Below are 67,482 nucleotides of genomic sequence, written 5' to 3' on the forward strand. Positions count from 1 at the left end.
TTGCCAGCTGTAGGGCTGTGCAGCCCTCTCTCCATCAGGATCATCTCTTTTCTTATTCTTTCCATCATCTCAGCTTTATAAAAAATGTCAAAGTTGCAGGGCTGGTCCTGTACTAATGATGAGCTGCAGCAGGGGCTAATTCACATTCAGCCCGGCAAGTGTCTCTAAATATTATTATCTCTTTTTGAGGGAGGCGTAAAAATTGTGGGATGCCAAAGCGAGGGAATGACTGGTCAAAATGACCCATACATCCTTTCTAGCCCGAAATGTCATTCATCAAAAAGTGGTGCTCGTCATTAAGGTACGAATGACGCTGTTCGAATAATCATTTATTGTAACAGGTTTATAAGCAAATAAATACAAGCTCCTGTCAGTGGATAATGAAGGCGGCTTCAGAGCAGACAAATATATCCAGGTGGAAAGAAAGAAAGACAAGAAGTGAGGAATAAAGCTCTTGTCCTTAGCTTGATCAGATCTTGCTTGAATTGCTCTGGGGTTTGGCCTCTGGGGTGGAATTGACAGTCTGATTAATAAAATGAGCTGTGCAACATTTCCCCCTTCATTTAGGTGCATCATTATGCTCTGATTTTTGTTTTGTTGCCTTTTAGGTCCTAATGATGCAGCTTCTTTCTCATTTGTCCTCGGACAGAACTACATGCTAAATATTAGATAATGCTTTTCTTTATTATTATTTTTGAGGCGGATTTTAGATCACAACGCGAGGAAATGCTGGAATCGGACCAGAGGACCGAGAACCTCCTGCCGTTGATATCTCTTTACTTTTCCCTCCCATTTCCAGATCCCATTAGTACTTTTATTTAGGAATTTACACTGACACCCCCACGCACCCCCTCACACGCACGAACCGTATGCCCAGACTTTATAAGACCGCTGCTGCCGACACGCACCGATTCGAGTGCACCTACAGCAGTTGCCTGGAAATTGAAATATTTATTATAATCGAATACATTATAATTCTAATATATTTTTTCTTCGTTGCGTCCTTAAATATGATGTCCTTTTTACTTTCTATAATCCTGCTTATCGATGAAGCTAGCCTGCGATTTTTCTCCCCTCTGGGACAATACTGGCTGTAGTACGGTATGGGGGGGGGGGGATAACCGAATGACATTAAATGCATTCGTGATTTAAAACACTCCGCGGCCGTGCCGTTCCATCCTCCCTGCAGGTTTCTCCCCAGTCCTCTGCTTTTTCCCTCCCCACCGCCAATAAAGTCTACTCATTTAAAACTTTAAAAAAAAAAAAAGAAAGAAAGAAAGAAAAGAAAGAAATAAGTGACGGGGGTTTATTGCCTATAGGCTTCGAGCTAGCAGAGACAACACCTCTAGCACCCTCTCTCCAAAGTTACCTGTGGCTCAGTTAGCTCATCCCTCCGCTCTTTGCCGGGTGCCGCGGGGCGCGGCGTCGCCGCGCTGCAGGGGACACGGGCTGCCGCGCTCCGCAGACGTGACAGTCGGAAAGTCTCCCTTCAGTGATAACTTTGCTAGTAATAATGACGCTGATGGCAACCATTTAAACGAAGATAAATCCTTTGTCGTTAGCATCACTGGAGTGCGCTTCGATAGCTGCCCAACCTTTATTCTCGCCGTGATTTTTTTTCACCCGCATCATCTAGTATTTAGACCCTGGGAATCTGAGTTTCATCGCCCGGAGAAACACCCCGGTGTTTCCTGTGATTAAACGCGGGTTTGATTTTTTGCGAGGAGAGCTGTTCCTGCTAATGTTAGTCACACACATCTCCTAAGTTCTTGTGCTCTTGCGCATGATTCATAGCTCGAAAATGGGATACTTGTCACTTTTTTTTTTTTTTAATAACGTGTTAAAGTCTCCCTAAACATTCCATTTAGGAAACATTCTAGGCGTTGTTTGCAAAAATCCAGCCTTCCATTAATGAGCGTTTTATGTCAGCCCTTTGAAATGTGAATTTAGACTGCAGTGTGGTGCCCTGCCTTTTACAGCCCCAAAACCAGACAAAAGTAAATACCAACTTTTCCTTGCCCGCGGGCGCGGCGGCGGAGCGGGCCGATGCGAAGGCGAGCGGAGCGGGGCGTAAGCCGCGGGGCCGTGGGCAGAGCCCGCAGCCGATCCTCCCGGGGCCCCCGACCGGGACGGGCACGGGGGCTTTGCGCTGCCCTCCCGGCGGTACGGAGAGCGTCCCCGCTGCTACGCCCCAGCTCGGATCATACTGAGCGTGGCGGAGCGGACGCTTCTGGGGCGGCAGCAAGCACCGCACCGCCCGGGGGGGGCACGCAGCCCTGCCGGGGGCCCGGAACCCCGCTTTCCCCGCCGCGACCGGCTCCGCAGGAGCCGGCGGCCCCGGCAGCCGGTCCCGGCGGGGCGGGAGGCGGAGCGGAAGCCTGCGGCCGGGTTTATTGCTGTCGTTTGGCGCCCTCGTCTGTTTTCTTAACGGCTGTAACAGGGCGAGCATCTTTCCCCCTGCTCTTTCGGAAACCGCAGCCGAGATACCACATCTCCGAGGCAGTCGTGTGTGCATACAACCAAAGCCGACACAACTTTAGACTCCAGAAATGTTACTGCACCACTAAAAAGGAGGGAACGCTTTTTATGTTATTCAGAGCGGATGGAAAAGACTATATGAAAAGCCCCAACGTGAGAAAAATATGTTACATGCAAGTGCGGCTGTGAATGATCTTTATTAGTGTTATTTTATATTTTGCACCTTTTAAATAATACTGATACCTCAGGTTATGTACAATGCATCTTAAAATATAGCTACATTCATATGCGAGGGAAATAACATGTCATAAAAGACGTTAATAATCTTCCACTAAGTAGATGTGAGGTAGCAAAACCATTCCCTGCCACGCAGTTAATCAGTTCACCCCAAACTGTCAACCCACTAATAAACTAGTCATCTGATATTTATATTCCCAGCAAACTAGATGCATTTACTGCATCGATGTTTATATTTAATTTTTTTTTCAAAAACAACAACACAGCCTAGAAACCTTTCGACATACTTTTATAGTTCTTCAAAACCAACAGCTGAGCCTAAAGAACCTCCGGCATTACAGTGACATTAGTGGGTAAAGGGGGAGGAAGTTACAGAGACCGCTGAAATATGCGAGGTTTTGTTAGACGCTGTTTACTCAGTTGTTCGTGTAAGTTTAAATAGCTGCTTAGGCCTATGGCCAAACTTCTTCTCATTTTTACCTTGAAAGTTATTACTCGAGGCATCAAAGAATATTTTACTGCTCGTTTATTAAATCTTACCCGGGAAAAAGAGGTCACGCAACTTAATTGAAATGAAGTTCGTATTAAATCAGCCAAACAACATCTCGGTCAGATTTTCACCAGTCAGAGAGTGCCTGGGAAGACGGACAGGAATATCTGCTTCCTCCTCCTCGGCGGGGCAGGCTGCCAACAGGGGCTCGGGGCGGCGCGCAGCGCCAGCGGGGCTATCCGCGGCAGCGCAAGGTCTCCGGGACGCGCCCCGCGGGGTGGGACCAGGCGGCGGCGCGCTGGTCCCAGGGCGTGCGGGGACGCGGGGGGTCGGTCCCGGTGGGCGCCGGGGGAGCGGAGGCTGCCCCGGGGGACCCCGCGGGGCGCGGGGGGGGCGCGCAGGGGGCGCGCAGCTCCCGCGCAGCGCCCGCGGCAGCGCCGGCGGCTGGCACGGCGGCGCCACCTGGCGGCTTTCCGGCCGCACTGCGCGACGGGGCCGCGGGCGCTGCCCGCCGGCGCTGCCCATGGGAGGCCGCCTGGCAGCGCCGCTCCGCGCCCGCGCAGCCACTGCCCCGCGTGTGTCGGCACGCACCGCGCTCCCGCTCGGCCCCGACTGCCGCCTCCGGCCCAGGCCGTCATACATGCAACGGGCCTGTCTCGGGGCGTCTACCTGCCTGCTCAGTCCTGATTCTCCGTGAAATGTCACTCGAGAGCGGTGAAGGACACGAACCCAGCGTGTCCCCGAGTCACGCGAGCCCTGAAACACGGTGCCTCCCCACGCTACCCAGGCTGAGATCTCGCTGGCTTTGTAAGGTTAATTATTACGTGATGTCTTCTGGGGCTGCCTTTGCACACAGATTTTAATTTAAATGGTAAAGCGTTACTCCGGTCTAAAAGCGACTCGGCCTTTCATTTTAGGTCGCAGCTGCGGCAGGTCGGAGAGCTTGTCCCAGGTCGGGGTCCCCGAGGTCCCCGCGCTGCTTCAGAGCAGAAGTGGGAGTCAGGGAGCGGCCAGCATCAGCCCGTGACCCGAGAGCTCAAGTTCAACACCAGCCGTGCTCAGCCGCCCGTAAGCGCTGCACCGAGGCCACGCAGGGAGTACCGAGAAAACTTTCTCCAATTCGGAATGGATTTTTTTAAGGCTGAAGTAAATAAAGAGATTAGAAGCTGTGGCACAGATCTGGAAGGAAAACAATAGTTTCACAATTTTCCCCACGTTGCTGTTAAATCTTTTCATCATCATAACTGGCTTTTTTTTTTTTCTTTTTAAAGGGGTAAGGCAAAATGAAAGCTCTTCTGTTTAGCTATTGAAAGTCGACGCAAGTTAAAAGGTAACAACGGAACGCAGTGGGCATTGGGGAACGTTTGGGGCAAATATAAATCGATTGTTTTTCTCTTCGTTTGCTTTGTCTGTTTGTCCTCGATGACCTTTTTTTTTTTTTTTTTCCCCTACCGTAAACACAAACAAGAGAAGCAACTTCCTACAGGCACGGTTACCATCGGCAAATTCTGGCGAGGGAGGTGATGAAAAAACCGGGTTGTTTTTCCTGGGAGAGACCAGGCAGAAGACAGACAGCAAACACTAAAAACCTGTGCTAAAAGCTTGAGTGGAGTCCTAACTGTTAAATCATGGCAAATGTATTTGAGGAAATGAGATAATTTCGGGGGGTGGTGGTGGTAAGATTATTTTTTTTTCGGGGAGAGAACACAGCCACTTTCTGCAGCGATGCTGTCTATCTCGTGTGCTATGCAGATTCCCGTGCAATGTGTCAATGGAAAATGCATTGCTGCTCCGCGGGGCGCTGGGCACCCGCAGAACCGCTGCCGGGGGAAGGAGGGGGCTGTCCCGCAGGCAGAGGCCCGGCAAGCGCCGCACATCGCCCTGTCTGCCGCGGAGCAAAGCCTCGATGGGGACTGTTCTCCCCGGGCAGGGGAGTCGGCGGGCTGTTCCGGGACGGGGCCGCAGCATGGTCCCCGGGGCCGGGGGTGCGGGACTCGTACTGCCACTTGTAAACTGGGTGGATGCTCTCAGAGATCTGACCTTGGCTCATGAGCTCATAACTTTTATTCGCGTGCATAATATCCTGCCGTGCAAGGCAGTGCTGGTTTCTACACCCTCCACAAAACGGGTCATTATGGAATTGAAGTTGTTGGTCATAAACCCACCCAAAGACACAGTTTTCCGGGACACCGAGGGGCTCTCGCTGGAGCAGAGGTCCCGGCAGGGCTGAGGTCCTCTGCGGGCGTCGCTGCTGCTGCACCGTGGTTTGTTTTGATGTAACGGAGGTCAAAAAGCTCCGAAATCCTGTGCTTTAGGTACTCATTTTCTTTCGACGGCCTTATTTAAAATGTCGTGACAGGAGAGAAAATTTCACCGCATTTATTGCAAGAGGATACACAACGGGAGATGGGAATACAAACGGAAAGATGTCCGGAGAAATGAAGTCTCTCGTTTCTCGGGACTTCAGCGTGTTAGCAATGTTTTCACTAGAAAGCTGCGTGCAGGGACATAAAAGGATGAGAAACTTGTGCCTCCACAAACCGTCCTCCTAATTATATAGGGTTTCATGTTCTGAAAGTAAATACAGATTCGGCTTATAAGCGAGTGAAACACGTAATCACGTCTGGCTCACTTCTTAGCTGATTATGAAAGATTAATAGCAACTAAGTGGTTAGAGCTAATGAACGTGAACTCGTGCTTGCCATCCGGTTGTTACCGTGATCACTGGCACCCGTTTGTCATTCCTCACCCCGCTTCCAGAAACTGCCGAAGATTATTAGACCGGCTACAAAGCAGGGCTGCGGGACGGCCCCGCCACCGCCTGCCCGGGCTGCTCAGCACGGGCACCCCCAGCCCCGAAACCGTGTCACCACCGAGTTTCACCTCCACGGCGGCTGCCCCTCTTCTTTCCTGCGCCTGACACAGTTGAGACAGTAAACACGGCCCCAGCTAGATGCTTTTCGGTGGGAGCGGAGTTTCCCTACCCTCCCCCGCGGAGCCGCCGCCTTCCCCAGCAACTTGTTGCCTTCCGCGCCCCAGAGAGGGTTAAGTGTCTGCACTACGCAGCCGCGGAGCGACAGGAGCCGGCCCAGAGGGGCAGGGGCTGGGGCTGGGAATCGTCTTCGGAGCTCTCTCCCTTTCCAGCTCTTCGCGCTCCTGCAATTTCCCTCCCGACTCAGCGGGGGAGTCGAGAGAGACGACAGAAGGATTTGTCACAGTCTTGGGAAGTCACCCCCAGAACAGCCGTCAGCATAAGCAAACGCTGCGTTTTCACTAGGCTGCCTTACCGCGACATGAACTGACACTGCAAGGGGAAAAAAGCCACATCTAATGAGTGCCAGGTTTAGCATCTTGCCCTGAGCGCAGACCCGGTGCCTTTTCCTGGCTGGTAGCAATATCTGGGGGGCTCGGGGTGTTGGGGGGGTGTCCCATGGAGCGAGAGCTCAGTAGAGCCAGGGGACCCTTTCTCTCCTATAACAAAGCCCTTCCCCTCCATACATCGCCGAGGAGGAGGGAGGTGGGGAGAACGGGATACAAAGACCGTGTCGGGTTTTTCCCCCCGCCGCAGACACAACATTGAGCTGGGGAAGGTCTCGCCTGGGATTCGGTCATACCCCTGCCCGCGGCTTCAAAAAGGGCCCCTGCCCGTGGCTTCAAAAGGGCTAGCGGAGGACCAAGGGACCAAGGGTCCTCCGCTGGCCCTTTTGAAGCCACGGGCAGGAGGAAGGGGGGGGATGAAAGCGACGGGGGCGAGGCTGGCCCGGAGGGGCATCACCACCGCCCGCCCAACCCCTCCCGAGCGCCGGGGCCGCGGCGGGGCGGGAGCGCAGCGGCGGGGCGGGGGTGGGAAGTGGGGGGGGGGGGGGCGCGCCGTCGGTGCGGACCGGGGGGCTGCGAGGCGAAAGGGGCAGTGCGGGCAGCGGGAGGGTCACATGTTTCGACGGCAGCCTATGAGCAGCCCCCCGGGCTGCGGCAAACTAATCTGAAGCCGGCCGCCCCCACCCCCGTCCCCCCTCCCAACCTGGACTTCGTTTTTATAAACGTACCGCCAGGATCCAACCTGTTGGAGGCAAATAACCATTTGCATCATGCCCGGCCGGGGACCGAGCCGCCGCCGCCGCCGCCCGCGATGTGCAAGGCCATGAGCAAAGCAGCGAGCTGGGAGATGGACGGACTGCGCGGCGACAGCAGCGGTGGCGGCGGCGGCGGTGGCGGCGGCGGCGGCGGAGCGCCCGGGCAGTGCCGTAATTTTCTCTCCTCGCCCGTTTTCGGGGCGGCGCACACGGGCCGAGCGGCCGCCGCCGCCGCTGCCGCCGCCGCCGCCTCGGGGTTCGCCTACGCCGGCGGAGGGGAGCGCTCGGGGGCGGCGGCGAGGCCCGACCCCCCGGCCAAGGACTGCCCGGGCTCCGCCGCGCCGGCCGCCGCCCCCGCGCTCGGCTATGGGTATCACTTTGGCAATGGATACTATAGCTGCAGGATGTCCCACGGGGTTGGGATCCAGCAAAACGCCCTGAAGTCTCCCCCCCATGCCTCCATTGGCGGCTTTCCCGTGGAAAAGTACATGGACGTCTCCAGTCTGACCAGCACGAGTGTCCCCGCCAATGAAGTCTCCTCCAGGGCGAAGGAAGTGTCCTTCTACCAGGGCTATACAACCCCCTACCAGCACGTTCCTGGGTACATAGACATGGTCTCTACGTTTGGCTCTGGGGAACCGAGACACGAAACATACATATCAATGGAGGGCTATCAGTCTTGGACTCTGGCTAATGGCTGGAATAGTCAGGTTTACTGTGCCAAAGATCAGACACAGAGCTCACACTTTTGGAAATCGTCCTTTCCAGGTACGAGAGGGAGAGAAATGTTCTGAGCTGAACCCCCCCCGCGCCTCCTCCGCCTGCCCGTCCCCTCCCCCGCCCCCCGGGCTGCAGGGGCGGCCTGCCGAGGTGGACACGCTGCACAGACACGCACAGAGCGGAGAGAGAGGGGACACGGTGGATTTTCCTTTTTCCTTCCCCCCCCCCTTCCCCCCTCCATCTACCCCCGAGGAAACCTCACCCTCTGCTTTTCACCCCGCGGGACAGACCCCAGACCCCCACCCCCACCCAGCGTCAGGGCCCCGGATCCGCGTCCCACGGGCGCCGGGGCGGCCTCGGGCTCCTTCTCCTGCTGCTTCCCTCGGCGCCGGGTTTGTATTCGCGTTTGCAGTTTGCAGGACGATGGCCCGAAGGCTTGCGCTCCTCTGCCTCTCCGGCTGGCGATTGACCCGGCCCCAGAGCACTTAAGAGACCGCGAGTAGTGAGGGCACAGAGGCACAAACCACATGCAAACAAACCCGGGGAAACACACACCAAAGCGATTTGTGTGTGTGCGCTGCCAGGACCGACCTGCTCTCGGCCCCCCAGCCAATGCCCCCGCCGTCCTGCATGCTCGCTAGCGATGCATGCCTGAAAAGTGATGACAGTCCATCAAGGTTTTGGTGCTTTACTAACGTGCAAATAATGGGGCAGTGTAAATAATAATAAACTGTAAACAACCCGGCATTATTTATTTGCCCGTGAAAACCAGTGCCCAACAAGTATCGGTTAAGCTTTAAACGCCTGTAATAAAATTCTAATTTTTCACATAATGTCTTTTACAATAGGGGACGTTGCACTAAACCAGCCCGATATGTGTGTCTACCGGCGGGGGAGAAAGAAGCGAGTGCCGTACACAAAACTGCAGCTTAAAGAACTCGAAAATGAATATGCCATTAACAAGTTCATTAACAAGGACAAGAGGCGAAGGATATCCGCAGCCACAAACTTGTCTGAGAGACAAGTTACCATTTGGTTTCAGAACAGGAGGGTGAAGGATAAGAAAATAGTCTCCAAACTGAAAGACAATGTATCTTGATCTATTAGTTGCGGACAGTGATGGATATATAAACTCAATTTACGACCAGCTAAAGACTTTTGGAAAGACTTGAAAATATATTTAATTTTTTTTTCTCCTTCCAGCGGTGGCGAAATTTCGGGAATTGTTTTCCATGAAAGTCAGCCATTTTTCTATCAGTGGAAGGGAGTGCTGACAAATCTTGAATTATAGTTCTGTTTCTTCCTTTTGAAAATAATAATGATATTAATATTAATTATATTTTCTCTTCTTCCCTCTAGGCCAGTATAAACGAATTTAAATATGTTGAACGGTTACAGTTATAACTTTCTTCTTAAATGCTTAACTCTTTGGGGGGGTTTCTGTATTTTTTTTTCTCTGAACAACAGCCAGTGCCAAAAAGTGTCAGTTTTGATTTGGTATCGTAAACTTCAAAACACGTCGAGTGAAGAAAAAAAAAAATTTCGATCGGAAAATGCAAGAAAGCCGGACCCTTAGCAGCACCCGGTTGCTGCCAAAACCCGCCGAGCCCTCCGGGACCCGGAGAGATTTGTGAATTGCACGGAGGGGTAACGTCTGCAGCCGGATTTTTAAATGCTTTTTCGAGGGAGGGAGAATCTCTCCGAGCTGTTGCGGGACACAAAGCACAGTCCCAGGCATTTCCCACCGCGCTCCCCGCTTCCGCAGGTTTGGTGGTTGGTTTTTTCAACTTTTTTTTTTTTTTTTTTGGCCGCGGTTTCGTTTTCAGTGGAAGGATTTCATATTCCTCGGGTTGAAAAAGAAGCCGCCTGTTCCCGGGAAGGGACCCTTCGGGCCCGGGCGGGTGCTGCCGGCCGCAGAGGCTGCGCGGCTGGGCGCTCCGCGGAGGCGCAAGTCCGGGCACCCCGGGGAAAGGCTTTCGGCGGGACTGATGGGCCGGCTCGTCCCGCAGCCAGGGGAGAGGCTGCCGCTACAGAGGTGTGTATGAACGTGCGCAGACCTTGTGCAAAATGCCCGCTCTAGCCTGCTTGTCCGGACAAGCACAAGACTCTTCTCCTTCCTCACGCCACCGCGCTTAAAAAAAAAAAAAAAAAAACCAAACAAAAAAAACCCACTCCTGGTCGGAGAAGTGAAGTTCACCGCTAACTTTTAATTTACAAAAATAAACGGGTGTTAATGACAGAAGCAATAAATAAGGAATTTCAAAGGATGCCATAATTTATACAGGCCGAAAGGCCAGGATTTTGTCGATTTTTTATTATTTTAAACCTAGTGTGCATGTTATGATATACACAGGGTGATCAGACACGCTAGTCAACTACTAGGAGAGAGAAGCGATATCCTCTCTGTTAATGTGCCTCGTCTAATTATTAAAATGTGTGTGTTCCGAACTAGTATTATTTATTATAATATACTATTGCTCTAAACACTTTGATTACCAGTGTATGTGGGTAAGACATACGGTAAGACTATTTCTCCATAAACCATATCTTTTTCTTTTCTTGTCCTAAAGTCTGCTTTTACTTTGTGTTGGAAATACGGGCTGAACTTCCAAGCTGTTAACGACGTTGCCAAACTGTTCCTGAACCGTCTTTAATAAAACGATTTCTTTTCGATATATATAAAAAGAGAGGAAGAAATTCGCCTTCTTTTGCAGCAGGGCATTTCGCGGGCTCTAGGCTTGCCTGGGATCTTCCCAAGGCCACTTACAGGACGCGGTTCTTGGGACAGGAGAGGCAGCTACCATGCGAGGCGCGTTAAAGGATGCAAAGCCGTATCCGAGAGCGCCTTGACGCTGGGCAAGGGGGTTTGGGGAGAAAGAAATGCTGCCGGCGAGAAACACCCGGGGTGGGAGGCAGGGGAGAGTCTGTCTTTCCCCTCTCCTCCCGGAGCCTGGCTCTGCCTGCCCGGTGCCCGGCGTCCGAGGACGGCCCTGCGCCCCTTTGTTTTCCCGTCCTAAGCCAGCCCCGGCACTTGCCGGTGCCCCAGCGGGGCTCCGCGGCGGCGGGGGCGGCCGGCCCGGGGCGGTGCCCCTCCGTTCGCTCCGCAACCGGCTGGCTCCACCGGGGGTTATCTTCCGCCTCCTCCGCCCTCTTCCTTCCCCTTTCTCTTCCGCTTGCACGTTCACGGCTTTTGAGGCGTTTCTTTTCCCCGAACGGACGAGGAGAGGGGGGGAGAAAGTCAATTTCGGAGCGTTTCATATTTTGCCGTGAAGTGCATTTTTGTTTGATTCTGGGAAAAGGGGAGAGTTGTGGGGCACATCATTCGAGTACCTGGAACAGCCCTCTCTGCTAATATAGCCTTGATTTCTCTGAATGTTTTAAATTCTTCTTCCCCACTTCTGGCACCTCTCCTCTCCCCCAACCGCACATACTTCGGTCCTATTAATTCTGGAGTTTTTCAGGCCAGCGAGTCCCCCCGCAGACGGAAGGCCGGGCACTGCCAGAGCTGTTGTGCTTCCCGGCCGCGGAGCCGTCGCGGGCTGTTCCTTCCTCCTTCCAGGCTTAACCGTTGGCTTTGCCGGGCTCTCAGAAGACGCAGCTTTGCCACGGCCAAAGCTCCCTTCCCAGGCAGGAGGAAAACCAAACTGGCTGGCAAATCGGTACCTGACGGAGAGGAGTTGCCTTTTAATTTCATAACGTGCAGAAACATTAAGCTGTAGCCAGGAGGAAGGCGAGCCCAGGACTGCGGCCGGAGCACATCAGCCCATCCACCTACCAGTGCAGATTAAAAGGGTTTCTTGAGTCTGGAGCTGGGGCATTGACAAGCGTTATTCAAAATGCCCGTGCCCCCAGCCTGGCCTCTTCTCAGGACCCACGGACACAGCCGGGCCCCGGCGCTCCGCACTTCCCGCTCCACGCTCCCCGCCCGCGGGCGCGGACCCGGACCCGGGCTGCCGCCGCGCAGCCCCAGCTGCAGCCGGTCACAGCCGTCCGTGTTTAGAGAAAAGGGCATAATGAGTTGCCTGAAATACAGCGCGCATTATTGCAGATAATTAATATGTACCTCGACAAACTGAGTTGCAAATGCGCAGTGGCACAATGATGCATTGCAGGCCGGCCGGCTCGCCTGCGCCGCAGCTACCATGGAGCTTGGCTCCTGTCAGGCAGCGCGATTTCCCAGCCATGTCTGAGGCAATCCTGCCATCTCCTGGACAACCCCCGGCATAGGCAGGGGAAGCCTTCACCTCGCTTCAGGAGCCGCATTTCCGAGTGATAAATGAGCGAGGGAGACTACTCGGTCACACGCAGAGCAACCTTCATCTGTAAACTGGAAGAATATGCCAGTGCAATTATAGCGTGTGGTCAGCTCTGATGTTCAGGCCGATTTGGTTGCCTATTTAAAAACAAACAAAACAAACAAACAAACAAAAAAGAGCGGGAAGGAGCGTGTGAAAGCAGCCCTCCGGGTCGCTCTGCTCCTCAGCGGTAATATTTCCTGTACAGACACAGGCAGGGGGACACCCGCGGCATTAAAACACCGCCCCACCAAACCAGAAGCCGGCTGTGGCTGGAAAAACCAGCACAAGTCCACCCGAGGCTCTCCGTAGCGCGGCAGCGGCCAGCCGACCCTGGAAAAAGATGTTTCTGTCAGTTCTTTTCCCTACAGATTTAAACATAAACATAAACATCGCTTTCCGCAGCTGTGAGTGTCTCCAGCTACTCCAGATTTTGTTTTTCATCTTTTTGTCGCGGTATTAATTAGCAATTACGGATGAGTTGAGCATTAATTGAAAGCTCTGTTTTCTCTAACCCCATAAAAGTTAGTTTGAAGTGTCACCTTTCTTTCCGGTAACTGGAAACTCACATCCATTCCTTGTCTTTATTGCGGGCAAAAATATAATCTTTGAACACAAAATGTTTCTTCTGTCTTCTGAGAACCGAAAATCATCAGCTTTTTCGTAAAAGGTGATTATGAAAAGAAACTATTACCCATCCTCTTTGGGGAGAAAAAAAGCAGAAAACAAGTAAGCTAATAAGAGGTAGATTCAATTGGTAGACATAACTCAAACAATAAAAATTAAAGGCAGTGGTCAGTAATATCCTCCAGCGGTGCTTGTGTGGTCCTGTGTGGTCTAGGAGAGAGCAATCATTTAAAGGTTTCTTCCAGGGCAATGAAATTACTGGAGAATTTACCCCAATTTCCCATTAAACAGAAAGATGAATTTGATTAGGAGAATGTCAAGAGAGGCAGCGTCTCTGATCTCGGCGTAGAAATAAAACCAAGATTAAAACTATGATTAACAGGACAATAACACGGAAAATTAACCCTACCTGTTAACTAGTTTCAAGTTTTTAACCGAGGTAATGAAAGTGGAGAGGTCCGGGCATTAAGGCTCTGCTTGAAGCTGGGCTCGCTCAGACCAGGGGAGATCCTCTTGGAAAAGAGGCCGAGGACAGAGGCGCCCGGTCCGGGTGACGGAGGGGCCTCCTAAGCCTCCCGCGGGGCTGTGGGGCGGCGGTGCCGGGAGCCGTCTGGGAGCGCGGTGATCGCGGCCGCTGCGGAGCTCGGCCGGGCTCTAGCGGGGTGCTCCCCCCCGAGACGACCAGCCGCTTGGCCCACGGTGCGTGTCTTCGGGTGTAGCACACGGGGCCTCGGCTTGCCTCCGTGGGATATACACTGACCCCCGACCCGCATGGTTTGGGCAACGAGCAACCTCCTGTGTGGACGCCCTCAGATACGGTTGTATTCATGCTTACTCCGGTGCTATGGGGAAAACGGGAGAGATAACAGGATAACTGGTCTCTTGTTAGATCTCCCAAAAATGTAAAAATATGTATAACACACACACACCCCCAAAAAAAATAACACGGTAATAACACTGTGAGGGATAATTTTCTCGTCAGGGGAGAATATTCTTCATACGCAACTTGGGAGACAGCAGCGGGGGTACCCAGCTGAGGCTGGTTCTCCCCTACTCACCGCTGCACTCACATCCTTTCTGCTGCAGAGCCGACTCAGGCATTTTCTTTCTTGCAGTCTTTCGATTGTATTTATTTATTTTTTATCTCGTTGGGCTGCTCAAGTAATTCCATGTTGTTGCTGTTGTTATACTCGATTTGTTGATGTCTGTTGGATTGTATTTAATAGACAAAATAAACCCTGAGTTTTAGAAGCGTTGTTTAAAAACTTGTCCTCGCTTCGGAGTGAAGATGAAAGGTAAAAGGGGCAAAAAGGGCAGTCGTGCGGACCTAAGAGAATACCAGTCATTAGTGTACCAGAATGACGATCCCGGTAATACCGGATCAATTAAGATTTTAATTGCAAGCATATGCAGATACATATCATGTCGCTCGCAATTAAAACAAACGCGTATATAAAAGGGACAAAATACGTGTTCTGCGCGCACGCACACGCACAAGGTGTACTCGTCTGTACAGGGGCAGAAATACATACGTGTGCCCTAAACAGTCACATCTCCTTCCCCTCAGTGGGAAGGAGCCGTGGTAGGTTATTCCCAGCCCGCGGTGCACACTCTTATCGTGGGTACAGTTTTCACCCCGGCAGTGCCCAGCGCAGGGCGGCTGGCCCTGAGGGTGCTGCCAGCCGGGACACCGCCAGGCCGGGGGCTGCGCCCGGGGCTGCCCCGTCCCCTCGGCAACTCCGCAAATGTTTGTTTTCCCCTCATCTTTCCGCTAGCGCCGCAGCTTTGCCAGCCAGCCCCGGCCACTTTTATAGAAGCGGAGACCATGTTTTCCCCTCCCCCTTGCGAGCTCGGTATTTTCATATTTCAAGTGTTATCATAAGACTTTTTAAAAAGGGGGGGGGGGAAGGAGAAGAAGAAAAAAAAAAGGGGGGACTCCGCGGCTCGGTGGCTGGAGGCGGTGCTGAAATTACCGGCTTTGAAGAACCTGTCTGCAAAGTTTCGTCCAATCGTTTCAGGCTTTCCGCTTATTCCCTGTTGTAACTAAATACTGCAGTAAGAACAGCTGAAGTCCTTTGTTGGAAATGTGTGATCGCAGTCTCTACAGATCTGGCTACGTTGGTTCTCTCTTGAATTTGCAATCTCCAGATTCCTTTTATTTTCCTAATTTGCGGGCTAATGGCAGTCAATTGGCGGCTCTGCCCACCATTTCCTACCCCCGGAGCTCGATCCCGTGGACTTGCTCAAGTTCGTGCGCAGCCCAGCCGCAGAGCCACGCGTTCAGCGGCGCGGCGCAGCCTTACCTCCCCGGCTCCGTTCCAATCAACATCAGCTCCAACGGCAACAAAGAGTGCCTGGAAGACAACAATAAATATTACGCCCACGATGCGAGCTCCAAACAAGAGGAGAGATGCAGGCAGAGGCAATCTTTTGCAAATGACCCAACTGTTACTCACGCAGCCAACTTAAAGCCCGTAAAGTATGACCACTCGAGCCTGCAGAGAAGTTTGCATGGCTCGGCTGCTCTTTTTGAAGTGAATTCCTGCACTTCCAGCTTAAAGGAGGACATCAAGAATTCCGTCAACTTGAACCTGACAGTTCAGCCCGCAGCAGTCCAGTCATGCCTCAGACCTTCAGTGCAGGATGGTATGCCTTAAATATCTCGCTTTAGTTAGAGGCGACCTAGCGATACTTGCTTTCTAAGAGATGCCTGTAATTGCTTTGTAACCCCCCTGTAGCCCATTCGGAGCGATAATCGCTTAATCCGACTCGGAGGTAGATAGAAATTGTGCTGTCAGATGTGCTTTGCCCGATTTGCCGACCTAGTTCCGCCCTGTTATCTTGCGGGTTTTTTGCGTATTCTCTTTAATACCCAGACCTGATCCACTAAATTATCGACGTGTTTGTTGTAGGTTTGCCTTGGTGCCCCACCCAGGGGAGATCAAGAAAGAAACGGAAACCTTACACAAAACAACAAATTGCTGAATTGGAAAACGAGTTTCTCCTCAATGAGTTTATTAACCGACAGAAGAGGAAAGAACTATCAAACAGACTGAATTTAAGCGATCAGCAAGTTAAAATTTGGTTTCAGAACCGGCGGATGAAAAAGAAGAGAGTAGTAATGCGAGAGCAGGCGCTTTCTATGTACTAGAGCAGAGTCCGCCCGTTCCTGCATGAACTTGTGCCCGGAGTGTTCACCCCTAGAGTAGAGCGTATTCGCGAGTGAAACGCGGGGAGTGTGGGTTTTTACCAGTTAAACCAAGCTCTCGAAACGCGTAAAGTGGCAAACGCCGAGTTCTTAGCCAAAATGAAGAAGACAAACCGGACCAGCACGGAAACCTGTATTATCAGCTTTTTACCTTACTTTCTCCTTTTATATAGATTTTCTCCTGCTTCTTACCCTCTCTTTCCCCGGAGAACGAGCGGTGCTAAACTAAAATCGATTTCTTTTATCTGTATGTAAACACCATTTTGCAGCAAAAAATAAAGGAATAACGCCTAGTAAAGACGTCAGCTCTGTGAGTCCCGGCTGCTCCCTTCATCTGCTGCCCTGCACGCCAGGGCGAGCCTGCGGCGCCGGCTTGTTTTGTGGTTTGGAATAACCTGCTCGAGCAGCGATAGGGGAAAGTGGTTAACAAATAAACCTTTTTCTTTCGTCTTTTTTTTTTTTTCCCCCTCCATCCCCACTCGGAGCTGCAGATCCAGCCGCAGCCCGGCGGAGAGGGCACGTGACACCCGCGCAAGGCCCGCGCGTAACCTGCGCGCCGGCTCCGCGGAGGCCGCTCCCGCCGCTCCGCTTGCGGCTGCCCGCCCCGACGGCAAGGGAGCGGGCGGAGGGGAGCCCTGCATGCCCGCCGGGGGGGAGGGGAGGGCGCCGCCCCCGGGGCGCGGGCTGGGCTGCTCCCCGGGCACAGAGAGGTTCCCCTCTCGGGAAGAAGCGCCCCTCCATCCCCTTCCCCCGCCCGCCGGGCCCCGGGGCATCGCGGGGTCCCGCGGCGGCAGATGGGGCCGCAGAACGGGGCACGGGCGGCCCTCGCGGCGCCGCCGCCGCCGGTGCCGCCCCAGGTGGCCGGGCCGGGCCCTGCCCTTCCAGCGCCGCTGACTTTGGCCTTGTCCAAGCGCTGCCCCAAACAAACAGGCGGAGGAGAGCGGGCGGTGCCGAGGCCGCGGCCGGCTAGGTCCCCCCCTCACCCCGAGGTGCTGCAGGAGCAGGAGAGGGGAGAACCCGGAGGTTTTGGTGGGTTTGATTATTTTGTGAGACCGTCCCCATGGCCGTTTCCGCAGAGGTTTTTATGAGGGAAAGGGGGGGAACGCTTTCGCTTTTTTTCCCCAGATATAAACCTCAGAGAATAATCCAACCAGAGGGGCTGGGAGCATTGCCCAAGCCGTTTGATTATTGTTTTAAGACGAGAATGAAATCGGTTTTCCCCGCATCTTGCTGACAGACTTTCTCTGCCGGTAGCCTCCAGCCTCTGCAGCACCAGAGCACTCGGGCTGGCCGGAGCTGCAGAGCCAGGGGAAATGCTGGGTATTGCCTTGGTCTGATACTTCAGAAAATAAAAAAAATCTCACAGAATTTTAGATCCGGATTAAAATGCCTTTTGGCTGCAATTTCCACCTAAATCTGTTTCTAATGAAGAGGCGTTTCCACACGCGAAACCTTGGGTTGCCTCTCCCAAGCGTAATAATAATTACGCTGGCAGACCCTGCGTTATTTTCTGCTATATAAAGTAGTCTCAGATATGGTTGTTCGGGGCGTATGCAACAAGGCTAAGCAACCTCAAGGAACGACACAAAGCAGCTACCTATTTACACGGGGCTATTGCCTTCCTGAAGGCAATAAACTCATTATTTCATAAAGTGGCATATTTTAACTTTGCTCCTACCCACGCATTTGCTTCCAAGCACTGCTCGCAAAGGCGCAGTGGTCCAGATGATTTTGGAGGTAAATGCTGGATTTCTAGAAGGGCAGAAGTGCAGCCATCTTCCCGAAAGCTTTCCAGAGAGACCCAAAGGTAACGCTCGGGTGGTGTTTCGGGAGGGAGAAGAAAAACCAGCCCAACTTGGAGGCGCATTTCTCGCCGTCCAGAATGGCCACTCTTACCGCATTGCCCAATGCAGACAAAAAAATACCTCGCTTATGGCGGGGTGACTGTCATTGGAAAAGCGGGGACGAAGCAGCGCCGGGTGAGAGCTCCCCGAGGGACGGGGATGCACACCTAGCCACCTACAGCCAGAGGCACCACCCCTGGGTGCCTCCAAATCTTCGAGGCGTTCAGCCCCTGTGCTGCGAGCTGACGCATTGCGGACAATAAAAGTCTCTTCATTCAGTAGCATTTCCCTAATTAAAAAAACTAGAAGCAACCCCAATGATGCAAGCCAGGAGAAAGGCAAAAACCAGATAAAGCCCCTTTTCTTATTCCCTCATGGAATACTATTCAGTCGGCTACAGCCCATGAGAAATGGACCCTTTATGCCGTCCTTCCCCGTCCTAACCCTCCCCAGTACAACCAGTGCCTTTCCTACATGGGTGATGTGAAATCCGAAGAGGAACTTCGGATGAAAAGACGTGAAAGGCAATGTACTATTTATTAAACGTATCTAATCCACGACGATGGCTTATTGTAAAGCTTCTGGTCTAAATCGCCCACGAAAGGAGAAAAAACAGAGGAGGTAGGATCTAAAATGCGATGTGATACGAAAGTATGTGTATTATGTGTGTGCGTACGTGTCTATATATACATAGATGCACTTATTTCAGCAGCACCCGTTGTGTGTAACCGTCTGTGCGCTGACACAGACGTACATATTTGCGGGGGCACGCTGTGCATAGGCACATAGGCGGGAGAAAATGGTGCATGATTTCACGCGTGCCCATACTCCAGGTTTCAGCTGTTCCTCTGAAGCAGCGGGCGACGACAGCCGTTCCGGGCGTGTGGGCAGGCACACACGCATGTGGCAGAGCTGCAGACACAGTGCGCGCCCTGCCTGTGCGGCTCTGCCTGCGCACACCCGCCTGAGCCGCCCCGTGGGCACATGTGTGCACACGCGTGTGCACCACGCAGGGTGGGCGTGCAGGAGATGCACCCGAGTGAGGTGGATATACCCCACGCCCTCCGGCTGGATTATTTCGGGTGTCCTTCCAGCTGTAGTTCGCCCCCTGCCCTGGCTTTGTGGGTGCATGCGGTGCGGGGGGGAGCAGCGGGCACCCGCTTGCTGCGCCCACGCCCGCGTCCCCCCGCAGCATGCAGGCGACCGTCCACCTCTTTCTTTACTCCAACATAAACATCTTTCCATTCCGACCGCAGCCTAAAAGTGATAAAGCCCTTCCGAGGGGGATCTCCATTCCTCCTCGTTTGATAAGGCTGCAAACGCAACTCGGCTTGTTGGGAATGGCTCTGGATGCCTTTGTGCTTCCTAAAAGAGCATAAATAATTAAAGTTTGGCAGGGAGGAAAAGCTTTCTTGCAGAACTGTAGTGGCAATAAATGAAATGACTCAGAATCTCTTCTCCAGTCGGTTTTTACGAGAGCTGCCAGACAGTGTCTGTTCACGTTCTCCAGATACTAGGGGCGCCATAACAAAGTTAAGGTCAAGTTAGTGTCTTATCTTGGGTGGCACAAAAATACCGCATCTTCTCCAGCCGGACTGGGTGTATTTTTAAACCCGAATGTTATGCAAGTCGCCTTAATTTCCACGGTGGGCTTTTGGAAATGTCACTTGGACCTGAATACTTGGTAATTCCAGGCAACCGTTGCAGATGTTTCAAGACGCCTAACGGTAAAGTATTTGCCTGACTGTATACATGATGTGCATTTATGTTTCGATGCTATTTAATCTGCGGGGGGGGGGGGGGGGATAAAGAAAAGAAAAGGAAAAATAAAAAAGATGGGGGGGGTTATATGTAATGCTCAGAGCTGGGCTGGAAACCGACCCCAGGGTGGAAATGCTCTGGCAGGCGGGGACCCCCAGCTTTGCCTTATTCCAGCGGGGTCTCTGCTGCGATATTGTATTCACATTCCCTAGATCAGATCGCTTTTTAAGGGACTGTTTCCTAAAAGGGATGTTTTCGTATTAACAAATCGTCACCATGTCTTTGAACTTGAATTAGTTGAAACCGGTTGGCTCCTGCGCCAAAATTTAATTGATGCTAGGCTTGCTGCATCGAAAGGAAGGTGAAGGATTCTGGCTAAGGCGTAATTAGTTGTTTGAACGGTAAAGAAAATGAAGCTCCATAGGTTCCCAGAGCCATGTTTCCTGATGAGACAGGCGATCAGAAACCTGGGGGCACAATCCAAACGGATCCCTGCCCTGCTCTGCTGCAAGCTCAGGGTGGTAAGTGATACAGGAGCCATTTTAACTGCGCAGGCATCATTTTTAGGAGGTTGTTCATGTGTTGCAGCTGAATCGAGAAGGCTCGAAAGTTACGGATAAAGGCTGGGAATGGTGGTTTTGTGCCTTGATTTCTAGTGATACCTTGCGAGAGCCTGTCTGCTGGGAGCAATGTGTAGCGTTTTGAGGTGGTTTGCGAGCGAGGCACCAAGGCACAAAATACTATATTGTACAAAGAAAAGAAAAAAAGGAAAGAAGGGGGGGAGGGGGGTGAAGGAGTTTCATCTTATCTGCCTGGCTTTGGTCTTTTGCTTTTTAGAAAGGGCAAGCTGGGCTGGGGTGTGGAAGCCCCTTGGGCAGCCCTCGCCTGCTCTGGGGGGCCGGGGGATGCAGGAGGGGCCGTGCCGGTGGCGGCGGCGGGGCGGGGGGCAGGGTGCGGGGCGCAGCCCGAGCTGCGGGGCTCCCGCCCCCGAGCCTCTCCGCAGCGCGGAGCCGGGGGCGCGCAGGAGGCGCCTGTCGCGGCGGGGCCGCGGGGCGCGCAGCCTGCGCCTGGCCGAGCCCTCCGCGGGCACCGGCGCCTCGCAGAGCCGGGGCGCCCCCGGGCCTTCCCCCCACTTGCCCGCGGCGCTTTGAGGCCGGATCCCTACCTGCCGGGCTCTCTGCTTGCTGTGGGATTCGGAGGCTGCCTTTTTCGAGGTGATCTCGGGCCTGCCGCCTGGCCGGAGCGCCCAGGGGTTGCCTGGGTGGCAGGGGGCGACCCTGCTCGGCGTGGAGAGCTCGCCCAGATTTCGGGTTTATTTGGAGAGCGGCATGTGGCGGGGCTACTCTGGCTATGCTGTACAGTGGCGGAAAAAGGCATTCCCATAGAGAGCTGGCAAACGTTTCTGGAATGAGGAATTGCTCGAGCATAGGGCTATTGCTGGAGCGTATTATTTATTCTCTTTCCTTTTCAGCCTTTGTGACCCGGTTTGTGTTCGTCTATGTAAAATCAGATTTTAAGGAGAAAAAGAAAATTGGCAAAAATGAGCCCTCGAAGGCAGGGCGGCCGCGGGGCTGGCGGGTGTTGTGCGTGTCGCCCGCTCCCAACCTTGCTTTTCCCTTCCAATGAAAATGAACATTTTGGTGGGAGTTGGAGGCACGGGAACAGAGGTCACTTTGTGTGCTGCTCTACTTCCCAAGGAAACCGTGCTTGGTGGACTTCTTTTCCTGCCCTAGCCCTTTGCTTTCCAGAAGAGCCCGAAAGTGTCTGCCTTTCATAAAACCGGCTACTGAGAGATGTTCTGTTTGCGAATTTCTCATTTCAGTTTGTCTCTGGCGCCCTTAACAAGCGCGCAGTGTTTGGGCTTATAAGCGAGGGAAAATGAGGTGATCGGGACTCAGGCTTTGAATTCCGTGAGCGATTTTGATGCCAACTGTGGATTGCTGGAGCCGGGCGGGCAGATCCACTCGTACGCTCGAGCGTGTGAATGGGACTTGGCTTTCCTGAGTGAACCAGCACCCGCTCATCATCTGCGTGAGCGGCGGCCAGCGAGCATCGCTCCCGCTAACGAGGAGCGATCACGTTTCCGAGCCGAAGGTGCCCGGCCGGGAGCCCGCACCCCGCACCCCGCGGGCTACCTTCCCCGACGGAGGCTCGTATTCGCCCCTCGTTGCCCGCGGAGGCCGGGCGGGCTGGGCGGCGATGCGGGCGGGGGGCTGCGCGCCGCGGGGCTCCGCGCCGGGCTCCGGCGGTGGGCAGGCGCCTGCCCGGGCGGCGCGGCCCCAGGTGATTATCGGCACCACCTACGTGTATCTCATCGCCTGGTGAAAGGGTGAGGGGGAAAACCGGCTATATTTGTACAAACGCTGCGCTCGTCTCTCCGTGCTGGGAGGGCTCTTTGGAGAGATCTTAGGAGCCTTTCCGAGGGGCTGATATAGATATAAGGACATTTCTACATCGCGTCACGTGACATAATTACCACTAGAATCAATCAAGATGAATTGCACGTCAGCACACGGTGGGGATTTTTTCTTAGTTGATCCTGTCCAAACCCTCTTGTGCAATAGATGGATCTTGTTCAATGCATTGAAGCCTCCTGGTTGCTTGCAATCGCAAAAAGGAAGACATGACTGAGTTTGACGATTGCAGTCACGGCACATCCAATATGTATCTGCCAGGGTGCGCTTATTACGTCTCACCCTCAGATTTCTCGACGAAACCCTCTTTTTTGTCGCAATCGTCGTCCTGTCAAATGACTTTTCCTTATTCTTCTAATTTACCTCATGTCCAACCTGTGCGCGAAGTAGCATTCAGGGAATACGGATTAGAGCGCGGCAAATGGCAGTACAGGGGCAGTTATGCTCCTTATTACTCAGCTGAAGAGGTGATGCACAGAGACTTTCTGCAGCCTGCGAACAGGAGGACGGAAATGTTATTCAAAACGGACCCTGTCTGCGGCCACCACGGACCGTCTCCCGCCGCCTCCAACTTCTACAGCTCGGTGGGGAGGAACGGCATCCTGCCGCAAGGCTTCGACCAGTTTTACGAGACAGCCCCCGGACCCCCGTACCAGCAGCACTCCGAGGGCGAGGGGGACGCGGACAAGGGCGACTTGAAAGCCCAGAACAGCACTTGCAGTAAAACACCTTCCAGCCAAGAGAAGAAAGTGACACCAGCAAACAACACCGATTCCCCTTCTGGTGAGGCTGTTGCAGAGAAGAGCAACAGTTCAGGTAGGTATCAGTAGTAAATTGGGGGCAAGAGTACAAGGCCAACACTTTGTCAAGCCGCATTTTATGTGCAATTTTATAAGCATCCAAAGGATTTTATATATCCTATAAGATTTCCTTTACCGTTGTAAAGCGTGTTTACGATAGGAAACCAATTTAGGTGGGCTTAAGGTATTCTTGGAAGAGGATATTAATTGTTATTAAATTGTTGATTTGGCGGCGGGGGGGGGAGAGATGGGGAGATTTCACAGGTAGTGCTCAGAGCTGCCTTCGGTTTAGAGCTTAAGATCTTCGTTTGTTTGGGGCGGGAGGGGGGGTGGTGGTGGGTGGGTGAGAGGAGTTTGAGAAACTTGGAATTTTTCCAGCCCATTTAAATATCTCTCTGTATTGCCCGAAGTGCTTTCTTTTAAGCAGAAGTTGGGAAATATTCGCTTTTTTGCTAAGTCACCCAGAGAGTAAAAGCCCCAGGAATATTTTTTAACTGCTAGAGGGCTGCTTTCCAGGCAATGGGATATTGTCAAAGTCTCTGATCTCTTCCTAGCTGAGCATGTTCGTAGCAGCAGCATAAATCAGTTTCTTCTCTCTTGAATTTCAGCAATTCCCCAGCGATCAAGGAAAAAGAGGTGTCCCTATACCAAATATCAGATAAGAGAACTGGAACGGGAGTTTTTCTTCAACGTGTATATAAACAAAGAGAAAAGACTGCAGTTGTCCAGAATGCTCAACCTCACTGACCGGCAAGTTAAAATCTGGTTCCAGAATCGAAGGATGAAAGAAAAGAAACTGAACAGAGATCGACTTCAATATTTCACTGGGAATCCCTTGTTTTGAGGAAAAAAAAAAAAAGAGAGAGAGAAGAAAAAGAAAGGGAAAAAATTAAAAAAAAAAAAAAAGAAAAAAGAAAAAGAGAGAGCAAGAGAAAAGGAAGAAAGAAGAAAAACAAAGAATATCCCGGTCTCTCTGACCTGCCATCTGAATGCAAAAGTAAATTGGTTTACATGACACATCCACCCTGCGGAACTCAAAGTTTCATTTTCATGTGCAACTCCACACACTGAATGGCCACTGGAGATTTCAGGGCTTGGCGGAGCAGATTCCTGATAAGGGGAAACTAGGGTAAATCCAACTGTCCACTCTCAAGTGTTTCTCGCCAAAGGTGCTTTTTTTCCTCTCCCACAGTACCAGCAATGGACCTGCAGTGTGTCTGGTAGTTTTTGCTTACAATTCATTGAGTTCGGGGGGGCTCTGTTATTGCTTTTGAGCTAGGATAACACTTTCCTCCCTTTAAGTGAATGCGGTTTATTTAAGAGATGGTAAATGTACGTTCGCTATATATAAAATATATATATATATATGTTTCTATTGTCATCCAAAAGCATGGGCCACTGTCTTTTTCATGTGAATAAATGGTTTCTAGTAAAGTTAAGGTTATAACTTCCTTGCACTGTATGGATTTCCATCTCCAAAGGATCCTAGCGGTTCCCGGGCTAGAGCCAAGTTCAGTTAAATAATAACGGGAGGAAGCCTAGTCGGGTTATTTTAAATGCATTTTAAATAAATAATAGTTTAGATGTCTAACTCTCCCTTCGTAGGTATGTGTAACCTTCTCTGTTCGCTGTGAGGCAGAGCCAACATGGCTGTCTGCAGACCATCACTTCTGATGGTGCTACAATTACTATAAACAACGAAAAAGGCTTTTTTATTTAACTGGTCAGGCTCTCAAGAAGCCCAGAATCCCCAACGCCAATGACTGTTTACTTGTTAGTGAAGAGCAAGGCAGAAAGACCGAGGGCTCAGAGCGAGTCAGACAAGAGGGAGCTATAAACAATTGGCACTAGTGGGAAGGGGCAAAAAAAAAAAAAAAAGGAGAGAAAAAAAAAAAGAAAAAAACCTTGGCGGTAGAGGGGTGGATCTCTGAAATATCATCCCTCGGCAGGGCGAGCGGAGCGCGGTGCTTGGCCGGGAGTGCAGCCCGCTGCCCCGGCCGCGGCGGGCCCTGCGCGGGGGCAGGCATCCGGCGGAGGTCCGCTCCGCTCCTCGCCGCTTTATCTTGCGTGACCTGGCTGGGCTGTTTACAAAACCTTGAACTGTCTAGACAACACCATAAAACCCGAGGTTCTAAACAGCTTAATTGGGTTATATTATACACCTTCTGGTGGGTGAAAAAGAGATTTCCGCAATGTGCAATAAAGGCGAGGAGTGAGAAAAGAATTTGCCTTTTTTGAATAGGACGAAGCGGCTGTCGCTACGCTCGCACGCAGGGAAGGCAAAAGTGCCCAAATAAGTCAGGAAAAGCCCAAGAATTCAAAAAGTGGAGAAATGGAAGCAGAGGGAGGCATGACTAAAAAAAATTTTTTTTAAAACCCTTTAGCAAGAAAAACATAAGTGTATGCCTTTGAACTTCCAAAATGTCAAGGTCATCACCTTTAACCTTTCTGAATAATTAGGCGCCTTAAGGTTCCTCTGTTATTTTCAACCACCACCCACTCTCTCTCTCTCTGTCTCCCTCCCTCCCTCCCTCTCTCTCTCTCACACACACACGCACAACCACACACACACTTATTACCGCATAGCTGGCCATATTAGCAAATGCATCATAACGCAGAGAAAATCCCAGCTGGGTCGAGGTGAGCCCTCCGTGGCGTGCGGGGAGCGTTCCCCGCTCCGGTCGCCGCCAGCCTGAGCACGGCGGGCTCCCCGCTTCCCTTGCCTTTCTCTTCCGCGCCCCGGGAATTCGCCCCAAATCTCCTTTTTTTTAGCTCTAAAAAAATATAGGGTTGGGGTTTTTTTCCGCTCAGAAAATAGTGCGGGGGCTGTAGGAAATGCTTCGTAATTTAGGGAGAAAGACGATATTTCTATGCAGCTTTTCTATGTATGTGCGTTTCCCCACAAAGCCCATTAATTAGAAATGCGCAAAGTCGCGGGGAATTTCTCAAAGCGTTTCGCCTGACCTTATCGCAAAATTCTCTTGTCTCTCCCGAGCCTTAATCCACAGGGCGAGAACCAGTCGTTTGATTTTCTGTTCCCTGCAGTGCTTTAACAGTCTATCTCAGAGGATTATTACGCCTTTAAAATGCTAAGGCACCGCAAAAGAGGGCCGTGGTAACCGAAACACCCTAGCATTAATCTTGCATAAATGCTCAATGATAGCAGTTTTAAGTTTCTATTTAAAAAGAAAGGAAGAAACCCATGACTTGAGAGCAAATTGAGCTGAGGAGAAAGAGCCTGGGAGAGGAGGAAATTCCCCGGTGCTTGGCGGCCAACGGCCACAGGAGGGCGCGCGCCCATGTGCTGTAGTGCCCACAGCCGTCGTGGTGCTCAAGCCTATTTTCCCCCTAATAATAATTCCACTGCTAATAAAATATCTAATATATAAGTAACGATAAGATTTCAGGGCCTTCCAAATGAGAAAATAAAGCATCAAAAAGATTTATTAAACAAATAACCCATAACCGTGACGTGCTGGAGAAATATGCCACTTTTAAAATTTTTTTTTTTTTTTTGGTCGTAATCTTTTATAATGCATCCGAGCTTTAAAAAAAATCCCATAATTTTAAGAAAGAAAAAAAAAAAAGCCCAATGATATTCAGAATTCGTTCCCTAGAACGAAGATCTATTTAGTTCTTTAAGGACAGCCTTAACGTGGATGGAACAAAAGTAATATAAAACCCATGCGTTTCCACAGTTTATCTTCGATTCTTATTCGAGGCTTTACTTAAATAAACCTCTAGGTACAGAAAACATAGTTTTAGAAACATATTTTATTTAAAGGCGAGATTAACGTTAGATCCTGAGAGTGCTTATTTTTTTAAAGAGAGACAGAGAGACTAAAGCGAAAATAAGATATTTTTAATATCCGAACATCACCTTGCCAAGGCATTGCTGAATGAAATCCCTCTCCTTAAAAGTACTACGGAGATCTATTAAAATGAAACTAGAGATTAGAAAATTAAAGCGAAGTTTGTGAATTTCCTGGACGCTCTCCAGTGACCGAGCATGTTCCGTTTTTCTGGTTTTCTGTTTTATTTTTTCCCTGCAGTGCGCACTTTTGGTCAGAATCTGAGGAAAGAAAGGGCTTCGCTGCTTTCTGTTTGTTTGCGGAATTCATCGAAATCTATTTCACGTTGGCTCAGCCATATTCCGCATTTTTTAAAGTCCCGTCTCTCGTGAAAGCATCTGTTGGCACTTTGTCTGCTGTCTTGTTGATTTTGGGGAGGTTTTTTTAGAAGTTCATTGTTAACAGTTTCCTAGAAATAGCCTTTCCGTCGGTAATAAAATGGCATTGTACAATCTGAAATCCTCGGGATCCCTGACGCCAAAGGTAGCCCTTGCAGGCGCAGTCGGAGCCTGAAGGAAAATCCCCTGGTCTCTCGGTGGAGATACCCATTTCGAGAGGGAAACGTTTAGCGAAGTTTTTGTGTTTGTTTGTTTGTTTTTCGTGGCGTGAGAGTGCTCCTTGTAAGAGCCCACACCAACCCCAACCCCATTAGGCTTCATCCGAGGTGCTTTAACCCCTCGCAATTACAGTGAGGCCGATCTCAGCGAATGTGAACGAGTGATGGGAGCAAGGATGTGTTGTTAATTAAAAAAAATAAAATATATATACATACACATACGGGAATATGAAAACGCCGCTTTCTTCTTTTTTGAATCATCGTGTAAATGTGATGATTCTGTACCAGTCTATAATATCTTCCCCCCTCCTTTCTCTGTTTTATTCCTTTAGACAGAAAAGGCTGTGAGCTATTTCCAAATATCTTTGGGCTTGTCCTTTAAGGAGAACGAAAAGGGTATTTGCTTATTTTTTGATTAAAATACGAATGAGGCAGGAACCTGTCGAAAGATAAATGTGCAGCCCAAATACCGAGGCTGAGGGCTGCATCGGCGACCAATCTACGCACTAAAATCTTACCACACCAGATATGCACTTCTGTGTCTACAGAAATATAGAAATACAATAGAGGAAGGGCTGAGGCTTCGGGCGAGGCTGGGAGTACAGTCAGTGTTACTGTGCGATCCCCCGCTCAGAAATAACACCTTTGAAGAAATGGCCAGCGTGCTATTTTGTTTATTTTATAAGCTTTCATATTTAGGAAAAGGCATAATGTTATCAGTATGTCGTGTGTGTCGTGTGTGTGTGTGTGTCCCGCCCTCGGTCAAAAAAAATCCAAGGAATCTGAGCCCTCAGCCCAGACGCCGACTCTTTCTATGAAAATATGGCACATAGAAATCTGGGCAACGTGACAGTTGCATTATTAAAAGAAGAAAGGACACAATATCCTAGCCAATTTTTTTCCCTTAAATAAAAACGATTCTTCAATCTCCCTGCAGTATAACAACGTGGCATAAAATATACAATCCGCGCGTTTAAAGACACCCTAAATAAAATGCTGAAATCGAGTAAATGAAAAGAATTTTACTAAAAGCTTCCTGGGTTCCAGTCTGTTTTTAAAGTAGGATGTTTTTCGCAATACCTTTGTTACTGAAGGCATCTGCAAAATATCTAGCCACTTTCGTACCTCTCTCCCATCCCCCTCCCATAATGAGACACAAACACAGCAAATTGCAACTATGAGAATCCTCAGCAGAGCCGAGACAAAAAATAATCATATCACCAGTAATAAGGTTTAGGAAGATAAGGCATTGAAAATTAAGCCCCGCTGCCACGTCTGGTAACCTCAAGTTTTTAGCCCTGACATTTGCTAGAGGAGAAAACTGTAATGTCCACCTATGCTTTATTACAAACAGTAATTTACATCTGCATGGACCCATTGGTTGGGTTTTTTTTTTTTCCCCCCCTCCCTCGTTCGGAAAAATATGAGGCTCTGAGAGCAAAACCTTTATATTAATGTAGATTGTATATCTCATTTATTGCACAATATTGATTTATTTATTAATGTTAATTACTTGATTCCATTTTAATATGATTTAAAACAAGAGTGACATTAAATGCCCAGAGCCTAAGTCCCCAGTTCCCCAGTGGCTCTCGCATGTTTATTCAACTTCTATTTACATCAAACTTAAACTTTCCTACTGTTCATTTTCAATAAAAAATTGCTGCCCGTTTTTTAAAACCCTCATGATTTATCGTGAGCGAAGGGTCTTACGGAGCTGTTTGCCAGTCCTGAATACGATATTTAAATCATTATCATCACAGCCATCATCTGAGTTTCCGTGTAGTGACACGCAAGAAATTAATATTTTCAATTAAAAAAAATCAAAGAGCCCTCATGTCTAATCAGGAGCCAAGAAGTCAGCTTCCCCAGCACCAGCGAGGCTGGCGTGGAAAGCAGCTCAGCATTCGCTTATTGTTTTAACTTTACCGTTGGGCGAAACCCGCTGCAAACCTCTGGGCTAATACTTCAGCTGGGATATTTCTGGGACCCCCTTTTCTTAAAGTGTAAATAAAGATTATGAAAGAGCCATTTGATGGGCATAAAATTCCTGATTAGATTTAACAGTCGAGTCTTAAACTGCGTCAAGGAAAATAGTATTTTGTTTCTTTAAACTCTGTGGGTTGTCCGGGCTGTTGTTGAAGAAGAGGAAATTGCTAGAAAGCAAGGGGGGGAATGCCGCGCTCGGAGGGAGCGTCGTGGGCTCCGCCGCAGCTTCTCTCCCGGCGCAGGCAAATCTTAGCAATGGCTCTGATAATGATCTTAAATAGACATCTCGCCGAAGCGCCCGCTTCCCTGCTCGAGCCTCGGTGGCGGTGAAGCGTGCCCGGAGAGGGCAGGGGGCTGCGCCAGGCGCAGGGGATGCTGCGAAAAGATCTTGAAAGCAGCGAATATCACGAAGGTAATATTTAAACTCTCCGGCAACCCAGAAGCTGGAGACTGCAGCTATAAAAGACACTGGCTCTTAACCTGACAATGATGTTGTATTTGAACAGCTGCGATAAGGTTTTAAAAGGTCTGTCTCATTGCCACAGCGAAATTTTAAATAGGGTTATTGTTTCCAGCAGTGTAAAGTGTACGGTAAAGTGCAAAACAGTCAAATGCCAGGAAACAGGGGAAAATTCGAATCCACGCTGGTGGAAAACGCATGTTTTCAGCTGTGCGAAAGATACATTTAAATTTTTTAAAATCCTTTCACGTGCTGTCCGCTCTTGGGGATCTGAAAGGGTGTTTTGATGGTAGAAAGGCCCAAAATAAACAGGCGGATGAATCTGAAACAAAAATTATCAACAAGTTCACTTTGTCTGTATGAGAGTCCTTGACAGCATTAGTCCCAGATAAGAAATACTCCAGTTTGAGAACAGTAAAAAAAAAAAAAAAAAAAAGGAAAAAAAAAAAAGAAAAAAAGAAAGGACCAGAAAAAGAATAATAAACAGTTTGTACCATCAGTATTTAAAATGTAATAGCTTCGGATGTAAATATGGGTACGAAGTGGGGAGAAAAACAGTAAAACACGTTTAAAATGTTGGGACTGAAAAATCTGATTTGCCATATAGACAGTATAGACAGTGACTGTTGCCTTCGGTTTGGTTTTTTGTTTGGGGTTTTTGGTTTGGTTGGTTGGGTTTTTTTTTTAATAATACAGATGCATTTATCTTTCTTCTTACCAAAAAAAAAAAAAAAAGAAAAGAAAAGAAAAAGAAAAAGTTGCTCGAAGAGTTGCAGTGAGAGTATGAGTTTCTGTATATGTTTTTTAATGAGCAAAACTACAGAAGGAGAAATTATCTTTATGATGCTTTCAGTTTCCAGGGCAAGTGAAAAACCCACTTTTTTTTCCCAGGCGGTCGGGAGAGAGCATTGTAAAATAATTTTAGGAATGTAGCCTCCCTATAAAACTCGAGTTATGACAAAAGTCTAGCTTTTAATATTTGACGATTTGTGTTAAAACAAAAATTGACCTTCTCGGTTAGCAGCGAGGAAAAAAATCAATAGTATAATTTTCAATAATTCATAACGCGAACGCCATTATGCTAAATCTTAACTATTAATCTTATCCTTTACAAAGTCTCGATTGATTTGTTAATAAAATATCTTCCCGTGCGCGGCAACAGAGGGTATAACTCTTGAAAAAGCTTCAGAAGCAAGAAAATTACCAAGTAGCCCAAGAATGTAGATGAGGCTTTTATTGATCGCCCCTGATTCTCCTTAATACGCATTAATAAATCCCGCAACCTTTTGTCCCCGCACTTGTCAGAAGCGGGGCTTTTACAGGAGCCATCACGGGGACGCACGTTTTTCCGCCCGCCGTGCCACCCGGGGGGTTCCGCGCCCGCGGAGGCTCCGCGGCGCGTGGAGGAGTGGGGGCGGCGGAGGACGGGGGGGGGGGGGGCGGGGGGGGGGGAGGGGGTGCGCATCGCGCGGGGCGGCGCGGCGGGGCCCGGTCCGGCTGCCGCAGCGCGGGCGGCGGGCGCGGCGGGGCGGTGCGGTGCGGTGCCGGCGCGGCGGCCTAGGGGTCGCTGTTGACCGCGGCGGGGCGCGGCGGGGCGGCGCGGCGGGGCGCGTCAGCGGCGGGGCGGCGGGGCGCGGGACGGCGGGCGCTGCCATTGGCCCGGCTGTCATGTGGTCGCGCGGAGGCATCCGCAATTACACGGGAATGTTTTCCTAGAGATGTCAGCCTACAAAGGACACAATCTCTCTTCCTCAAATTCCGCCCCAAAATGTCCTTTCCCAACAGCTCTCCTGCCGCTAATACTTTTTTAGTAGATTCTCTCATCAGTGCGTGCAGGAGTGACAGTTTCTACTCCAACAGCGCCAGCATGTATATGCCACCTAGCACAGACATTGGGACGTATGGGATGCAAACCTGTGGACTCCTTCCGTCTCTGGCTAAAAGAGAAGTTAATCACCAAAATATGGGTATGAATGTACATCCTTATATACCTCAAGTAGACACTTGGACAGACCCGAACAGATCTTGTCGAATAGAGCAACCTGTTACACAGCAGGTCCCCACTTGTTCCTTCACTACAAATATTAAAGAAGAAAGCAATTGCTGCATGTATTCCGATAAGAGATCCAAACTCATTTCTGCAGACGTCCCTTCCTACCAGAGGCTGGTGTCTGAATCATGCCCCATTGAGAACCCCGAGGTTCCCGTCCCAGGATATTTTAGACTGAGCCAGACCTACGCCACTGGGAAAACCCAAGAGTACAATAATAGTCCTGAAACGAGTTCAACTGTAATGTTACAGTTAAACCCTCGCGGCAGCTCCAAACCGCAGATATCTGCTCAACTTCAGCTGGAAAAGAAAATGAATGAAAACCCGAACAACCAAGACAACACCGCTAAAGTCTCTCAAGTGGAAAGTCCCGAGCCCAAGTCCACGTTGCAAGACGAGCGGAGCTGCCTGCCCGAAGGCTCCGTGTCCAGCCCAGAAGTCCAGGAGAAGGAGAGTAAAGGTCTGTATTACCGAGTTTAAGCCGTGCCGTGGTGTAACTCCAACACGCCAGCACCGTAAAGCACGCTCGAATATACTAACGAGCATCACAGCCGTCACATTTAATGCTAAGGAGTATCGGGCTGCAGGTGCTGTGTCTCTGAAGATTTTGGCAGGCAAAAATGCCACACAAAAGGGTCCAAAGATTTTCTGTAGAGATCTGCCTCTCTCGTGCATGCAGACCGCCTCTGTGATGCGGGGAATATAGCCGTGTGCTCCTTAATGCGCTGCAGCAGCCAAAGCAGCCCCATACCTCTAAAAAAGCAGGTCTGGAGGTTGTAAAATACGACCAGCTCAACTTTTCTCTCGTAGTATTTCGCTGTTTTTTTTAATTATTATTATTATTTTTCACTGAGCCTTACTGCGGTTTGATTGCATTTAAAGTTAATTACGATCCTATTAAAATAGGTGAGGAATAGGTGCTACCAGGCTGGTTAAAGTTGGAAACAAATGCACAATGAAAGCAGCAGCCCGCTATCTGCCTGGTCCAAAGGTGGAATATTTCAATGTGGTGCTTTAGATAACCTTGGGTTGGTCTCCAAAAGTGCAACAGTATTTTGAAATGCTTTTGAAAGCTAGAGATGGTGGTAATCTGATTTTATTTTCCCTTTAAAAGTGCACTAAAGCCTTCCTTTCGAACGGCGTGTGTCAAAGAATCCCAAAACGGGAAATTTTCTCCTATCGAAATGTACTTTGCAACCTCTAGGTCGATTTATACCCTACGTGTGCATGGAGATTCTCTTTATCTGAATTATATTTAACAGCCCAGGTCTAGGTTGATGTGGGGCAGATTTGGTTTTGGTGGGAAAAAAAAAATCTTAAAGGAAAATTGAAAAAAAAAAAAAATCCGAGGCAGGGGGTGTTAATTTCTTGTGTATCTTTTTGGCTGGGAAAACGTCTATGCCTGCTCCTAGGTGTACTGGTGTAATGCAGCTGATGGCTGGGGGGGAACCTGCTTCAAAATACACTACGAGGGTATTTGGTAATTGGGATATTTTCGTAGCAAGTGTCGTGGGATCCCGAGGCAGCCATGGCGAGGCTAGACCCGTTAAAATGCGGCCATGGGGCTGATGGCAGGTTAAATATTGTTGAAATGCTAAACGCCAGCTGAAAACTTGAGAGCCCATTTCTGGAAGGGGCAGGAGAGCGGGGCGGCCGGAAGGCAGGGTGCCGTGTGTGGGGACGGGCGAGCCCAGCCTGGCAGCAGGTCCTCCTTCTGTGCCCACACCTCACCCGAGCTGTGTTTAATGCCCACATCAACCATATATGCCAGACACTGCAGAGGAGGGGTCATGGCCAAGGGTACACTCTAACAGCCTGAGGTATTTTTTATTTTTCTTCTTCTTCTTCTTCTTCTTCTTTGATTTTGATAGAGGAAATCAAGTCTGATACTCCAACAAGCAATTGGCTAACTGCAAAGAGTGGCAGAAAGAAGAGGTGTCCTTATACTAAACACCAAACACTGGAATTAGAGAAAGAGTTCTTATTCAATATGTATCTCACTCGAGAGCGCCGTCTAGAGATCAGTAAGAGCGTAAACCTCACTGACAGGCAGGTCAAGATTTGGTTTCAAAACCGCAGAATGAAGCTCAAGAAGATGAGCAGGGAGAACCGAATCCGGGAACTGACCGCTAATCTGACCTTCTCTTAAACCCTAACCCCGGGGGGGGCACCAGTGAGGAATGGGCACAGCACCGCCACTTGCTAAAGGCAGGAGAGACTCTGGCAAAACCCGGCATTTTCCAGTTTTGTTTTGGTTTTTGGTTTGGTTTGGTTTTTTTTTTCTGATAGAATGTGACTCTTCGTCCTTCTTTTAGCGCTGCAAGTGAATATGTATTACTATGATGAGTATATATAAAACCTAGCACGTGTAATTTATTTTTGTTCTCATCGTAATGCAGGGTAACTATTATTGAATATTATCATTTGGTCTTAACTTATTGGAACTGTCGAACATCCAAGCAATGTGACTTTTTCATGTTTTTACTAACAAAATGGTATTTATGTGGGGCTGTTACACGGGCCATAACGTTTTGAGTACATTCAATACTTTAAGAAAAAAAGAGGGGAAAAACTTTGGGGGCGGGGGGAAAAAGAAGCACATTATAATGTAACTATCCTCGCAAATGAACTTAGAGATTGTCCTTCGTAAAATGGAATATTTCCTTCTTCTCCATTGTAGACATTTCCTTGTGGTGCATATGTGGAATAGTAGTCGTTCAGCAGCAATATGTCCTTCTTGTGCATGTTCTGTTCGCATGTATAATGCAATAAACTCTGTAAACTACTGCGGTTCCTTTGGTTTTCTACGAATGTTTAAAGTACGGATGCAGGCTGGTCTCCTGATCTTTCTCTATCAGCAGTTATTTGGACTGATGTACCTTCTTTGCCATTTTCTGCTCTTTGTGTGTGTCTGCCTGGTTCTCTTTCTTTCTTTCTTTCTTTCTTTCTTTCTTTCTTTCTTTCTTTCTTTCTTTCCTTACCCCCTTTTCTTCCCCCCCTTCCTTTTTTTAGGGGTGGGGTGGAGACTGAGGCGGGAAATGATGTAAACCTAATTCATTTATAATTGTGCCTGTAAACAAATGATTAATTGATAAAATGTTGTGTGATGTTCGCAGTCTGACAAACTGAATGACAAAAAAAAAAAAAAAAAGAGGGAGAAAGGAAAAAAAAAAGAAAAACGTAGTAAAATATTATGACCTAAACTGGACATCCTCATCCAATCAGCTCATAAATGGTAAGTGATAAAAAATCTTTCTACTACAAGCTGTGAGCAATATGTGTGTCATTTTATTTGACGTTCATATGTTGATTTAAAAAATATCAGTCACTGCGTGCTTAAGGTGTAGACTTTGATTTCGTGTCTTTACTCGCTAAAAAAAAAAAACCAAACCCACATCATAACAAATGCAAAGCTGGGTATGAGTAAATGTTAAGGAGTTTGGTTCTTGGTCAGCACAAGAGCTTTCAGAAGATGGTGGATGGGAAAATCCCCTCAAACATCTGGCAAGATTGGCTTTTCCGAGCAGAAATGCTCCCAAGCTTGCTTGCAAAAGTACACCAGCCTCTTCAGACCTACTTTTGTCACCCTGCACCGTTTCTGTTTGCTCAGAGATCGTTTTATTTCGCGCAATTCCATTTTAGTAGCACACAGCCAGATAATGAAGTTCACGACTCTTAACCCTTTCTGTACATAGCTGAAAAATGTTATTAGCAGGGCTCTGCACTGGAAGCTGAGGAAGGGTGTCTGTGAGAGAGAGCGAGAGGGTGAGTGCCTGTGTGAGCAGAAATACTAAGCAGAACTGTAAATGGCTTGCAAATGAACATGACTCCAAATTGAAGTGCAAATACTTGGGCATACTCGCACCTTCAAACAGTCCTAGAAAAATAGCGTGGCTACTGTTTGCACTGGGAAACCAGCTTGCTCGCAATCAACGCCCATTCCTCCCCTAAGCAGTTTCTAAATCAAGAAATTAAACGCAAGATAGTGCCAATGTTGTCTGACTTGGTGACAATGATACTGCTTATACTGCAGCTGGTGGAGCTGTATTTTACTCTCTTGTTGCTGATGTTCAATTTAAGCCAATACTTTCTCATGTGCACGTTTACTCGTGGGGCATAAGTATATTTTCCTCAAACCAAAGCATCACCATTTTGAAGCTGCGGGAGCCGCAAGCACGTAGGTATTTTGTGCTTGCTCTCGTTTCGAAAACAAACAACGAAACGGTGCTCAAAAAACCCACCCTCTTTAAATATTGCATACATTTGAACCGTCTTTTCTTTTCCTTTAAAGATACTCGCTACAGCACCAAAGAAGTTTCAGCAGTGGGAAGTAATTAGCTGGCTCCATACCAAGTGTTTAACGTATATAAAAAAGAAAGCTCACACTAATCTGCGTGCTTTATCAATTTATATCTGTGTGAAGCGAGGGACAATTCTTCGCCATACCACAAGCCCTGCTTCTAGAGAAAAATATGACACGTATGAAATGCAAAGGAAAATGCTAAAGTGAGATGATAAAAAAAAGGGGGGGGGGGAAGGAAAAAAAATGAGGGGGGAAAGGAAGAAAACAACCTAAGAGAGTAATAAATCATTAAATAAACAGGAATTTCAGTCCCTTCCTCACACCGGCCAGCGAGTAGGAAGTGTTTTCTCAGTGCTGTTGTTTGTGCCCTCGGCGGGCTGTGCTACGGGCTCTCCACTAACTGTGTGCGTTTCCTCCAGATCCCGACACAGCCACCGTCCCTCGCTCGGGAGAGCAGGCGTGGGCAGAAGACCATGGGTAATCTAGTTTTCAATACTAACCGGGCAGCGTTTCGCTCGGGGAAAGATAACCGGGCCAGGGAGGGAGAGGAGGGGAGGGAAGGGAAGGAAAAGAAAGCAAAGCGGGCGAATATCTCACGTAGGCATTGAACGTGGCCAGCGCGGCCCGGCCCAGCTCCCCCTGAACTAGGGGCGGAGGAGACGGCTCTGCCGGCGAGCGGGGGGCAACGGCAGCCCCGCGGCCCGGAGCCTGCCCGCCCCTGCGGCCCTTACCCCCCGGCCGCGGCTCTGCCCGCTGCGGGGCCAGGCGGCCTCCTCCGGGCAGCGTTTGCCCGCGTCCCCTCCCGGGCCGCGCTGGGCACCGTGAGGGGGGCTGTGTTGGAGCTGTGTAGTCCCAAAGTTTCGCAGATACAGGAGCATGTGTTCAGCCACACGTCAGTTGTGCTCGGAGACACAGGCTTTGCTGTTTCCATCCGTCCATTTTATTAGGGACACATTAATCTATAATCAAATACACCTCATAAAATTTTTATTGAAAGGCATAAAATCATTACAGAGGTCTTCCACCTGTTTTAAAACAACACAATGGGCATCTCTTTTAAAAAGTGTATCTTTTCCATGGAAACTTTCTGTCCGGGGGGGCGGGGAGCGGATAATAATACCCGCACATGCTCTGAAATATGGAAGTACCGCAATGTGCTTTTACTGTAACATTTTCCTGTTTTATGAGAAGTCGTTACAGTCCCAGCTTGCGATGGTTTGTTTTTACAGGCAAGAATCCCCCTTTCCCAGCGGGTTTCCTCAGCAGCTTGGAGTGTGATTAGCAAGCCAAGGCTGTTGGATTTATTTAAACACCCTGCCTCTCATTGATTAAGAAATGAATGGCAGAAATCACTCAAAGGAGGTGAAGAAATAGTCCGCGCCCGCCGCGGCCGTGGGCTGCCAGCGCAGCCACGCCCGCCGCGCCCCGGGCAGGCAGGGCGGGCAGGCGGGCAGGGCAGGCGGGCAGCGAAAGCGAGCAGGGCAGGCGGGCAAGGCGGGCAGGGCAGGCGGGCAAGCAGGGCAGGCAGGCGGGCAGGCAGGCGGGCAAGCAGGCAGGGCGGGCAGGGCACGGCGGGCGGCCCCGGCGCGGTCCGGGCACGCAGCCGGCGCGGCGCTCTGTGCGGGGCCGTTGTTGATGATGATTTTTTTTTTAATCACAGCAGCCCCAGTTTAGCGGATTGATTTACTCGCAGTATTGGTAAATATGATCACGTGGGCTCCGCAACCAATGGTTGAGGGTTGCAGTCTGCAAAATACTACGATTGTTCTCCGGGAGGGTATCATATACAGTTAACAGTGTAACCTTTTATATGACTAAGAGGGGAGCCTAAAATGTCGTCTAGTGGCACCATAAGTAACTATTATGTCGATTCTCTCATAGGCCATGAAAGCGAAGAAGTTTACGGGAGTAGATTCGTCCAGGGAGGTCACAGTGCGACCTCCAGGCCATCAGGTGTTGCAGAGAGTTCAGATTTTTCCTCCTGTAGCTTTGCACCAAAATCCACCGTGTTCTCCACCTCCTGGTCCACGGTTCACCCTCAGCCGTCTGCGGCAATGACCGGGATCTACCACCCCTACATGCACCAGCCCCACTTAGGGGCAGCCGACGCCGGCCGCTACGTGCGCTCCTGGATTGAGCCCTTCCCGGGCTTCCCGGGCGGCGGCGGCGGCAGCGGCGGCGGCGGCGGCAGCGGCGGCTCCGCGTCCAGCTCCGGCTCCTCCAACGGGCGTCACTACGGGATAAAGCCGGAGACGGGAGCAGCCGCCTCCTCATCTTCCTCCTCCTCCTCCTCCTCCAAAAGGACTGAGTGCTCCTCGTCCCGGGAATCCCAGGGGATCGGTGTGCCCGAGTACACGTGCAGCTCCTTCCTCCAGGAGCCCCGGGAGAAGGCGGCTGCCGGCAGCTCTAAGGACCCCGCCGCCTGCAGCCACAACCCCAGCCCGAGCAGCGATCTGAAGGAGGAGAAGCAGCAGCAACTTGACCCAAGTAAGTAAAAAAAAAAAAAAAAAAAAAAAAAAAAGGTGGGGAGAGAGAGGGAGAGATGCAGAAAGAGAGAAAGAGAGAAAGAGAGAAAGAGAGAAAGAAAGAAAGAAAGAAAGAAAGAAAGAAAGAAAGAAAGAAAGAAAGAAAGAAAGAAAGAAAGAAAGAAAGAAAGAAAGAAAGAAAGAAATTGCCCCTTTGATTTATTGCCGAAACCTGTAAGGCTCGAATGTGCAAAACTGATAGTTTTACTAACCTATAAAAACGTCTAGACGCCTACCCCAGCGCAAGCAGCAACAAGCACCCATAAAAGACTCCACATAACCACCTACCATCAAGACATCATTTGTACAGTAAACAGACTGGGGCATTAAGGCTTTTATGATAATTCCTCCAAAGTTGTGAAAACAGTCCATCCTTCGTTAAATTAATTTAACGACCTTTCTCCCCCCCCCCCCCCCCCCGCTCCGTTCCCTATATACCTCCCTTCTTCCAGATAACCCTGCAGCAAACTGGATCCACGCTCGTTCAACGAGGAAAAAGCGTTGTCCCTACACAAAGTATCAAACTCTGGAACTGGAAAAGGAATTTCTCTTTAACATGTACCTCACCCGAGACCGCCGTTACGAAGTAGCTAGGATTTTAAATCTCACAGAGAGACAGGTCAAAATCTGGTTTCAGAACAGAAGAATGAAAATGAAAAAGATGAACAAGGAGAAAGGCAATAAAGGGGACTAACGCTGGGGTAGAAACGCATTTGGGGAATATTGCTTTAGTTTTGAGTTTGGGGCTTTTGGGTTTTGTTTTAGGTTTTGTTTGGAGTTTGGGGTTTTGGTTGTTGGGTTGGTTTTTTTGTTGTTGGTTTGGTTTTATTCTTCCCCTGCCCCCTCAGCCCCCCATACGTTTCTCCTCCTCCTCCCGCGCCCCCCCACCCCAGAAACTTTAAATCAATCTGGTCTTTTTTTTTTTTTTTTTAAGATAGAAGTGAAACGTGGTCTGTGTCAGGTATTTTGGGAAATTTTGTCTTGCTCGCCAACGTGTTTTGCAGAGTCGCTTCATCCCCCCCTCCTCCTTCCCAGACCGTTTGGTTGAAGATATTGTGAGTGCACGTTAGCTTTGGGAGCTCTATCTGATGTTAAATGTTTGACATGTTTCTTAAAAGTGATGTAGTCTAGATAGTTACTTTGCCAAAACAAAGGTAAGGAAATTAATTATAATTACGATAATAAAATATATATTAAATTACAGTCGCTTAAATCAATGGGGGTGCTGTGTTGTCCACGATTTACTAAGAGGAAACCTTACCCAAAACCTCTGCTTTCTAGGTCTGAATTTTGCTCCTTCGCAATAGATGTCACAGCGAGGCCACGAGCTATTCCCCCCTTTAGTGCACTATTAGGAGGTTGTCTCATCCTTGAAGCCGTTCGCAATAGGCCTAACGTCTCCCGGTCCCCCGGCTAGCTGGCGTCCCTGCCCCCGGTGACTGTTGTATTAATTAACCACCTCGTGTCTCGAACTACGGACCTGTTGTAATTGTTGTCAGTTATTACACAATAAAGTCTGCCGTGACCGAACGACAGCGCTGCGGTGAGAGGAGAAATCTGTGCGCCCCTCGCGATGCTCTCCGCGCCGCCGACCCCGCCGCGCAGCCCCCGCGCAGCTCCCGCGGAGCCCACCGCGGGCCGAACAGTGCCGAGCCGGGGCCGCGGGAATGCGCGGCCGCGCTGCCGGGGCAGCAGCACCTCTGGCAGCCACAAAGGCCGGAGGAAAATGATTTCCCCCCCTCCCCTCGCCTAATGGCTATTTGCTCTTGGAGGTCAGTGGCGGGGAGGCCGAATTCGGTGCGCCGTGTAGGTGCGCCTGCTGCCGGACTGCTTCCGAACGCCTTATGTACGAGCGGTCTTTGAAACATCCGCGATCTCTTGGGATCATTTAGGAAATATTTCCGCACCGGTCCTCCAGAGCCAGTGAAACAAAATGATGCCTATTCGCTTAAACCCTTTTTTTTTTTTTTTTTTTTTGGCCGTTTCTAACCTCTGCGCTCTTTAATCTGAAGGTTGGGAAGCTCTGGGGAGACACGGCTGCTTCCAAACGTTCAGCTTTGTTGGCGAGAGCTCATTTAGCAACGCGTTTCATGCCTTCTGCATTTATAAACACACATGACTTTATCAAGATAATTGAGATGAAGTTCATTGTAAAAAATGCTTTGTTTAAAGAGCAACCATTAAAATGAAGGACCCGTAAATATTTACGAGCAGTTCGGTTAATTCAAGATTAAGGGGAGAGCTGAGAGACCTGGTGTTTAATGTTTTTTACCTCTGAAAAAAAAAAAAAAAGTAAAGAAAAAAGGAAAAAAAAAGGCAAAAGCATGCAGTGCCAGGAAAAGGTGTTGCATTGCTTCCCATCCATTGTCGAGAAGATACCTATAATTCTTTTAAAACAGGAAGAACCGTGGTATAATAAAACCATTGAGATGGCTAGACGTCTGGACCTAATGAGTTTACGATATGCTATGGCGCTTTTCTTTGAAACCACCTTATTTTGATGTTTGTGTTTGTTAGAGGGGGAAAAAAGCCAAAAAATGCAGACAAACTAGGTCTTAAAATCTTGGACTATAAATTTCAATACGTCAGCGTTGGGCCAAGGCAACAGACTCGAAAAAGACCCGAAGGTCACGAAACTGAGACATTTTACAAAGTCCACTGATTTGTTGAAATGTATTTTATTGGATATTCTACCGCGATGAATCCTACGATGTTAGCCTCCATATTTTCGAAAATAACCATGGAGGGAGCTGATCTATAACTAACAACAGGTAAACAATATTTTTGCGACACAACACTCTATTATATTGATTCTAGCAGAGGCTCTGGTAAGAAATTGTCAACAAGCCCACACCATCTCTTTTTAATATTTTTATCTATGGCAGATTGACAGATTTTACGCTGTTTATTTTCCTTCCCCCTTCTTTGTTTACCTATTTCTAATACTGTGTGCGTTTATTTCAAAATGGCAGAAAGAGACCCAAACGTCTTGAACAACGAAACGCAGTTCTTCCACGGAAATTACTTTTAGTGTCAAGCTGAAGAATAATTTAATTCCTACCCATTGGTTGTGTTAATATATGTCTGTACATCTGTATATGCACAGGCGCGTGCACACACACACGCATTATACCAAATAATTCACAGGCGTGTGTGATGAAGGGGGCGGTGAACAAAGATTCATCTTTACTTTCGTTTACATAAATCAATCCATAAATACATAAATGCACAGGCAAACAAAATAACATGTTCAAGACAAAAACGTATAACTCTGAAACTACCACACAAGGAGAGTTCGTGGTGCAATATGTGGGGAAACATGATCGAAAACGCGATAGCAGCGGTCTTCAAAGCTCAGGCGTCTTTCCTGGCTGCCATGTGTAAACGAGGCGCATTCTTTGTATGTAGTTAATTATAGCACTGGCAAAAAAATAAAAGAGGGTCACTGAAATGTGCTAAGAAAATGGCACTGTAAACGCCGACCGACCGAAAAAAAAAAAGGGGGGGGGGGGAAGGAAAAGGAAGAAAACCAACCCAAAAGCAGAAAGCAAAGGAAGAGCCGCTCATCACCGAGCGCACCGCCGTAGGAGGCCAGAGCCGCGCCGGTGTCCCGCAGTGGCACAGGGACCTTGAGGAGCCTTTTGGGTTTCTGGCGGAACCACCGGCCGGTGACGGGGCCGGTGGAGCCGCGGGCAGCGCAGGCAGCGCGGAGCGGGAGGGCGCTGCCTGCCGCCGCCGCTCCGCGCCGCCAGAGGGCGCCCGCGCTCCACTCTAGCTCCTGCGCCGCGCCCCGCTCTCCGCGCACCGCTCCGCGCCCCGCGCACCGCTCTCTGCACCCCCGGCCGGGGTAACCGCGGGCTCACTGCTTGGCACCGCAGACCCACGCGGGTGGCGGTGCTGTCCCGTGGGACTGGCGCCCCGATGGGATGAGCATGCGGAGAGGCGGAGAAGTGGAGGGCCGGGGGCGGGGGGGGCCGGGGCCGGGACGCGGCGCGGATGCGGGAAGCAGCCGTTGCGTCTCCGCGCCTCTCCGCAGGGTGAGGCGGTGTTTCTCTACCGCCGCTCCCGCCCTGCCTGGCCTGGCCTTCTGCCTTCCCGCTGCTCTCCTACGACGGGCTTTGGCTGCTGTCCTTGTAGCACCAAAAATCCATGTGTGCGTCCCCCGCCCGGGCCTCTCCCTCCCACCCCGCCTGGCGTCGGGCTGCACGGGGGTCCCTGAGCCTCCGCCGGCTACCCAAAGGGGTGTGCCCCGGGTCGCGGGGCCTCTGGCCGGGCAGGGTGCCCCTGCGGGCCCGGGGCCCGTTCGGGCGCTCGTAAGCGGGGCAGCCCAGCTGGTCACCTAGACAAAGCCAGTTAACTGCCATGGAGGCGGGGGTGGTGGTGGTGGGGGAACGGAGTGTGATAGGGAAGGAGCCTGTGATGCTTTTTATGTAACCACAAATATTTTTTTGTCAATTCACACCAGACGGTCACACGTGGCTCTGGCGGGACGCGTCTTATATTTCACCTACATTTTTCGTCTCTTCAAAATGGGGCGGACTCGAGCTCCTGGGGGTGTCTGTCCGAAAGGCTGGTTCCCACTGCAGAACGAAGCGGGGAACAGAAGACTGGAGACGGTGCTCGGGGAGAAGGGCCCGCGCAGGCGGCCGGGCCGCGCTCACCCCGCGGGGGCGGCCAGCCCGAGGAGCCGGGGCAGCCTGCCGGGCAGCGCCCTCCTTCCTTCCCTTCGGAGAACAGGGCTCGCTTATTTCGGACTGCGTCCCTGAGCGGTGCTAACCGCTCACCCACACATTTATTTTTTCCTTTTCTCCCTCTCTCTGCCTCGGTAATGACGTCCACCAAGGGTGAAATGATGGAAAGTATATTCATAGGCATGATTTCCATTAAGTATCAATTAACCTGGAGCCTCAGCCATGCGTGCACGGCGTCAAGGGTGAATGTGCATCTCATTTCCCAGCGCTCTGCTCGTCTGCAAGGAAATGACCCGGAGGGTCCGTTGGCACAGGGACCCGGCCGCGGCACGCTGCTGCCCTTCGGACTCCCCCCAGCTGCCCTCGCCGGCACCCCCGGCTCCCTGCTCTGGCCATCGGCTCCCCCCGGCAGGTCTCTGCCCTTCACGGCCGGAGGTGCAGGCCGCGCTTCAGCGCTTAGCCGCGGCCCCGAGTCTGGGCGGTCCCTGCGGCGTCGCCCCGGGCAGCGCGCCCGCGGTTGTCGCTCGGGATCCGCGCGGCCGCCTCGCCCGTGCGCGGCCGGGGTTTCGGCGGCTCCCGGCCAGCGCGCACCGGCGGGGGGAGCGGGGGCGCCGCGGCTGGGGTGGATCCGGGCAGGGCTGGGCCAGGTTTTTTTCTTGCCTGAGGAGCGGCACATGTAAACTGAAGCCAAAAGTCCCCCCTGAGTTCATGAGCGTGTGTGTGTGTGTGTGTGTGTGTATGTGTGTGCGCGCGCGTGTGTGTGTGTGCGCGTGTGCGTGCGCGGGCTGCTGTGTGCCTAATAGGAAATAGTAAAAGCAGTGAGGCAGGTCATTTTGGGAGCGATTATATTCCAGTCCTGGTCACCACATACACGGAGAGCAGGAGCGGGGAGCGCACGGGCGAGCGGCGGCGGCGGCATGAGCGCGGCGTAGAGGCACCGGCGGCGGCGGCGGCGGCTGGAGCAGCGCCCCGTGCCCGCGCCCGCGCCCCCGCCCGCCGCTGCCCCCTCCCCGATGAGCTCCTACTTTGTCAACCCGCTCTACTCCAAGTACAAGGCGGCGGCGGCGGCGGCGGCGGCGGGGGAGCCCATCAATCCCCCGTACTACGACTGTCACTTCGCGCCCGAGGTGAGCGGCCGCCACGCCGCCGCCGCCGCTGCTGCCGCCGCCCTGCTCTACGGGAACGGCGCGGCCGTCGGCGGCTTCCCGCACCCCGCGCCCGGCGGGGCGGGGGGCGGCGGCGGCGCGGCCGCGGACTTTTACCACCCGGCCGGGGGGAGCCCCACGGCCGCCTACCAGCCGCCTCCTCCTCCCCCCGCCGCGCCTCCGCCTCCTGCCCCCTGCAGCGGGGTTACCTGTCACGGGGAGCCCGCTAAATTTTACGGATACGATAACTTACAGAGACAGCAGATTTTTACGACACAGCAAGAGGCCGAGCTGGTACAATATCCTGACTGTAAATCGTCCCGTGCTAATATTGGCGAGGAACCAGACCACTTAAATCAGAGCTCGTCTCCTGCTCAAATGTTTCCCTGGATGAGACCACAAGGTTGGACGCAGTCAAAAATTTGCTTCCATCTCACGTCTGAGTTTGAAACTTTCTTTTCCTCCTCCCGCTTCTTTCTCGCTACCTTTCGCTCCCTGCCTCTGCCTCCCTCTCTCCCTGCCTCTCTCCCCGCGATTCCTATCACCGCGGCGGCTTGCGATAATAAAACGATACAATAGGCAAACAGAATCTCTGCAGAAGGCTGCTGCCACCCCAGGAGTAGCCTTAAAGTCGCCACTCGGACACAGAGGCGCAGCCGACACGCTCGCCCGGCTCCCGCCGCCGCTGCCTTAACGGGAAGGGTGCAGGACCGGGGGGTGCCGGTTACTAGATAATAAAGTGACCCCGTAAACTCGGTCCCGTAACCCCCGATGCAGGGGGAGAGCTGAGGCGTTTCGTGCATCTGTTATCGCTTTTTCCCCGCACTCATGTGTAAAGCTCTAGACTCCTCCGTGCCCTCCGCTTTCTCTCCCTGCGTTTCTGCGGGGCTTCTCTCGAGGGATTTCCAGAGGAACTCGAGCTCTCGCTCCCTGCCTGCGCCTTGCTGTGAACGACCACACCAAGCTCCAAAACCCTGTGTTTTTGTTTTAAACAGCAGCGCCGGGTAGGAGGAGAGGAAGACAAACATACAGCCGATTCCAGACTCTAGAGCTGGAAAAGGAGTTCCTCTTTAACCCCTATCTGACCAGGAAGAGGAGGATCGAGGTGTCCCACGCACTAGGACTCACCGAGAGGCAGGTAAAGATCTGGTTTCAGAACAGGAGGATGAAATGGAAAAAAGAGAACAACAAGGACAAATTCCCCACTTCCAGACAGGAGGGAAAGGAAGGGGAGGCCAAAAAGGAAGCACATGATCTGGAAGAAGACAGAGCTGAAGGCCAGACGAATTAAATTTTGCCCTAAAAGCCTTTGTGAAAGGCTATAAAAAAATAACTAGCTCCATAGCCCGGCATCTCGGCCCGTCTCTCCCTCTACGTGGTTCTGCCGTGGGACGAGTGACCCCGTGTCCCTCCGCTTGACATTTCTCTGCTTCGGGTGTTTCACTTGTTTGTGGTTTTGTTTTGTTTTTAACTGTATCCAGAACAATCTCTAGATTTAACAGTTCATCTACTTCTTTTGGAAATTTGATACAGAGTTTGTAGCGATACATTTCTAATGATATATATATATATACACATATTTTTTTGCAATCTTAAAAGACGGTGATTGCGGGAAACGACATAAACTTCCTAATAATAAATGCCAATAAGCAAGACATTTAACAATGCTTTATTAATCAACACAAGTGCACTTGTACTATTTTAATTCTTGTTCTTACGTTAAGTAAATTAAATAAATTTAATAAATTTGAAGAAAAGATCTTAGAAATATATTTAACCTACTGCTATTGATATTTGATTAAAATAAACCAAATTTATTCAAATACAAAATGTATCGGCTTGCTGATAATTCTTTCTGTAAATCCATTCCTCCAGTAACCTTCAGAGCCTCTCCGTGCCCGGACTAACTCTCTCCTGCGACTTTCCCCCGTCCTTCCTCCAATGCTGGGTGTTTCTGTGGGGTCTGGGAATGGAACATTGGATACAAAACCTGGTTTTCGCTCCCTGCCGCCTGCACATCCTGCCATCGCCACCGACATTTCGGAGGCCCCTAGCCATGGGCTCTGCGAGGCCGGGCTTAAAGCAGCGGCCAACGGGGGCTGCGGCCCCTCCTGCGGGCTAAGCCCACGTTCTGGTCCAGCCTTGGGATACCCCTCGACGTGTGCGCCTGGGCCCTGCCTTCGCCTTTCCTGTGCTCCCCCCCCCGGGGGGGGGCTGCGGGGTAGGGGGGCCATTGCTGGCACGCACGGCCCTATACTCCGTGGAGCCGTCCGCTGCTCCGGCCCGGCTGGGGGGAGACGAGACCGGGGCTCACGCCGGGCCCTCGCCAGCCCCGAGGGCTACTCCCGACCGGTGCGTGGCTTTCAGCTGCGCCATGCAAACCGCGGCCAAACCAGGAGGACAAGCAGATAAATGCAAAGGTTTTGTGGCCTTGTGCGGGACTGTAACGGTCTGTGGTACCAAAACACGCGTCAACGGCGGGGGGGGGAAGGCATTTTTTCCTTTAAATATGATCGCACGGTTTGGGTGCTTTTCCCAGCGGAGGCCGCAGCCAGCGAAGGCAGAGCCTGCCGCACAGTTCCCCACAACACGGGAAGAAAAGTCCTCTCGGATCAGTAAAACGGTTTAATTTATCTCCCCCTCTCTCCTCCCTCCCCTTTTTCCCGCTCCGCGGCGGGGTCCCGCAAACCGCGGTATCTGAGAGGACGGCCGAGATCAGTCCTGTTTAGGAACAGCAGGCAGAGGGCTGAGGTATGAGGTATAAATCCCTACTAAGATTTCTGCGTCATTTTTTCCCCACCGCCTCACGCCTCCGTGAGTGATGGTTCCGTGAAGGGAACCGCTGGGACGCGCCAGCCATTGCGAAAAACACGGCAAATTTATATTATCTGCCCCAGAAACGAGCCTGCTCCCGACGGACCAGGGAACGAGCCAGGGCCCCGCTCGGAAACTGACATCCAGGGGCCTCGGGAGGTGACGGCCGCCGGCGTGCCCGCCCGGCGTTGGGGCCCTTATCCGCACCCACGGTTCCGTTCTCGGGAAACGACACGGCACGGCCGGGAACTGCAGTCCCCGGGGTCGGGATTTGTAAAGCGAGTTTAGTTCATTTCGTTTCCTTTCCTCTTCCCCCCTTCCCACTGCCGAGCCAAGCATGCTTCCACTCCTGCAAAGCGCCAGCTCTAGAGGGAGGCACAAGCAAGCGGAGCTATTGTTCTGGGTTTATTCTAATCGTGTAATTGGTTAAAGTTGTAAGTGCGGGGAAACTGCAGCAAAGTGGTGAAGTAAACATTTTGCTGCATGGATTTGCATAAATACACCGGTATCCCTAGTGTCCAGGAAAGACGCGGGGCTGGTAGCGGCGGGTTTAAGGAAACCCAGTCGCCTGGCGCGGAAAAAAACCCTCGCCTTTCAAAATAATACCCACTACCAGTGGCTCCGGCATGTTGGGTCTCCGGGCAAGGAACGAGCCCTTTTCCTCTGCTGCGCTTGCGGCCGCGGCTGGGCGCAGCGGGGTCCCAGCGGGCCCTGCCGCAGGGAAAGCCGGGCTGCTGCCGCCCGCTGCAACCCCAGGCTGCCTGCGGGGGGGAAGCGCATAACGGAGACCTTCACATCCGAGCGGAGCACTTCCTAGGCTAATATTTGTCCGGGAAGGAGCTGCTGCCGTGGTTGTTTTTTTCATTTCCAGACAAAGAGAATAAAATTAAAATATTACTGACGAAGTTTCCGTTAGCAGCACTCTCCCAGGGCCGACTGGGAACGCAGCCACGCAGGCAAAAACTGACTTCCTTCTTATGCACACATCATTTGGGAAGGCCTAGTGGTAACTGGCGTCGTCCCTGTCTTATTTATTAAGGAAAAAAATTAAAATCGCTATAGTTATTAAGGTATTTCCCCCCATACCCTGGCAGTTGAATCACTCCTTCGTTATTACTTGGAGTATGGATTTTAAAAAATAAAGAAAAGAAAAGAAAAGAAAAGAAAAGAAAAGAAAAGAAAAGAAAAGAAAAGAAAAGAAAAAAGGAAAAGCGAGCCAGAAATTGGCCCGGGCGGTCAGTAAACCCCCGGCAAAACCGGAGCCATCGAGCTCCGGAGCAGGCAGCGGTGTTTTGGCAGGAAAAAGCCGTAGCTGCGCGGGTCGCAGTGACAGCGGCGGCGAGAGGCCGCCTGTGACAGCCGCAGCGCGGATGTACCGCGCCTTTAGTTTCCGCGGAATTTCTCCGTTTCTACGTCGAACAGCTCTGCGCGGCTGTGGATGCTGCAGAGCCACCGAGAAAGGTGCCTGGTACCTTGGCCGAAGGACACGCTGCACGGGTGTGATATTCACGGGTGTGCAATTGCCTGCAGCGGCGTGTTAAAAAGACTCTACAGCTTTAGGCGTGCTTAATTTTGTTAGCTCTGTTTTCCAGGCATGTACAATCAATGCGGAGGCCACTGATGGAGGGCTCCGGCTATTCCCTGAAACAAAAATTGAGCAAGAAACACCCACAATATTCCGACTTTGAGCCGAGCATTCCCTGTGGGCACGGGGTCGTTTTTAGTCTTTTCGAGTACTTTCTAAGAATCGGATTTTCCCTGATGGTGCCCCAGGTCCGAGCGTCCCCGGAAAGATTTTATCGGGGGCGGAGGCAGGTCCGCCCGGGGAGGCTGCGGGCAGCCTGGGCGCGATGACAGCACCCGGCGCAACCTGTGGGAACCGCACACTTCTGGGTGGGGAAGCGGCTGGGACTATTTTTAGGTCGGCGACGGCTTCGGCTTCAGTAGTGGGCGCTAAAGGAAGCGTGGTTTCTTTTAGGGCCCGGCAGAGGGGAGGGGGAGGGGGAAGGCAGAATTGGGGGTAAAGCCCCCTTTCGTTGGGGCAGGACACAGACCCAGCAGCACAGCGCGGTGTCGTGTGTGTCGTCCCCCCCCCCTTTGTGTGGCTCCGCGGCCGCTGCGCGGGGGCTCGCTCCGCTCTCCGCGCGGATGTCCCGCACTACGGTCGTGCCCGCGGGGCCCCGCCACCGCGCCCGGGACGCGCAGGCCGCGGGCAGGCGGGACCGAGGGCTGAGTAAAAGCGCAGCACGCAGGCGAAAGAAACATGGCGCTGGGAAGCAGTATGTGCAAAATCCGCAAGGAATTGCAGTAAATTCCTTTTTGTTTGAAGAAAATTTACAACTTGGTAATAGACCTTTTTATGACCTATTTGGGCTCGTCATTGGCTGCGGCTGGTCATGTGCAGGCAGCGAGCGCTTTCATGGCCTTTTCCTGATTTCCCTGGCGAATTTCCCCCTGCATTCTGCCTTCAGAGAGCCTCAGCCCCTCTTTTCCTAACCTTTGTCTAGGCTGAGGTGTATGGCAGTCTCCCTCATGTTTGTGTCCCGCTCCCCGAAACCCGCGGCCGGTTCCACCGCCGCCGCGCTGACACTTCCCCGGCCCCGCGCCGCCTCCTCTCCCGCGCCCGCGGGGGGATGCGCGGAGCCCCGCGCCCGCCGCCGCGCCGCCTCCAGCCCCCCGCTCCTCTCCCTCCGCTTATTGCCCCCGCTGCCGCTATATCCTCCGGTACACGGATTGCTACGCGGGCGCAAAATGGATTACAGCGACCCTCCCGGGCTCCTCCGCAGACAGGCAGTGCCGCGAACCGGTAAGCGCTCGGCTCCCCTCGGGCTGGCCGGCGGTCCTCCGCGCCCGCGCACCGTTCCGCACCGCGGCACGGCGCCGGGTCCCCCGTCCTCCTGCCCCGTTTGGTCACCTTTCCCTCGCAGCCCCTTATTCTTGCTTTTACTATTGCTATTATTATTATTATTGCTACTATTACTGTTGCTGTTATTGCTATTGTAATTATCGGTGTTATTATTAATAGTAGTCGTTGTGGGTATGCTGCGGGTTACGTGTGGCTGTTGCGCGGTCTGGCGCGGAAAAGGTACTGCGGACCGCGATGGCGCGGCGACCCGCGACCCTCCGCGCCGAGGGGCGGAAGGCTGGGGCTCCGGAAGCGCAGGAAGCGCCTCTCCCGCCGCGGGTTTTTTTTTTGGGGGGGGGATATTTTTCATCCTGCCAGTCTGAAGCGCGGTGTGGTGATGCTGTGGTTTGTTTTCCCCATGGCGGAAGGGCGGTCGCGTAACTTTAAAGCCTAACAGGTGTTTTCGCAGGAGAATCGGGGTCAGTGCTCCCGCGGGGGCGGAGGGCGTGAGGCGGCCCCGCCGAGCCGGTCGGGCCGGGGGCTGCGCCCGGGGCCAGCCCCAGGAGCCCCCGCCCGCCCGCCCCGCCGGGACGGTTTAACACATCCTTCTCCCGATGTACCGTGCATGATCCAGGGCTGCGGCTCCCACCGGCTCGGCGGCAGGCACACGGGCAGGCGGCTGGTGCCGGGGCCGCCCGGGCGGCCCCAGAGCCGGGCTCCTCCTCGCCGGGCAGCGCGGGGGCGGGCTGCGCGGAGCCACGGGCCGGGAGCGCACCCCCGCAGCACGGCTACTTACCCACGTGGAAATCATGGGGGGCTAAATCGGGGACGAGTTCTCGAAAAAAAAAAAAAAACAAACCGCCCAGATTTATTTTGAAATATGTAGAGGAGATAGAACGGTCACGTAACTCTATCTGTGTTACCTATATAAGTGTATATATACATATCCGCATTACCTATATACGTGTACATACGTATCTACACTTCTACTTCTCTCTGGAGAACATATGTTCTTTGGAAGTACATTATTTTGAACGTACATATTTTACACATCTCCTCATTTTCAAAATGTTAATGCATAGTAGAAAACCCGCTGCCTGGTATTTAGAGTTTACATCGTTGGTCAGCGATGGAAATGCACCGTGCCATTGCACTGCAGGAATTTACTGAATCGCCATTTACCTCAAAAGCAGCCACTAATTTAACGGTAAAGCAAAATGCCTGATTAAAGGATACCCAGTAAGGGTGGAAAGGTGTGGGACCTGCCCCAAGTACATATTTTGGAGCCGCAGAAGAAATTTTTCCTTAATCCATTCCCAGCCTGCTAAGCCCGAACCCGGCTACAGTAAGCGATAGGATGCCTTTCCCTCATGCTTTGGCTTTTTGCACTAGCTGACCGCCCTGCGCTGCTGAAGGACTTGGGGATTATTTGGGAGGAATCGTTTTCAACATAGCAACACTCTTCAACAGTAACTTGGAAAGTATGTATTGCGTTAGGTTTCATTCTCAAAATCCCTCCTAGGTGACACAGTAATTATAGCTGCTTGGCTATAAATCTCTCCAAAAATTTCGAAAAAATCTCGTCCTTGAGCTGTTTTGAAATTAATCGTAGCCTGAGGGGAAAGAAGAAAACAAAAGCAGGATGTTCTAACGAATTCTAATGTGCATGTGTGTGTCTGCAGATCCATATGCTGACACATACGGGTAAACATATGCATTTATGATCCCACTGGCTTATGAAGGAGTTCGGCTTTTTTCTCTCCTAAATGGCTTCCTTCCTTCCTTCCTTGCTTTTTCTCTTTTTCGTTTTCTTGGTGTTTTTTCTTTCTTTCTTTTTTCTTTTTTTCCCCTTTCATTTCTTTCATTAACATTGAGGCACACATAGGTATGCGTATGCTCTTAAATATACCTTTTTTGTGAGTATTCATAGCAAACTCTATATGTGTGTATACATATATATGGCACACATGAGGATTGTATTTTTATACATATTTATACACCTATATAACGTGGGCGCCTGTATGTGTGTAGATGTGTTGATGTGCTGTAATTTTCGGAAAACAGAATTCACATTCACATTTCTCACACCTGCTTCGTTTCCCGACGTGTTCGGGACAGAATTTATGACTCATTTTTTTGTTGAAAGGAAACAGCCGATCCCTAGCCCACACTTCACTGACGCACGGGCAGTAAAAGAACAACACCACAAAATAACCAGCAGGAAACGGCAGCCTGCGCTCCCTGGCAGTGCCCAGGTATCGCTGGCGCCGGCTGCCATGTGGGAAGTCAGGCTGGGCTCCCGCTTAGCTGCTGCAAGTTGCCTGGAGGAGAAGTGTCCCCGAGTCTGGCAGGGGTTTGGTGCAAGGAGGGGAGGCGATGTGCACTGCGGACCCGGGAAACCCGATAAGACTGAGCAAAGAAATACACGTTCGTTTTTGCTTAAGAACAGCAAATCCCGCCGATTCGTTTATTTCCCAATAATGTTTCTCTTTCCCCAAACAAATATAATTCTCAGGGGGTGTTTTATGAGCGCTTGGGGCAGAAAAAAAATCCGAACAAAGACAGTATTTCATCCCTCGGTTGGCAGGCAGCTGTTAAAGGTATTTACGGCTCTACTGCAGTGCGGCACTCAATGCTGCTGGAGCGGGAGAGGAAAAAACAGGAAGCGAAAGGAAAAGATGAGGCACAATAAACATTGCAGCAGGTCGCGGGGGCCGGGCGGGGCGCGGAGGAAGGGTCTCTGCCAGAGACAAGAGGCAATAAAAGTGCATTCAGAGGCAGCAGGCTCTGCCCAAACCCAGCACTCGCCTCCCATCACCCGCGGGGGAGGGGGCGGCGAGAGGCGGGGGAGGCAGCCCGCATCGCCCAGCCAGCGCCCCACGCCGGGAGCGACCCGAGCTGGACCCCGCGAAGGTGCGGGGGCAGCCCAGCCGCCCGGCCGGCCCCGCTGTCGAGGCCCGGCTCCGCCGTCTCTGCCCGCGGGTGGGCGCCCGCCCCGACGGCCCGGACCGGGGTCACCTGCCTGCGGCTCCCGCCCTCGGGGCGGCCTGGCCGGGGCGCGGAGCGGCCGCCGGGGGCGCGGCAGGCCTTGGCCGCCGCCACCAGCCATTTTGTCTCCACGGCCTCTTCCAGGAGAAGGCGCTGTAGGACAAGCCTGGCCGCTCTCCCTGCCTGGGCGAGAGGCCCGCCGCCCCCTGCCCCGGGCCCCGGCCCTGGCCGCCCGCCTACCCACGGGAGAGGCCCACTGGCGGGTGGGAGTCACGGGTGGGGCTCCGCCACCTTTCTCGGGCATCCCCGGAGCCCTCCCCGGCTGGGCCCCAGTTGTCCCACTACCTCCAGCGCTGCGGCCTCCGTTCGCGAGCGCCTGCGCGCACCCTGCCTTCCCCACGGTACTGGCGGGGCTCACCTCGGGTGCCCCGCCGCCCTCCCGGTCCACCAGCCCGCCTTTTGATGTCGGGCAGCCACCGCTTCCTTCCCTGCCCCTTTGATGTGGGTGCCAGAGCACCCTGGCGGCCCGCAGCCTCCTCCCCGCCGGCTCCCTTCCCCCGGGCAGAGCCCCCGGCCGCCGCACATCCCTCCTGCCCCTTGCAAGCCGGGGCCCGGCAGATTTCCCTGCCTCCGCCTCACCTGTTGCCTGCAGGCTTCATCTTCCCCAGCCGTGCCCGGACATGACCCTGGCGGCCCCCGGTCCCCCAGGCCGTGCCTGCCCCAGCTAGACGCTCCCACGGCCCCGGCCTCCCCTCCCTGCCCCGTGCTCCTCGCCCTCTTCCCCCGCGGACCCGGGGTGCCGCCGCCGCCGTCCCCGTTTGATGTGGAGGCGCGGCTCGCCGCCGCCCTGCCCGCTCCGGGGCTCTGCTGCCGCCGGATCTGCCCGCGGGCGCGGGGTGCTGCGGGCAGGGGCCTTTGCATGCCCACATCCTGCATGGGCGGTGAGGTGACTGCTGAAAGGTCGGGGTTATGATAAAAGCAGAGAGGGCTAATGCGTTGGACGCTATCAAGGCGCTCGGTAGGTCTTCAAAGCCAGAGATGGAGCCTGTAATTTTCTGGCGATGTGGTAGGATGCTGGTCGTCATGTCTGTCAAGTAGCATCGAGAGTGACAGTGGTTTACACATGCGATTCAATTTCCCCAACCCTTTTATCGCAACAATTACCAGAAGGAAACCAATTGTTACTGAGTTACTGCATTCCACATCTTACCCATCTCCAGATCGTCAGCCCCGAATATGAGAACTTGCATAAAAGCCTAGAGAATGAACTGGCCAGAGCTTCAAAGTCAACTTTCACATCTGCATTTTAGAATAGGAAATGTGAAAATCCTCGTAATTCCCTCTTCACAATCTCAGGGCTAGAATTACTCAGTTGCGGAAACATTCATCTTGCCCCTAGATCACAGGGAGCTGTATCTCACTCATCAACTCCTCACTATCCCACAGTCTCACCTTTCCCACCCCTAGCCTCCCGGACACGTTTGCCCGAAGCACATGCCCGGCCCGCTTTGTCAGGGGCTGATGCTTCGGCCGGCCGCAGTACTGCCACGCCGAGTGCCTCGCCACAGCTCCTCTCCTCCCCCACCTGCGGGACAGCACCCTGTCTCCAAACCGTGGGTTTCTCTTGCCCACGAGATGGGCCAAGAGAGCCGAAGCGATCTCAAACACGCGAGGAGGGGCGTGACCCTCCCTGTGCCGGTACAGGGGCTGGAGCCCACCCGTGGCCCCTGCTGCCGGGGACCAGACCCCCTCCGCCGTACCCAGCACCCGCTGACAGGCCCGGGGCAAACGCATTTGACTCTGCATCGTGGTTCTTGTAGTCCCAGCCTATTTCCCCCACGTTTTGTTGGACTTTCCCGTTGTACCCTTCCCCTGACATCCCGATCCGTAGCCTTTTCTCCTGCCTTCCCAGGGCATCGCACCCTGGCTACTTGCAGCTCAGAGCGCGGGGTACAGCCCCATGGAGCTATTCCCCCTACCTGCCCGGGGATGGGAGCAAGGGCCGTGCTCCCGCTGAAAGCGACCCAGGAGTGAGCCCCACGCAGGGCAGCCCACCCCTCTCCCGGGGGCGCCTGGTCGGATTCCCCGGGCTTTCTTTTCTGAGATAAAGTTTCTCAGACTATGCACTCCAGCTGAAATGACACCTTACGCATTGCCCCTGCCAGCTGTCCCGGGCAGGGGAGGGCAGAGGGGGAAAGAGCCATTCCCCGGCTTTGGCCATTAAACCGGCACGAAGGTGATGCCGTATGATTAAGGCATTGACACAGAGCAAGAAAAATAGCGGAATGCAAAGTATCCCTGGGTCGTAAAGGACGTAAAGGAGCAGGGAAGGAGCTCAGGACGCCTCTCGCTCTCTGGAGGAAAACGAATTACTCAGCTGTGATTTGAGCCACATAAAAAGTACGTCGGGAGCTAAGCTGCTCCTTTTAGGCAATTTCAAAATTCTACAGCCAGATTCGGTAGGAAATTGCCAAGAGCAGACCAGGAGGGACCTAACTGGCGTTAGACAGGAACTACCCAGCTGGGGACAGCTGGTACCACCACCCAGCAAGGAGGTGAAGTTGGCTCGTTTTTCAGAGCTGAGCCCCTGGGCGCATCCGCATCCGCACCCGCGGGGCGGGGGAGCAGCCGGTCCCCTCTGTCCGCGGCCGGTCCCCGACGGGGCTGACGCGACTCCCCGCCCTCTCGGGAAGGGACAACCTCCTCCTTGGAGGCACCAGGAGCTGCTGGCTGCTCCGACTTCCTCATCTCAGCCATGATAGATTGGGAGCTGATGCCCGTATTCCTTTATGCTGTGTGACTGCCAGGGACATTTGACTTCCTGTACTCGGGCTCCTTGAAATTCTCATTTGCTAACTCACACCCTGCTCCCTTCACACCAGGGCTGTTTTATTGTTTTATAACCCTCCTTAAACTTCCAGTCCTCAAAGATCTCATTGTGGCAGGCTTCACACTTTCTCCCTTTCCAAAGCCCTGTGCCCTCTCTGTTTCCAGCAGTTTGGTCGCTTGCAAGGTCCGTCGGGTGCCTGGCGAGCCCGCAGCCCCTGGCACAGCCTGCCCGAGCAACAGCTCAGGGGGTGAACGAGTCAAAATCATTTTCCAGGGGCGCCTGAACAAAATGTCATAAACATTCAGGGAAGGGAGAAGGGGAACCCCCTCTCCCCGCCCCACCTCTCCGTTTTTTCCTGACGATGGGCTTCCCTGTCCCCTAAGAGGTGCAAAAAAAGGTTTGAACGGGTCCCCACAGCGAAATGCACCCGGATCCTTTCTCAAGAGCAATTTGGGAGCGCTAAATGCGCCTCTTAGCAGCTTTCCCTACAGCATGCTCCTCAAAAAGGCCGGCATAACGCCGCTGAGCTGACCTTCCACCCATTCCCGCTATTCCGACCCAGTCCCGTTTTACAGGACAGATTCAGCGAACCTTTATTTAGCGAATAAAAGTTTAAAGCTAAAGGTTATTTATGGTTCCACAGAGATAGGTCCTGAGTGGCTATTTAGAAGCACGTGATTCCAATAAACTTTGTTTTATGGCTTGAGAGTTGACAAGCCAAAATATAATTCCCACCATAAATTAGTTTAAGAGCATACAAGTGCAGATGCTTTCGTTCCTGGAAGCAGTAATCGGGAAAGTGTTAGCAGGGAACCGTCTGCGGGAATGCCGCCGTGCAGGCACCTCTGCTCCCGGGTCCCCCCGGCCGGGGGGGGAGCGCGCAGTAAGTCCGCTACCAGCCTCCCCACTCCCACCGCCGCGCTCGGGCTCTCTTTGTGCCCCTGGAAACTCCGTGGGAGTGGGGTACCAGCGTCGCTCCGCTCGGCAATGCGGAACAGCTTTGCTGGGGAAATGGACAGGTAGAGCTCAGGTGGTTAGGGCAGCGCCGGGATGAGCGGGCTGCTCCGCGTCTGAGATTTCTGAATTTAATGGGACATCTTATTTGAAGCTAACCTTTTTCTATTTTTTTTTTTTTAAGATAAAAAAGGAAAGGAACGGTAAGGGAATGTTTAGTGCCGAAATGCTGATATTCCACTGTCCTCGCAAGCTCTGAATGCTATCCAGAGTGGGCAGAACTAAAAAAAAATTATTTTTAATAAAAACAATATTGGGAGGCTCTATCTAGTGAACTGTTGATACTGAGGCAATTGTTCTGTGTGTAACACAATAACTCTTCAAGATATCGTAGCAAGGCAACAGAAGAGGTGAAAAATCGCTTACAGAAAAGAACCCCCCAATATTAGTATTTTACTCTAAAATATACGATGCTTTTCAGGAGCATTAGACTGAGCACGCGTTTTTGTTTTCCTTAATGTGATTTTTGAATGTGTTTATTAAAAGATTGGAAGGAAAGTTCAAGTCAAATCCGTCCTTCTGTAATGCAAACAAAGACGCATGTCTCGTGGTTACTGTTAGGTTAATTAGGTGATCTTAAAGGGGACCTATCTTAGAGTAATCTGAGATTTACTCTTTTAAAATTGTAGTTCTTTCTGTGCTCAGCATGGATACGATGCTGTATGGCATATTGTGACATTTTATGGATGATGGTTTAGCAAAGATGATCTGAATATTTCATTTCTAAGTGACTGGATTGCCACAGAACAAAACAAACAAACAAAAATTAGGCCTTTGTTATTATTTTTTCCGTCAGTGAAAAAGGGAGGTCTGACTTTTCATCCCTTTAGAAATTATCCGGTATAAAATCTAGACTATGAATATTAAAAGTGAAAGATCACACCCGAGGCACAGGGAAAGCATGTGTTCAAAAAAACTAACTGAATGCAACGTGGTCCTCATTCGGAAGGGGCTTCCACCCCACCACTCCGCTGCTCACAGGATTTACCACCAGCTCTTCTCCTCCTGTCTGCCTTCATCTATCAAACGTGGTCTGTAACTGTTCTCCAGAAATATCACCCGTATGTGGAATACAACAGTAACAAACGTTTTTATTGCAACAGGTTCGGCAGCATGGAAGAACATCCACGGTAAGTAACCTCTTATTTCTTGTAGAGTTTGCGTTGCTTGAGAATCCTGTTTCTTCCCTTCAGACTGGAAGAATTAAAACGGATGTATCCCTGCTGAATATTGCTACAAAAAAAAAAGGGGGGGGGGAGGGGAAAGACTATGTCAGCACGTGAAGGCTCTTGTGAAGTCGTTTTGTGGTTCCATGTCATAATCCTGGCTAGCGTTAAAAGTAGAGGTGCAGTCTCCTGAGGGTTTATTATAGGGCTGTACAGGTGTCCTCCTGCTCTTAAGCACTCTGAAGCAATTAGCAGCGTTTCCATTTTAACTCGGCGGGACTGTACAGCGCCTCCCCGTGCAGTGCCCGGACGGATCACGTTGTGTCCCAGCGCCTCATAACCTTGGCTACTCCCCCTCTTTTCTCCAGACGGGATTCAGAGCAGAGCTGCGTCTGCCAGCTAACGTTAACCTCGTTTGGCACAGCCTGGTGAATGGGTGGAAGAGGCGGCGGGCTCTGGAGGCTGTCAGCGCCGGCCAGCCGGGTCAGCCCACGCTGCAGCCGGGTCGTGCGGGGCGGTAGCGCTCATCCTCTGGCACTAGGTCTCTCCGGGCAAGGGAGATTCAAACGTGGATTTAAATGCTGTGAAGGCACGGAGAGGAATGGGTATCTGAGCTTACGAGGGCAACCTTGTACTGCAGGGGTTTTCGCATCCCCGATGGTCCCGCATGAGCTGCGCTTGGGGGACCGAGGGTAGGGCGGCAGATCAGTGTGTAGCAGGAAATGCTGTTGAACCTTTCTGGCTGTAGTAAGGAGCTAAGTGCATTAGTCCTGGTGCTTCAGACTGAGACTGGCTTGTCTCTCAAAGAGGAGAAGAAAGGCTGCGATATTTGGAGATTCTTTAGGTATACATTGCCCTCCCTGCTTCTGCCAGCCCCGCTCTGACCGGGAGCGTATAGAGGAGCGGACCTGTGGTTGTTTGCGTTTCTTCCTGTTTCCTCTCCCTGCTTGCTGATAAATAATCTCTTTCACTGCTTGTGCCAGGCTTCTCCTTCTCTTTTTGCCTTACGTTGCGATATTGGTTTTCGAGCCCTTTAAATACGAACTAAAGAATCGCCTCCAGCGTTGCAGTTTTAATTGTGTTCCATAGGTAACTTTCCTCCCCCCGTAGCTCAGCCCTGCGCTATGTAGATGCCCTTGGCATTTTATTCCAGGGCCGGCCCTAAATGTATGGATTACTTGTTTTCTGCCAACGTACATTTAGCATACTGATTATGAACCAGAATACAAAAAGCCTGATAGATCAAAAGCATTTTGCATGGGCAGTTGAACAGGAGGTGAATATATAACGCTTTTGTTCATCAATAACTCTTTGGCTTTGACCTGTCTGAGCAAGTCGTGCAATAAGGTGAAACGCAGGTCACAGCGTCTAACAAATATGAAAATGTGTAGTATTAAGCAGAGCAGGGAGCTGCTGCTTCCCCCAGCCCCATCACTTCTCCCCGGGCAGCCCTCGGCGGGATTGTCCGCTCCCGGGGGCTGCCCCAAACGCGAGCTCGCTTTGGGGTGGGGGGGTGTTACGCTGCCCGTTCAGCCTGTGGATAATAACTCCCCCGGGGGTGTGTGGGGGAGGCATCCCCCCTCCCCTCAGAGAAAGGAGGAGAAAGCGGGGCGAGCCGCTTAAAACAGTTAGGTGGAGATTTAAATAATCCGGGGTGGGGGAAAAGAGATTAGGGACACAAAGTCGTTTCGAGTTGCACTTGCTGTGAAGAAGACACCACCGCAGCGTTAAGAAAGCAGATGTTTAAAAATAGCATCCCCCAGATCAGGCAGCTGGGAGTTGGAGCCAGGCAAACAAACCGGTACACATCGCTCGGATAAACGCAACACCCCCAAATCTGCCCTCCGCAGTGGTTGGATGTATCACACCCGCACCATTATTTGTCCTTATGGTGCCTGTTTTAAATAGTGGAAGGAGAAGAGGTTGACCGCAGGACAGCAGTGAGGAGCTGGGTCAGACACAATTCATGAACTTTTGTACTCCTGTGTGCCGCTGTCGACAAAGTAAAAATAATGAAACTTTGTGATATGTTTGTAAATGATTTCGGCTGACCTCTCGCCCTGCCCTTCACCATAAACGCTACGGCGGGGAGAACCTGGGAGGGTGCGAGGCTGCGGCTCGCAGGCAGCTCGCGGGGATAATAGCTAGACCAGCATAATGGGATGAAGGTAAATTTGGAAACTCTCTTCTTCCCAAGAGCAACTAACTCCAGCCTTTAATCTCTTCTTTTTCACCAATCGCTGTTTTCTCTTGTCGGCTGTTTTACTTCTGTTTCGATTTTTTTTTTTTTTGTCTGGGTGGGGGGAGATTTTTTAATTATGGAGGATCTCTTCAAATTTGTGTTAGCCTAAATAGATAAAGGCTCTTTTCTAAATTAATTTAACCATTATTCTAAATAGCGCAATTTGACCGGTAACGTCCGTTTTCCATAGCGAGGACGTAAACGGCAGAGCATTTAAAGTGAGCAGCAGGTCTTTCTGAGAATTTGGTAGGCGAAATTCATCGCTATAAATTGGTGGAGAGTCGTATAGCTCTATTGCAGCAATAATAACAAGCGTGAATCTTTTCTGAAATCCAACCTTCCTGCAAATCCATATTTCAGAACTGAGTCCCAGCAGAATAGTTTGCATTCCTCAGAAGACAGTAAGGACTAAGAGAATTGCAAAGACCTGCTATATTGTAGATGAAAACAGAATGTTATTACGTTGTCTATATATACCCTGTAGAACCGAATTTGTGTGATATTCATATAGTCACAGATTCGATTCTAGGGGAATATATGGTCGATGCAAAAACTTCACCTTTCTGCAAATGGTTAGAAGTTTAAATACTGGCGGAATCAAAAGGCATGTGCGTGCTGAACACTCAGAAATTATAAAAGTTTTGCTGCCTCGCTCCTATTTGCTAGGGTTTAGGACGTCTCTTAAAATTTCAGTTGTCGTTCAGTCGTAACTCTCACTGACAGACTGTGAATTTGAACAGTTAATCTCACCAGAAGTTACAAATTTTCTGGGAAAAAATTAAAAATTATCTACCAATCAGTGAATGAATCTTTAAAAAGGTACTCATAAATTAGCTAGATATGCCAGACGCTAGCAAAATTTTCCTGTCAAGGGTTCAGATCGCGTCAAAATATTTACAACAGCAGCAAAAGCAGCATTCGCCTCACTGGAATGTATTTACTTGTGCTCCAGGAATGATATTGATGAATGAAGACCGAATTTATCTCATTAAACCCGTGATATTTTTAACCTAATTAAATGCCGTCTTCAGTTCAATTGATTGAACTTTAGTGGTTAAAAGTGAACGGTTTCGTGCCATCTGTATGATTTTACATACACACGTGTATAGATTTGTATATATACGTGTGCATTTGCGTGTGTGCACGCATACGTGTGCACACATATATATTGAGGCTTGAAAGTGAATGAGAAGTTACTGATTGCCTAATTTTATTCAGCAGAACTAAATTCTGGTAACTTTTGGATGACCTCTGCGAGACAAAGACAGGACAGATCTATTGTACATCATATTACCCCTCTTCTTTGATGGCTTTTCTTTTCCTCGCCTCCTTATCAGTTTCCTCCTTTTTAACCCCACTTCAGCTCTTCGCTCCATACATTTCTTGCGATATTTTATTTAAAGCGAGGTAACAAACCCCGGTGGCGATTGCGGCTGGTAAATCAGACGGCGGGGCATCATCCATCGGGGCTGAGGGAAGCCAGCTCAGACAAAAGGCTGGCCCTACCTGCGGGCCAGGGAGGCGGCCGCCGCCCGAGGAGTATCCCTACACCTCCGGTACCTGATTTAGGGGGTGCGACCCCCCGGAGAGGGGGGTCACTCGGTTACAGGGATATTATTGAGTGAAATTGGTGGAAATGCTGAGCAGCGGAGAAATCCGGTGATCGGCTCCCGCCTCCCCATTGGCCGGGCCGGTCACATGCCCGCCTAACTTTATTCAGTTGACAGCAAGTAGGAGGGCTCTATGGCAGGGGAAAAAAAGACAACACCAGAAAAATTAGTATTTTCTACCTTCGGAAATTAATGGCCATGAGTTCGTATATGGTGAACTCTAAGTATGTGGATCCCAAATTTCCTCCTTGCGAGGAATATTTGCAGAATAGCTACCTAGGCGAGCAGGGGGGCGAGTACTACAGTGCCTCGCAGGGCTCTGATTTCCAGCACCAGGGACTCTACCCACGGTCAAACTACAGCGAGCAGCCCTTTAGCTGTAGCAATGCCCAAGGCTCTGCCGTGCAGCCGCGGGGTCATGGACAGGAGCAATCCGGCCCAGCGAGCCACTTCCCCGGCCAAGCAGAGCATTGTCCACCGCCTCCAATGCCCAACTCGCGAGCCTGCAGCCAGCAGCCGGCCCTCAAACCCCCAAACGGGTCAGCAGTTAAGCAGCCAGCAGTAGTTTATCCCTGGATGAAGAAAGTCCATGTTAACTCGGGTAAGGATCCTCTTCTTACTTTGCTCTTCTACCCTGCTTCCGATCGTCCTCAGCGACGCTCGCTCGAGTCCCCGCCAGACTCGTGGTCGAGCTTTTTAAGCCGAGGTAGCCAATTACACTCGTCATAAATTTTTATTGCTGAGGAAATAGGCCGTTGGCCATGCGGGGCTTTGCCGTGCAGGAGAAAACTCCATTTTAGGAGCCTGCTAGAGGCTCCCAGCCTACCTAGCTGCCTGTGCCTGTAGTGCCTGCCTTAAATGAGGGGGAGAGCAGCCCGTCCATTGTAAGCAACTGGGACGAATCCAGCCCGGCCACATGCTCGCAGCTCGTAAGGTTTTCTTTTGTAAAGTCGAACCGGCAAGTCAAGATTAGCTTTGTAAAGTTCTCCGTATTTTTTTCCCAGTGAATCCCAATTACAACGGAGGGGAACCTAAACGCTCCCGCACAGCTTACACCAGACAGCAAGTCCTAGAACTGGAAAAAGAATTTCATTTTAACAGGTACCTGACCAGGCGCCGCCGTATCGAGATAGCCCACACTTTGTGTCTCTCTGAGCGCCAGATCAAGATCTGGTTTCAGAACAGAAGAATGAAGTGGAAAAAAGATCACAAACTGCCCAACACGAAGGGCAGGTCTTCTTCCTCTGGTTCAAACCCCCATTTACAGACTGGTTCCAAGGACCATCAGACTGACTTGACAACTTTGTAGAAGAGGTGAAATTTTCCATTTCATCCTTCGCTTCTGACCAGTACTGTACATAACTGACACTGCCCAAGCAGAACCTGCATGTAGCAGCTAAGGACTCGAGAAACTGTCATCTTTCTTTAAGGTACTGTTGTACAAAGGAGACAAAATGACGCTACTTTGGACTTTATTTTATTTGCCTCTGCTAGCACAACCTAAAAAAAAGGAGAAAAAAAAAGGGGGGGGGCGAGAAAAAAAAAAGGAAAGAAACATCATGCAGGCAGTGGGAATTGGGAAAATATTAAACGAGACCTTCTGTCCATAAAAAGTAATAAATCATTGAAAATGAAACTGTCCTGTGTTTCAGTTTTGAATTCGAAAGTGAAGGTTCGATGCTTTATTCTGGGATTTTTACTTTTAATTGTCTTTTTATCCCATGCAATTTCGGGAGGATGCATTTGGGCAAGTTGAGGACAGGAAATTTATAGCATAGTCTTTTATTTGAACACAAAGACTAGTAATTGTGAACTTTTTGTGCTGCTTTACCTTTCTTGGTGTAATGAAAATACTTGCTCATTTCCATAACGTCTCAGAAGGTGTGCATAAGAATTAAGTGAAAACGGGTTATTTTATGTACTGATACTGTTAGTGTATTTATTTATTTGTTATGTAGAAGATTGAAGATAAAAACAAAAATAGTCAAACCAAAAACGGGGAAGGGGAGCTGAAATACAGTATTTCTCCTACCCAGTCTCATGAACACATGTATAATGTTTACTTGTCTTGAACGTACACAACTTTCTCGTCCCTTTTTTTGAATTTCCTTCTTTGTGAATAGGAAAAGCGTCCCTGCTCCTTACCGTGTGCCATCCAGGGCTAACAGGCTTGAAATCTGTTTCCAAAGTCTGCTCTGCTCAGCGCTGTGCTTTAAACCATCGATACCTCATTTAAAAATGGAGAAAAAAAAAGGGGGGGGGGGAGACCACAACCCCCCCCCAGCCCCCTCAACAAAAAAATAAAAAGAAAACCCCAGAGTGAAAAATTAATGAGATTTCTGTTATAACCTGAGCCTTTCAAAGCTGAAAGCTTTATTTCTATCAGATTTTTAATTTGTTTTCTGCTCAAGAGACAGGCTGTGTGGGTTGCTGCTTTGTTTTGTTTGGGTGTTATTTTGGTCTGTTGGTTTTTTGTTTCCCTTTTTTTTTTTTTAAGAACAGTGATTGTTTTTAAGCAAACCATGACACATGACTGCAATGGTTGGAAATCTCAGCAAGTTGCTTTCAGGAAAAGAGGAAAGGCTCGGATGGGAGCAGAGCTGGTCTAATACCCACGGATTTGTCCCTGGCTGCTGGCTGCATCATGCCAAAGTTTTAGTGCGTTCTAACTACCAAACCCAGACAAACCAGCTCCCTCAGACACTTACACCTCCGCTCAGGCGATTTTAAAACTCAGCCCTTATCTGTCCTGTACCCTCAGGGCAGCCTGGGAGAGGGACCTTATCATCGAAATTGTAACGAGATGATCCCTGTATTAAAGAGAAAAGGGGCAAAGAAGGAAACCCAGAGAAAACATTGAAGGGAGGTGGACAGAGCAGGGGGTGAGTTAACGTGCCCATTTCCAGGCTGGGTGCTTCCCACCGAGGAGTCACTGCTTTTTGGGATTGCTCGGGAAAACACTGGCCAAAATGGGTTTGAATGAATTCAAAAATAAAAGGCGAGCTTTTCAACAGGGGTGTATTCGGCAGCACTAACTGTGGCCAGCGGTTAATTTCTGCCCTTTTCTCATCCCTAGAAGTCCGCAAAGTGTCTTGTAAGACTTGGCCTTTTGTTTTAGAGCCTGGAGAAAACTCTTTGTTCTTCCTTAGGGTTAGCCCAGTTCTCAGACTTGCACATGGCAATACTTGAATATCTCCACGTCGTGATATTAAAGATGGATATTCCTGCATTATTCGCATCATTGTTTCTATGACAAAAAGCACCGAGTTCATACATAGTAAAGACGTCTTTTTTCTGACGCCTTCACGTTGAGAAGCTGAAAAGGTATTTTACTGAAGTTCGGCTAAATTGCAGGAACAGGTTCACCCAGAGGACAAATTTTCTATTCGATTAGTTGTATTTCAGCCGGGAAGAGTGACCTCTAAACCCTTAACCTCTTGGACCCAAACTACCCTTCCCTTTCTCTAGCATGGAGAGCAGCTAGCAGCAGCGCTTGAGGAGGGAATTCCTGAGACAAGTCTTCAAGTTTTGTTACACCCAGTTCCTGCGGTAGTGGCCTTTCGTCTCCAGAGTTGTCCAAAGCCCTCCCTTTGCTCTTTATACGAATCGGGGGGGAGGGAAAAAAAAAAAAAAAGAAGCACACGCACCCCCCCCCAACCTCTCTGGCTGCTCTTCTTGAAAATCCCCCTCCCGGACCCCTGCTGTTTACTTAAAGTCTGCCATAAGTTGGCTAGGAGCAGGGCAAACGTGTTATTCGAGAGAGAGCTACCAACTTTGGTATCTGTGGTACAGTTCTGGAAAATAATGGCCTTGGATAAGCAAATCCTTGCTTTGTGCTTCTTATGGACCGAGATGGATCCTGAAGTTAAAGGGCCAAATTCTGCTCCAAGATTTCCTTCCCCCCGCCCACTGAAGTCAAACAGGGATGTAGCTGCGAGCAGAATTTGTCTCATTGTCTTTTGAAATGTTAATATCTCCAGGACGAGTGTTGGGTTCAGCAGGCACAGCTCTTACAACCCTGTTTGCAAGTCCCCTTTGAGCGAGGCTGGGGCATTGCAAGTTTACACAGTTGTAATTGCACTGTAAGCTCGGAGAATACGTGAACTGGAGGCAGAAAGTACCAAAAGAAATAGTTTCCAGCTGCCAGTGCTCTGAAGGGTCAGGAATGTCTGTAATAACGACCAGAAGCACCCACTGGTCATTATCTCCCATGGAAAACAAACCTGAGGTTTATTTTGTATTGTTTTTTAACCCTCCTCCAGAGTTATTTTGTGTAGGAAGGGAAGCTGGTGATTTTTGTTTATCATGGTTGAAACGTTGTGCACTGGAGCCTTTGTTAAACGGTCGCATTGTCCAGCAATACTTTCATCTCTGTTAAAGTGTGATGCTTTTTATAGACTTTACCAATGTTTTGCTGCCATTGATTAAAGCGTTATTTATACTAATTGTCGCCTGTAGTTTTGATGTAAGCCCTCCATATACGTTTGAAATAATAAAAGGTGTAGAGAAATAGATTCTGGTTTGTACCTTGAAAAAACAGTCCTTACAAGGTGGGTCTCTCTTCTGTGAAAATGCTGGTCCCTCCCATCATTACAGTGTTAAAAGATGAGTGAGTCTGCATAGCATCCTTCCAAATGTCCCTTTGAACAGGTTTGCTGATTACCCCGGCCATAATGGTGTGACTCTAGGCCAAGCCGGAGTCTATATTTACATTTAGGCTGCAGTTAAAAGTGCCTGTCATCCATTTGCCACTGCTTTGCATTTAACAAGCCCTCCTAGAATGACTCCCGGATTTATGCATATGTTGTAGCAGGCAAGGAACCACACCTGAAGTCACCTCGATCCCCACACAGATGTGTGCCTTTTAGATGAGTCCTGGAAGGAATCAATTTAAAAAAGAAATGGAAATTTGAAATTGAAATGCAGTGAGTAGCTTTCTCTGAGCAGTAAGCTTCACTTTTTCAGCCGATACAAACGACAGATCACAAGAAAACACAAACTTGGAGAGTTTAAACTTTTCCGTGCACCTAAGGCAAACACCATTTTTTTTCTCCCCTGCGTAAGCACCTCAGACACCACCACATACCTCTGGCCAGGAGAAGTCGATTGCACTATTTTTTGTCATAAGTGTTTGTCACTGAGGACTTGTCCTCTCCTGGAGCGTGGTCAAGGCACGAGTCCAAAAAGCCAATCTTTTGCTCAGCCCGGGAAAGGAGCGTGGTGCACAGAACAAGGCATGTGCCCTTACTGCCTGGAGTGCACGGAGGGGAGGGGGGGGTGCGTTTCTAAGCACACACTCGCTAAGTTTAAATATCGAGGCACATTTTGTGATTATAGTTTCTCTCTCTCCTGTTTAATGGCTCCTCCTGTTACTCCCGATACATCAATACAGTTCTGTATATTATATCACCACTAGTCGTTAAGGTAAGAATGAAGAGGAAAGGCAGAGTCAATAG

General features: G+C 50.8%; 9 protein-coding genes across 13 annotated transcripts in view; 8 read left to right on the forward strand and 1 right to left on the reverse strand.

Annotated features, from left to right (window-relative positions):
- The window catches only part of EVX2 (even-skipped homeobox 2), a 3,114-nt gene extending 3,046 nt beyond the window's left edge, over window positions 1–68 (reverse strand). The window contains exon 1 of the mRNA XM_054830572.1: window positions 1–68. This exon is cut by the window's left edge and continues 356 nt beyond it. Coding sequence (XP_054686547.1) covers window positions 1–68 — 68 coding nt within the window.
- Window positions 69–7,370: 7,302 nt separating this feature from the next.
- Window positions 7,371–9,097, forward strand: HOXD13 (homeobox D13). The gene is made up of 2 exons (XM_054830440.1): window positions 7,371–8,046; window positions 8,847–9,097. Exons 1-2 carry the CDS (start codon window positions 7,371–7,373, stop codon window positions 9,095–9,097), a joined length of 927 nt encoding a protein of 308 aa, XP_054686415.1.
- Window positions 9,098–15,004: 5,907 nt separating this feature from the next.
- On the forward strand, window positions 15,005–16,071 carry HOXD12 (homeobox D12). Its single transcript, XM_054830233.1, has 2 exons — window positions 15,005–15,566; window positions 15,833–16,071. Exons 1-2 carry the CDS (start codon window positions 15,005–15,007, stop codon window positions 16,069–16,071), a joined length of 801 nt encoding a protein of 266 aa, XP_054686208.1.
- A 6,285-nt stretch (window positions 16,072–22,356) lies between these two features.
- On the forward strand, window positions 22,357–24,485 carry HOXD11 (homeobox D11). The gene is made up of 2 exons (XM_054830232.1): window positions 22,357–22,963; window positions 23,556–24,485. The coding sequence occupies exons 1-2, from the start codon at window positions 22,357–22,359 to the stop codon at window positions 23,789–23,791; spliced, it is 843 nt and encodes a 280-aa protein (XP_054686207.1). The 3' UTR covers window positions 23,792–24,485.
- A 7,044-nt stretch (window positions 24,486–31,529) lies between these two features.
- On the forward strand, window positions 31,530–34,640 carry HOXD10 (homeobox D10). The gene is made up of 2 exons (XM_054830605.1): window positions 31,530–32,313; window positions 33,725–34,640. Exons 1-2 carry the CDS (start codon window positions 31,572–31,574, stop codon window positions 34,000–34,002), a joined length of 1,020 nt encoding a protein of 339 aa, XP_054686580.1. The 5' UTR covers window positions 31,530–31,571; the 3' UTR covers window positions 34,003–34,640.
- A 387-nt stretch (window positions 34,641–35,027) lies between these two features.
- Window positions 35,028–40,851, forward strand: HOXD9 (homeobox D9). Of its 4 annotated transcripts, none has more exons than XM_054830608.1 (5): window positions 35,028–35,088; window positions 36,576–36,633; window positions 38,038–38,643; window positions 39,134–39,382; window positions 39,963–40,851. In XM_054830608.1, the coding sequence occupies exons 1-4, from the start codon at window positions 35,086–35,088 to the stop codon at window positions 39,373–39,375; spliced, it is 909 nt and encodes a 302-aa protein (XP_054686583.1). In that variant the 5' UTR covers window positions 35,028–35,085; the 3' UTR covers window positions 39,376–39,382; window positions 39,963–40,851. The 4 variants fall into 4 exon arrangements, 3 of the variants coding, with proteins under 3 accessions (XP_054686583.1, XP_054686582.1, XP_054686584.1); XR_008577727.1 differs by having other exon boundaries at window positions 35,038–35,088; window positions 39,134–39,736; window positions 39,963–40,849; XM_054830607.1 differs by having other exon boundaries at window positions 35,038–35,088; window positions 39,134–40,846.
- Window positions 40,852–44,085: 3,234 nt separating this feature from the next.
- HOXD8 (homeobox D8) lies at window positions 44,086–46,274 on the forward strand. Of its 2 annotated transcripts, XM_054830850.1 has the most exons (3): window positions 44,126–44,499; window positions 44,773–44,920; window positions 45,513–46,274. In XM_054830850.1, exons 1-3 carry the CDS (start codon window positions 44,386–44,388, stop codon window positions 45,806–45,808), a joined length of 558 nt encoding a protein of 185 aa, XP_054686825.1. In that variant the 5' UTR covers window positions 44,126–44,385; the 3' UTR covers window positions 45,809–46,274. The 2 variants fall into 2 exon arrangements, with proteins under 2 accessions (XP_054686824.1, XP_054686825.1); XM_054830849.1 differs by having other exon boundaries at window positions 44,086–44,920.
- Window positions 46,275–49,813: 3,539 nt separating this feature from the next.
- Window positions 49,814–67,482, forward strand: part of HOXD3 (homeobox D3) — a 32,054-nt gene continuing 14,385 nt past the window's right edge. Inside the window, exon 1 of the mRNA XM_054830453.1 lies at window positions 49,814–50,137. The gene's annotated coding sequence lies outside the window, so the exon portion shown is untranslated. The remainder of the gene's footprint in view (window positions 50,138–67,482) is intronic.
- On the forward strand, window positions 60,977–66,470 carry HOXD4 (homeobox D4). The gene is made up of 2 exons (XM_054830454.1): window positions 60,977–62,627; window positions 63,031–66,470. Exons 1-2 carry the CDS (start codon window positions 62,219–62,221, stop codon window positions 63,333–63,335), a joined length of 714 nt encoding a protein of 237 aa, XP_054686429.1. The 5' UTR covers window positions 60,977–62,218; the 3' UTR covers window positions 63,336–66,470.

Source organism: Grus americana, chromosome 6 (genome assembly GCF_028858705.1).
Source record: "Grus americana isolate bGruAme1 chromosome 6, bGruAme1.mat, whole genome shotgun sequence".
Classification (NCBI taxonomy): domain Eukaryota; kingdom Metazoa; phylum Chordata; class Aves; order Gruiformes; family Gruidae; genus Grus; species Grus americana.

Bases quoted from the DNA above. Each gene is read 5' to 3' on its own strand.
- HOXD9 (XM_054830608.1), top strand. The intron at 36,634-38,037 runs GTAATCTAGTTT...ATTCTCTCATAG, and splicing joins GCGTGGGCAGAAGACCATGG to GCCATGAAAGCGAAGAAGTT. The intron at 38,644-39,133 runs GTAAGTAAAAAA...CCCTTCTTCCAG, and splicing joins GCAGCAGCAACTTGACCCAA to ATAACCCTGCAGCAAACTGG.
- HOXD11 (XM_054830232.1), top strand. From the start codon at position 22,357: ATGACTGAGTTTGACGATTGCAGTCACGGCACATCCAATATGTATCTG. The intron at 22,964-23,555 runs GTAGGTATCAGT...CTTGAATTTCAG, and splicing joins AGAGAAGAGCAACAGTTCAG to CAATTCCCCAGCGATCAAGG.
- HOXD8 (XM_054830849.1), top strand. From the start codon at position 44,386: ATGAGCTCCTACTTTGTCAACCCGCTCTACTCCAAGTACAAGGCGGCG. The intron at 44,921-45,512 runs GTTGGACGCAGT...TGTTTTAAACAG, and splicing joins TCCCTGGATGAGACCACAAG to CAGCGCCGGGTAGGAGGAGA.
- HOXD4 (XM_054830454.1), top strand. From the start codon at position 62,219: ATGGCCATGAGTTCGTATATGGTGAACTCTAAGTATGTGGATCCCAAA. The intron at 62,628-63,030 runs GTAAGGATCCTC...TTTTTTTCCCAG, and splicing joins GAAAGTCCATGTTAACTCGG to TGAATCCCAATTACAACGGA.
- HOXD10 (XM_054830605.1), top strand. From the start codon at position 31,572: ATGTCCTTTCCCAACAGCTCTCCTGCCGCTAATACTTTTTTAGTAGAT. The intron at 32,314-33,724 runs GTCTGTATTACC...TGATTTTGATAG, and splicing joins CCAGGAGAAGGAGAGTAAAG to AGGAAATCAAGTCTGATACT.
- HOXD13 (XM_054830440.1), top strand. From the start codon at position 7,371: ATGGACGGACTGCGCGGCGACAGCAGCGGTGGCGGCGGCGGCGGTGGC. The intron at 8,047-8,846 runs GTACGAGAGGGA...CTTTTACAATAG, and splicing joins TTGGAAATCGTCCTTTCCAG to GGGACGTTGCACTAAACCAG.
- HOXD12 (XM_054830233.1), top strand. From the start codon at position 15,005: ATGTGTGATCGCAGTCTCTACAGATCTGGCTACGTTGGTTCTCTCTTG. The intron at 15,567-15,832 runs GTATGCCTTAAA...TGTTTGTTGTAG, and splicing joins CAGACCTTCAGTGCAGGATG to GTTTGCCTTGGTGCCCCACC.